We start from the raw sequence: 52024 nt of genomic DNA on the forward strand, positions 1-52024 counted from the left end.
GCCAAGGATCTTTGTCTCATGACAGGCAGAATTGCCTTCCATACAAATCCATATATCCCAAATGGAGGAAAAGTAATATATTGTCTGCAATATAGGGTTTTAACAATTGCTTTTTATGCACTAATTTTATTGATTTGTTTCAAAATGACTGAAAGATATCGTAGTAGTCTAATTTTACTAATTTTCCTCTGCCCCACATTTTCTGTGAAATGGTGGATACAGCAGCCCTGCTTGCGTAAGACTGCTCTCCAAGCTGCAGAATGAGACATTGCTGAAAAATAACTTTACCTTGTGATGTAGCTGTTGCTCCAGCATGTAATGCCTTACTGCCAGACGAGTGAATCTGTGGCTTGTGTGTGGATACCTTGATGGAAAATTGCGCAGAGGGTCTGGGTGAGGCATGGTATGAATGATATTGCCATGACTACCCTGAATTGCTTTCATCCATCAACATTTGCATCCATCTTTTTGGCATTTACACAAAGAGAGACTTCAGAGATTTTTTTATTCAATAGTTGAATGGAATAGATCGCTAGATTTGCTTTTATCATCATGATAAAAGTATGGAAGTGGAGTTTGTGTGTGGGCTACTGAGAGGCTACAGTTACTTAGCATATTTAAGTTAAATATTTGAGCAGCAATTTTATCTGAAGAAGCCCTTTTAAAGACTTCGGGACAGAGAAAGAAAATGCAATTCAGATAAAATTGTCTCTTCCCAAACAGTCCTGATGCACACACTGGAAATCAGACAAAAATGCCCACTGAACAATGTTCTGTGTTTCTAATATGCCTCTTCATTTACATAGCAAGTAAAGTTGAATCCCTACAGCTGAGGAACATACACAAGATTTCTTTATCTTTTAATAAAGTGTAAAAAAAAATAAAAAATTGCAAAGCCCCTGGTGCTATTTATTAATTACAAATAATTTCTTCAACCTTTTTGTGGCATTTAGAAATGTCACAAAAGCAAATTAAGAATTAATTCAGAAAAACTGTCGTAATTGGTTTTATTACCTAAGCAATAAACAGTCCTTGCAAATAAATGGTCTGACTCTGTTCTTATTTGCAAGGGAGTTAACAGAGCTGCTCCTGACTTCTGTGAAGCAAGAAAACTAGCCATACTATTTACACAAAGATGAGAGGCGATTACAGTCAGCACTTCTAGCCTGCCTAGGCCATTAGGTACTACCAGCTTCCCCATGGATCTCTTTCTTCTCTCTCCAAAACAATTCCAGTTCACCTGAGAAGGGCTATCAGTCCAGACATCTGAGTGCCATCGAGCATAAGTGACTATCCATAAGAAAGCCTGACCTCATGCCTTCACAGTTATTGTTTTTTCAAGAGCCCCACAGATGGCTTCTGTATGGGATGGCTTCAAGCTGTCTCACACCAAGGAGCAGAAAAGCCACCTAAAACTAAGACAAAGAGACTCATTCAGAACACAGACAGCTGGACACCAGTCTTTAGAAATAATTGAGGGTACTTTTTCAAACAGATTTTTTTCCAACAAAATCCACATGTCATCATATCACTCTTTATTTTTTAGGCTCTAATTGATAGAGTTTCAGTTCTCTGAGGGGCCCATGCTGTGACTGCCCAATCACCAGTTGTAAGCAACTGGTAAATTGCTGACGTGAACTGCTTATGAACACCCTAAAGGTATAATTTCATTCAAAACTGTTAAGTGAAAGTTGTGATTAATGATATATTTACAGAACTTATGATCAGTTTATGAATGATTCATGAAAGGAAGAAAGGAGACTAAATAGACTATGAATATCTTTTTCAGACAGCAATTTAAGCAACTTCATCCCCCAAAACAAGGTGCTTTGAGTCTCATATTTACATAATGACATTGTGTGGTGCAAGGGGCAGGTGTTGTGTTATGAATAACGTGTTTCTATACAACATCAATACATCAAAATACAGGTTTGTTGTGACAAAGGGAAAGTGTTTTGTCCAAGGCAAGTCTGCAAAAGGCAAACATTTAGGTAAATAACTATGTACAAGCAGAGCTCAGAGGGGAGAAAGCTTCACAGTGATGGGCAGTAAAGCTCAGCTGCTGCTGCAGTTGTGTCTACCAGATGCAATTAGCAGACAAGACAGAGGAGCAGCTGAGCATGAATGATGTCCTGAAGCCAAGGATGAAAGACGCAGAGTTGTCCCTGCCTTGGGTCTGAATCCACCATGCTCTCTCCCCTGGGGCCTGTAATAGATTATGTATTTCTCCTTTAACTTCTCACTGAAGCTGGCATCCAATGTCAACGACCTTCAGAAATAGGATGTGAGATACCAGAAATTCTGCTTATGTGTTATTATTTATCACAATACCTGACTATAAGAAGACTCATATGGATGCAGTCCCTGAATTCCAGTTAAGATCCTGGGGGAAGAGGGGACATGTTTTGTTTTTTTTTCTTCACTCAGTTTTGATCAGGGTTGGTATGACAAGTGAGTGACTTTGCCCAAGGGTGCTCAGTGAGTTCCTGGATTCAATCTCAACACAATGGCAGGAGGCTTCTGGCTCTTCATTGTGCCTTTTTTCTAAGGACTGGGTTTTTGTCCCCGTTTTCTCCTCAGTGCTAACTGTCTGGGACCAGCACTAATGCTTTACCATTGCAACTGGGAACAGCTGCATTCCAGTGGATTACCAGAAGCACAGTAACTGAGGTGGTTATGGATGAATAAACTGGACAAATTTTGTAGGAAAAAGCAGAGTCCTTCACTAGAACCAACTAGCAAAGTTGGAAAATTCAGGTAAACTCTCCAGGCCTGACATGAAAGGAATAAACATCAAATGAAACACAAGGTGGGGATTGATGTTCAAAGCTAAATTAATTTACACACTTTGGTTAAAAACATAAAAACAGACTGGCTAAAAATGTTATATCCTTAACCCTCTAGTTGGCTTTAAATTTGCAGGTTCTATGTAAGATATGAAGGAGTAGTTCCATCTCTCAAAAGAAGACAAAAAAGATAAATTCTACTACTTGATCTACTGAACATGTATCACCTTAGGAGAAAAGAGAGGGCAAGTGGCTAACTGAGCCCTTGGTGGTCTGAGCAACTGATAACACTATCAGCAGTTCACTTTATTTCAAAATAAAAAATTGCTTGAAGTCCAATTCCTTTTGTAGCACTCACCTTTGGCAACCTCTCCCCAGCTCTCACCTTTTCTCTACCTCTCAAAACCAACCATAACTCAGGGTGAGCTTTAGCTAAAGCAGCCCACCCATGTTCACAGTGGCCAACGTAAGGGCACCTACCCCTTTCGTCCCAGTGTGTATAGTACTGAGGAGATTTCTCACCAGCCACATTGAGCTCGGACAAGTCTTCAGATGTACATGACAAGCGTCAGCCACTGGGAAGAGGAAAAGAAAAGGCACATTTAGGTAGTAATGATACACCAAGTCTTGAGACTTATGTCTTGGTACCTTCAGGCTGGGACCCAGTCACTGTAGTCCTTTTGTCCTGCACAGAACCGTTATTGGGTTTTGGGACTGTCTTTTTCCATTATTACAATTCAGGTGCAGAAAAACCTTCTATAAGTTACTTTCCACTACAAATTGCAGTAGCTGCAACAGGAGCAATCACTGCAGGGATGGTGATCTACCTGTGGCCCCCACCTGTGGGTCTGTAGGTACACAAACACACACAGTCCACACAGGGACCACAAACCCTATGGAGGGAAGCACGGACTGTGCACAAACCCAAGCACAATCTCTCGATACACCCTTTTTCCCCCTCTGGGAACGGGATGGGCGTTGGGGGGTTCGCCACCATCTTCTCCCCAGCATGGCCTGGTGGTGGAGGAACTACAACTCCCAGAGTGCCCTGTGTGGGGCGGGCAGTTGCCATGGAAACCGGGGTTGGTGGCACACACCAAACTGTGCAGGCCACATTTGTGATTTTATTTTCTTTTTCCTCAATAGTTTTAAATAGGATTCTGTTTTCACCAGCCATTTGATCAGCTGCAGATAGAAGGAGCTGTGCTGAGGGTAAAGCAATGGCAGGCTGCCTGAACAGAAGACAGTAGATAAGCTTTATAAAGAAATAAATAAATAAGCTATATATGTATTTTGAAGGAAAAGGGAAAGAAAAAAATAAAATGTAAGGAAAAAATGCACAACCAGAAGGTGAAGCACTGGAGCAATGACGCCATCTCCCTAAATCTTCCTGCCTCTGTGCATCCCTGCCACAAAGCACTCCCACACAGACACCCTTTCCCCCCCACCAAAATCCCCAGGGAGCCAGAAACCTCCCCATGTTCTGCCTATTCCATGCCACGATGCTGTCTGGTGGTTGCTGTATGAATTTATTCCCAGAAAAGTCCAGCAGTGTGAGACACCCAGCAGTTCTGACCATTCCCACCCCCATCATACTCCACTGGACTGGGTACTTTTCAGGAGGAAATAGCCAGTTTTCTTCCCTTTTCAGCCCTGCGTGATGACCTCATTGAAGACACCAATTTTGGTGCTCTCAGGCAGAGACAGGTTCTCAGGCTACAGGACAGGACCATGATGCTCTTACACAGACTGTTCATTGCGCCAAGCATCACCGCAGCTACGAACATAACCCGTGCCTGGGGAATGCTGCAGCTCTAATATTAACCTCCTTGGTAAATATTACAGCCACCACCTGCTGCTCATCAGCAGCCATATCTCACTAAGTCCTGGTTCCCCGTTGCAAGCTGACCCCATGTTACCCACTTTATTCTGCCAAGATCCTCTGGGCACAGCTGCCACCTTCCTGGCCTTGTCTGCTTCGCTCCACTGGTATCTCACCTTGATGAAGCCCCAGTGCATTGAGTTTTTGGGTGATCAGCAAACCTTGTCCCCAAAATGCACCCTGGGCATGAAGTCAATGCCTCCAACCTCCTCCCTGTGGCCTGGGGGGTGCAGGTTTTGTCTCGCCCCAATGCAATGTTTCCACTGATGATAGGATGGGGGCAGCAAGGGAAGACCAAGTGTTTTGGACGTGGATGGCCACCACAGAGCTGTCCTCACATCAGCAAGGCTGCATGACTGTGGCTGGAGAGCCCCAGAGAAATACTTCCTGGCTGTCCATTAAGCACACACAGCCAAGCAAAACCTTTGCCACTGTTGGCGTCAGCAGCAAAACTCGTGGCAACATTTGTGGCGCTACCACACCACCTTTAGTTTCATCCTGCTAACATAGTCCCACTGTGGAGCTGGAAAGAAGGAACAAGCAGCCTTACCTCCATTGCCGTCACGAAAAGTTGTGGTCCACCATTTGCTAAGTTTTGAAATGCATCTAGGTATAGAACAAAGAAAATTTTATTTCGTGAGGAGGAAGAAAGAACGCAATGCAGTCTGCAAAATAAGTTCATAGCAGCCGAATAGCAGAGCTGTGGCCCTTGTGCTGGGATTCTCTGCCTTGCTCAGGGATCCACATGCAATGTCTTGCCTACCCAGATCTTATTTCTGTGCTGAGTACCCCTCTGCCTTAGCCCTTGCATCACAGCCTGTAAAAACATCCCAACTACAGGTCCAGAATTTGGAAAAAAACATAGGATCATAGAATTATTCAGGTTGGAGATCTCTAAAATCGCCTAGTCCAACCTTTAACCTAGTACTAAAGTAAACCATGCTACTGAGTTTTACGTATACATGTTTCTCTAAGATCTCCAGGGTTGGCACCTCAACCACTTCCCTACACAGCCTATTCCAATGCTCCACAACCCTTTCAGTAAGGAAATTCCCCCTAATATCCGACTAAAGCCTCCCTGGCACAACTTGAGGCCATTTCCCCTCATGTTATCATTTGCTGCTTGGGAAAAGAGACAAATCCCCACCTTGCTATAGCCTCTAAAGTAATCATACAGTGTGATAAGGTCTCCCCTGAGCCTCCTTTTCTCTAGGCTAAACAACCCCAGTTCCCTCAGCTGCTCCTTGTAAGACTTGTTTTCTACACTTTTCATCAGCTTCGTTGCCCTTAATGTAGGAACAGGAGTGCTCAGTGCAACTGCTTTCATCTACTCATAATTTGTTTCGATAGGACCTTGTGCCTGAAGAATGACAGGAAAATGGTGAACTAATGAAAAATATCTTCCCACAGGGAGACTTTCTGTTGGTCGTTTTCCATCCTCCCCGGCAGTGAGCAATCACGGTGTGGCCTGAGGAAAGCGATTCTCTTGAAGTCATTATTATGCCTTACAAGCATTTTCCACGGAATATAAATGCAGATGCTGCTGTTATTCATCTGGAATTTGAAATTAACGTTGCTTAAAGTTTTCTAGCAGTACACGTTGCCATCAGAAAATTTAAATCTATTCAATATTGATATTCTATGAGCATATTTCTTTTTGTTTGTCTAGAAGAAATGTTCAAACCCAATAATTTAGATGAAGTAGAAACAGTATTACAAGTTCCTATTTATTTTGATATTACTTTTCTCTTAGAAATGTGCTGGTGTAAACAGCAAAAACATTTCTCTAGGAGCGTGTTTCCCACCCCAAATAGAAAGGGCATTGTAAGTTCATGAATGTTTCAAAGCCTATCCAGCTATAGACAAATGGAAGGCTGCTGGGAGGGTATAGGAAGAGGGCATAAGGGCCCATTCCTCATCAGCCCCCTAGGACACTCTTTTCCTGGGCTCACAGGCATCCAGAGCTACCTTTATGACCCAGAGCAGAGAGAAGGCATGGCTAACAGAAACACAACCGTTATATACTGTTCTGGAGAAAGAGTATAGAACAAAATAATCACCATGTTGCACCCAGTCCCTTGACAAGGACATATTTGCAGGGCTGCTTGCACTCAGTAGTCTTTCTAGGAACAAACTGCAGTGCTGAAGTTACCTTTAAGCAGAATTGCCCCTTTACAACTTCATTACCTCCAGTTAAATAGAGTACAGAAAGAAGCTGCTACATTTGGTTTGAGTCCCATCTCTTCACTGGCTATCCTGAAAGGATGAGTAACGGTTTAATGGGACAGGTTTATCTCCACTGCTGCATTCACATCATCATAAAGGTGTACTGTCTTTTATTCAGATTTGTCTCCCTTATCCTCCTCTCCTCTAAAAATCTTACCCACAATGATTTGAAAAATGTATTCCATATTAAACCCTCTGTAAAATGATAACTTAAAGACTTGAGAGCATTTTAGACACTTATTACAGACAGCAATGAAACTTCAGAGATTATTTTCCAAATCAGTCTAAAGGAGTTATCTTTATTCTGGCACTTAAAATGTAAGAGGATATTTTTATGATGTTAAAAAAATATGCTATTGTACTGCTTTAGGTATAAGAATTTTTATCTACAGCAAGTGACATCATAAAAATATGGGTCTTTAAAACTTGCCTGATTTTAATGAAAGTATTAAAATCAGGATATGTTCTGACTTTCTGAGCTGCTTCTGTACTTTCTTAAAATGGACATTTAGGCAGCATCACCCAGGCAGATCTGCTGACCACTGGGAGCCCATAAAACACCGTTGGTAAAACACGTGCAAAAGTGAATGCTCATTTCCATGGGCCACTGAAACCCAGCTCATTCCAAAGATGAGCTAAATTGGTGTCACTGTGTTTTAGCACATGGGTTACAATTGCTGGATTTATTTAACTATCGGTATTTCTAGTCAAAATGCTTATAATTATAGTAGTAAAAACTATGTTTTTGTAAAAAGAATACCCTTACTTGTAGGCACTTTTGTTTACAACCACTCCTTCCTTGGCAGACAATAGAGAGACACAACACAGGAAATGGATTTGTTTTCTCACCGATGAAACAATGAGTATAAAATACAAAATGTGTAATACAGTAAACTGAAGAGATTGCTGAAATTGTTAAATTGTTGGATCAGCCTCGCACAACAAGACTCAGCTCCAGCCATAAAATCAAGGCTGAAGAAGGAACACGGTGCCCAAAGTAAAACTCAAACAATTGACTTAGTTGAGTTTGAAAAAAGTAAAACTGCTGAAGTGGTCAACAATGACAGAGTGTGCAAAATGGGAAAGAAAAATGTACAAGGTGAAGAAGGCTAAGAGCCTTCATCAGAAAGACCCCAAAGTGTGACCACCAGACGGTACTGTGCATACGAAAGTAGGAGGAACAATACATGTATAATAACAAGTTCTCGGAAACATTAACATAAATCCTGACCTTTCTTGGAAATTTGTATGAATATGTATATCGAGTAAGTACCATCTCCCACGTACCCAGCACTGTTAATAAGGAATATTTGCTTCCTAATTCTCCAAAGTGAGTCAATGGGTCTTGGAAAGTTACATCGCTTTTTGTGTTTCACTGAGAAGGATCTCACACCTTCTCCTTACCAAAAAGCTAAGAGAACTGTACTGAAGTTGGTGGGAACATCTCTCCAGTTTAAAAAAATAAAAAAGGCACTTATTCTTCTTGTGGTTTAGACTTCCTGACTTTTAACCAAAACAAAAAGCCTTCCATTCTTCCATTTGAGACGTGTTGTTGTACTGGGGCTGTACAAGGTACTGTACTGTACAGTACAAGGTAAAACCACCCCAGTTGTGTCATTCCTCCTCACTGGGTAGTGTCCTTTCTATGGTACTGACAATGCCACCCTGGAGAAAGCTCTGCTGCAGAACAGGATGCTCAAGCTTGTGTTAAAGGGCACCAGTGCAGGGACATTTTAGAAAAATTAATCTTCCTTAGTGCATGGGAGCTCCAAGATAAGCCTGCAGAGGTCAGGCTAAATGCATGCAGCAAAAAGTATTGTCAGCAGTAGCCCCTGAAGAAGCTCTGAAAATACATTATGTTTGCTGCTGCGCTGGGCAGCGTGGTGCTGCAGCAGGCTACAGGTGTTCTGATGGGATCTGATGGGAGCCTGGGGGCCATCCTTTCTTCCTGACCCTTTTTAGTGCACCCATTGCTGTATTCCCAGCCCTTTTCTCCAGCACCACACTGGTTTCCCCCACAGGCAGGAGGAGAACCTGGCTTTTGGCAAACAGCCTGCCCAAAGGGATGCCAGGGCCATGCCTGGACTTTTGGCAGGTTCATTATTTCCACGCTAATCTGTAGACCTGCATTACTGCGTCTAGCACTTTTCCCCTTGCTTCCTTTCACTGCTCTGTCTGGTTTTGCAGGCTCCCCTGTGATAAAGCTGCCCTGCCCCTTGCCTAATCCCAGGCCCAAGTGCCAAGACTCACAGGTCATGGTTTCAAGGCGCAGCATGCAGCACATGAAGTCAGAGAAGCCAATTCTCCTGGTAACATCACCAAAACGCAGGGACACCAGGTGCAGGACTTGCTCGTTGATGGCCAGACCTGTAGAGAAGAGGGGAATGACAACACTTGGGACTCACTGCAGGATGACAGGCCGGCCCTACTGGTCTTGTGCACCCTTCAAAGAAGCTGTGGCCTCCCCTCAGTCCTCGCATCTTGCCAGATTGGTTCTCCTCTGAGTCCCTGCAAGGCATCTTGCATTCCCCTCGGGCTTGGGAACAAGATTTGGGGTAGAGTGATGGAAAATCAAAGCCCTTCTAGTCACTCACTCAAATTGTGGTGCAGGTCAGCAAGCAAGAAACACAACTAAATATTCTAGGATTATCTTACTTTGCAATGTTAGCTTTTATTTTCTGTTAGAAAGGGTTATTTTCTTTGTGCATGACTGTTAAAAGTCTGAGCAAAGCACAATGCTACTGGCATTTTCTGCTAAGCGGGGATATACCATGTGCTTATGCTATTATGCGGTATAGCATACCCAGGATTCTTAATTTTTACATTTTCTCTTATATTAGAAAATGGTAAAGTGTTCATTTCTTTTTTTATTAGCTGATTATTCAGTATTTGTGTCACAGTCTATTTGGATGGAAATTGATATTCAATCGAATGAACAAAAATTGCCTTTTAGAATGAGCCTTTTATTAGTTAAATAAAACTACTCTAAATGTGCTGGATACACAAGAAATGATTTAAATATATTTTGGTCTGAAAGCTGATTTACTAAATAAAAGAAATTTTCTGCAGAGGGCTGGACTGATAGCTTCAGTTCATGCATTCTCTGAGACTTCAGAAAAAGTCTCATTTGTTCAGCCCCAGTTTTTAGCAGCTCAGCTGCAAGTGAAGTGGCTCTCCCCATTTTCCAACCAGTTCTAAACTTTTCAATTTTAATGAACTCATAATGGAGCCAATTTGAGTGAGCAGAAAAGAAGAAAATTATATTCTGCACCTGTGTAGGGGGAGATGCAGCTGATGGAGGTGGGTTAGCACCCAGCATTGACAAAATCTGGTTGCATAAGCATAGCTGGAGAATGCCTCCAGCAGGAATTGAACACACAATGCTGAATATTTAAATAAAGGAAAAACATTTATGCTTCAAATTAAAATAAACCTGATTCTACATTATTTTTCTATGAGGAAAATTTAGTAATTAAAAATATATCATTAATGATTTTTTTTTCTTTAATTTTGGTTTTAAACCCTGCCAAGAACCCCTGTAGCAGTGAGAAATCTCTTTTTTAACCCTTTGAAGGCAGTGGGAATACATTCAAACTCTCTTTGGAAAACAGATTCCAGTAAGCATGGCAGTGTTGCTTGAGAGATGCTCTAACTCCATCTTACAATAGTAAAACACTGACAGTTTGGCATGTTCAGTCTGGGATACTCTTGCTTTGAGATGTACTCACCTGGCAATGTCTCTCAATTAACCCCATTAATACTGAAGTGTAAATCCTCTCCGTTTCCAAGATATTTCAGTTATGTGCTATTGCTTTTTCTGTGAGCTTACTCCCATACCTTTTCTCTGTTGGATTCCTTGCTCTGGTTTTAGTCAAACTTGAAGATAGTGACTTTATGTTTCCCTATTTTACATTATTTTGATGCATTTGGTATTGCCAGAAAGGTGTCTGTAAATATCCAAGGCCAGTGCTCCTGCACATCAGGGCAGCACTGCTGTTAATGCGGCTAACCTGCTTTACTCTGGAAGATTTGACCCATCCTATAATGCTTTGAAGCATTAGGACGACAGTGAAAATTAAGCTCATGCTCCAGTTTTTCACTGGGAAGAGCTGGTCACTGAACACTTCAGGGCACAGCTGACTTAGAGCTGTATTTCAGTACATTAGTGCCATTCTCAGACTTTTTCGGGGGCTGCCCACTCCTTCCTGCTTCAAAGGTAGGACCAAGATCATCCTAACGCGTAGCCAAATACAAATGCAGCTGCCTGGCTCAAGAGATGATAAGAATGAGTTTACAACTTTCTTTCCCCTCTCCACTCAGAACTACTTATAACCTAACATGTAATGAACTTGCCATTTAATAATGCCTTTTTATCCCTTCAGATAGCTGCACTGTTTTGTCTGCCAGGACTTCACAGTTTTACACACTAGTGCCTTTCTAACAGAACTGCCCTGGCAGTTTCTGTTTTGACATTTAGCACATTAGTGCTGCACTCCTTAGTCATACACAAGCACTCTGCCTACCTCTCAGGAACAAAAATTTACACATCCTTTGAGCTGATGGTTTCCACGGATAGTGCTTCTTGCACCAGGTTCCTCACCGGGACAACACCACACCAAGCTCCAGGTACCCAAATGGGAGTTTCTCTACTGTGCAATTACAAGAGGGTTGATGTCTATGAGCTGTATTTCTTGCACAACGTCCCTGGAGAGATGGTCCAGCTAAAATGTCTTACTTGTGTGAAGGGGTACCGTGCACTCACTGCAAGTTTCAGCATTTGTGTAGCCAACAGAGGTCAGTGCAAACTAAATAAATGTTTGTCACTGTGGCTTTCCCTTACAGACTTAGTCACTGCCATGGACAGTAACTGCAGGAACTGGGTTATGTGCATGCTCCTTGCTCCTTTCCCCTGATGTGTATTTTGTCCATGACCTAGAGAGACCCTGCAGGCTCTGGCCAATGTTGTGCTTCTCTGCATCTCTCTGTTGGCTCCCCTGCTGCAGTGCAAAGGGTGGATGATGCTGCATGGGTGGGCACAAGGCTGTGCAGCAAGGAAAAGACTAGTCCCTGAAATGAATTTTCTGTCTCAATGCCCTGAAATAATGCAGTCCTCTAAGCAGAGCTGTGATCTAACTGGCACTGCTGTGTAATCCAAACCACTTTATTCATCCTCTCTCTTTTTCATCCTTTCCTGCAAAGACAGGAAAGGGAGCTGCTAAGCCTATCTGGACATACCTGCTGTCTGTATTGCACTCTTCAGTTCATATATGTCAAGAAATCCAGAATTATTTTTGTCTTCCCTCCTGAAGATATCCTGAAAAAACAGTATAATGGCAGATATCAAATACATTATCACCATTCCCCAAATTTACCAGTACATTTAATTATGTAGGATGCTTTCCTTCCTTAATAAATTTGCTGTAAGGAAAGGCAACAGACAAGATAGAGTAACCCTGACAAAGACCCATTACTACAAGTCCTGATCAATATATTACAGCATAAGAAATCCCACGTTTGGGTGTGTTGAAGCCTTTTCACTCACTTTCCCTGGTTTGCATGCACAGGCAGAAACAGGAATGCTTACACCTCCATTGACAAAAAGACATTGTCTATGACACACCAAATCTGCCAGGAGTCCCTGCATGCCAGAATGGCACGGGGTCATCCTTCCCAACAAACCACCCCTGAGGTGCTCTTAGTGGGAAGGGCATTGTTGCTCAATGGGGAACTGGCACCCTATTGTCCTAGGTGACCTCAGACTACCCCGAGAGAGGATGAAACAAAGTACATCCCACCAAACTTTGAGGCTTCAGGAAATCTTCCCTTCCTGCAGCAAAACTGGAGGAAGAAGAACCTGACTCAGACAAGCTGCCTGAATTTAGGTGGGACCCTAAATACCAAGCTATTGTTCTCACTGGTTCCAGAGCTAATGCTTGTCTCGGAGCAGAGACATTTATCTCAAGAAAACTTTCAACACATCCTACACATTTCTGCTACAAACTACAACAAGTGATGTTTTTCAGATGACTTTGTTCAATAATTCATTTCAGCTCAGAAAGCATTAAGAAAAGTTGCCTCCTCAGTGTTCCCTGCTTTATGAAACCCTCGGTTGCTTGTTCAGAGCACTTCACACCTCACTGCTTCTTGAGCTCTCAGCCTTTGCATGAGAGGATAGAAATCTGACCCACTAGATATGTAAACCTCACAACATTTTTCCCTGCAGTACTTTGATACCACAGAGTGTCTGCACCCTAGTGATGAAAAACCCAGGAGTACAGTAAGGTAGGAAACAGAGATCACCCCCCCATATACCATGTATTTGGTGAGCTTTTGCCAGAGGCTCCCAAATTCCTGCAGTGTGAGTCGTCCATTCGAATTCGTCTGTGCATTTAGTTAAGAACTGAACAGCTAATGAAAGCTAAAACTGATCATGTCTTTATTCCTGACAATGCTGTCTTCACATAAAGTCTGAAGATGTAATCATTTCTGTTTGTTACTTTGTGTTGAGAAAGCTGAGATCTCTTTTGGTCTCCATTATTCTAGGAGTTAAATTCACTTTTTTTTTTTTTTTTTCCTCCGGCAATTTGTACAGCTGCTCACACCTGTGCTCACAAACAAAATGTTTCTACTTGTATGATGTCTTTAACCACAAGGGGTCCTGCAGTGATAACTTCAGCTGACATCTAGCCACAGAGTACAGCAGCTCTTGGGAAGGAACAGAACTGCATGCTCCAGGCCATGTGCGCACACTGAGGTGCCTTTGTGCATGGGGCAGCACAACATCAGCTCTGACTGGATCCTCCTGGAAGAACAGGCAAGGAATGAGCCAAGAGTACAAAGGAGCAGATCCTAGTGCCTGCTCTCTGAAGCCAGCAGCAGCCCTTGAGCCATGCATATGCTGCGGGCAAGAGAACACTTCCCTACCATGAGCAACAGGAGCCCAGGGGTGAAAACTGACTGCAAAAAAAAAGCTGATACTGTCTTTGCAGGCCAGGATAGGTCACACTGTACCTAGGCTGTATGTACAGAGAATAAAAAATCCATCTTGAATTAAAGCAGAGCAGTGGTTTCATCAGCTCCCTGCACGTGCCATGCATTCACAGTGTTCACTGAACCCAGAAGGGGATTTGGAAAGGGGGAAAAAATCTCTTTTGCTTGCTAGATGCAGAAAGCTAGAAAGAGAGAGGGATTGCAGGTGAGTTTCATTCATTCCCTAGCAGCTTCTAGAAGTCTGACAATATCTCAAAGTTATGCCATGGCATGGATGAAAAGAGACAGTGAACTAGCAAGTGGGAGAAAACACACAAGGGAGAATTAATGTTTTCATCAAGGAGCCCTCTTGTTTTACAATGGCCAGTAATGTATTTTCAATGTTGTCCTTTTTAACAGTAAAAAGACCGTGATCCATTTAAACAGGGAAGATACACTGGACAGGGTGAATAGCCTGTAAGGCATGGATGTGACTGTGATTGGGCAGTGACAATACTTCCACACACACACACAGGGGCAATGCTTCTCTCGCCAGCTTTGCTGTCAATGCTGGCAAGCCATTTAAGCTGCCATCACAGGCTCGTGTGGTTTCAGCTGTAAGGGAAGAGAGAACACGGAGCTGTGTCTAGGCTCTGCATGGCCTCCTCACCTCAGGCCCTGTCTGTGGCCTGCACTGAGGGTGAAGCTTAGCAAAACCCTGGGTCCCACAGGTTGGGAAGTGAAAGCCAAGAGTTAGCAGCTAGGTGGATGTAGCAGACTTCCCAGAGCTAGGGCATGCATGGCAAAGTCCTGCGTATCCTCCATGAGAGTTATTTATTGAGGAATGAGGCTAATATTTACTTGCAGGTTCTTACACTGGGAGGCTCAGCTCAGCCATAACTCAAGGAAAGGATGGGCTGCACTTGGGAAGTTTATTGCTTCTGCTTGAAAGGATACATCCATCAGAGCTAAAATGCCTCTGCATGAATCAAAGCTGAATTTTCCTCCAAGGCTGGCCATTTCATCTGCAAGGATTGACAAAACAGATGGAATCAGTGAGAGTGAGGGGGGTGCCAGATGTGTATCCAAGCCACCAGTGGGAGGGAAGGAGGACACTAGTCTGAAGGCTCACATAACAAAAAAGGGTGACATAACAGGCTGAGGTCCACTGAAGGAGTTTGAAGTGTCTCAGATGCCTCTACGGCTTCCTTCCTGAAGGACAGGTGCCCCACTGGGGCTCACAGATAGCTGCTCTGCATGGAAACAGAAGACTCTTGGAATAAGGACTATTAAAATGGCAGTGATGTGAAGGGCCATGCTGAACTAGTGAGCTCTAAAGCAGTCTGAGATTTGTGTATGATCATTTCACGCTATTTTTGAGGTGGGTAGGTTAGGAAGTGTGGGAAATGCTGAAAGCCAGCTTGAGGCCTCTGCAGAGGTGTGACACAGGCCAGGGCAGAGCTGGGAAAAACTGGGGGGGACAGTGAAGAGAGCAAGGGACACAGCTCCTTGTGGTCCTTGCTGAAGCAGCCCAGCTGGGGACTGAGTTCCTGCTAGAACTGGTGGGGCATGGAGCAGGCAGGAGGGCTCATGGGGACTGTGGGAACTTCAGGGATCAGAATGGAGCAGCATAGGTCTGTGGAGCACGGGCTCTTCCTAGGGCAGGGCTGGGAGAGGAGGGTGAAATTTAGGTGTCACACAGATGCATGGCTTTGCTAATGGCCATACATTAAAGAGTCTGCCAGCAGCCAGCCTGGACTGCGTTGCCCTCTTCATGTGACCATTACTTTGATTTTATTTATTTATTTTAATAAAACCACACTGCTGTGCACGTAAAGGAAGATGGGTGTTGACATTTCTCATTCTTCAAGATCCCATATTGTAATAAGCCACACTGAGGATTTTTTGAAGACCATCAGGACATTACTAAATCCTCTGTCTAATTTACAGTAGACTAAGGATAGAGAAGTACCAAAGACGTTAGCTGGGTCGTAAAAGCTTTACCTTGCAGGAGCACTTCATTAAGGAGTTGTCGCAGCTGCGAGGCATCAATAGATGAGCCCTAACACAGAATAAAATGCAAAGAGATCTGTGAGCACAAAGTTTTCTCCTGCCTCACTTTTGCCCCAAATACCTTTTCTCATGCATCATGGCAACCAAGAAGGACCTCTGCTGATAAATGAGCAGCATCCCCCCAGGAGCACAACAAAGCTCTTCTTGCTACTGGACCATGGTCTGCCCTTCTCTGTGAGCGTGTGCAGGGGAGTTACAGGCCTGCCCACCAACACGGGGTATTTTCAGTGGTGATGGGAACACTTGCTCACTTCAGCCACATCCTCTTCACCAGCCGCCAAGCTGGGAAGTCACCAAGCGGCAGGACATCAGGCAGCTGGGTGAGTGGGATGCAAAAACAGGCACCACTGCCTGCTTCCCTCTGAGCAGCCCAACCCAGCAGCAAGCCAGACTGTCTCCCTGTCTGAGACATTGCCAGAGCTTTCAGCATGGCAGCCCTTGTTCATTTTCACCTTAATGCACTGATACAGCTATTAACTGCAAGAGGTCCACTGTGCAAAGACTTTTGGCAGACTTTTTTTTTTTTCTTTCTCTTGACTAAGTCAAGCATTTTTTTATAACAGTTTATTAAGCCATTAAAAGCATCTCTTGTGAATGCACATGGTTTGGCTCAGGAAAAGCAGGAATCAATTACTCAAGCACTCACTGATGTCTGATTTCCAACTGCGGCAAAGGCAAAGGGAAAATGATGCTGATGAGAGGGGGGATACACAAAGCTTTCTAATCACTTTCTGTACATAAACAGATCAAAGCCAAATAAAGTACATATGCAAGCCCATCACCAGCACAACCGTAAATCTCCAGTCCTCCTCTGAAATATGGAGCTAGACATTTTATCCCAACTGAATGTTCCATTTTTCTGGGGGTTTTGGCAGGTAAATCAATACTGTGTCCAGGGGGGTTTCACTTGAAGATGAAGCTACATTTCCAAAAAGCATTTTGCTAAATGGATTGGTATAAACATTGGAGATTAGTGTTCTTTTTGCAAGTCCACGTGCCAATTTTAATATTATTATTTTTCAGTAAGATGCTTTAGATAGTGTACCTGTTTAGCATATCTTAGGAAGATAGCCTTATCGGAGCTGTCCTGGTTCTGTCTTGGTACAACCTGGATGAAAGAGTAAGTATGCACGTAAATAATTCAGTTACAAAACGATTGGAGGCAGCAGTCTGCAAATCCAAATAGAGCTTTAGAGAGGGCAGGGAAAGAACAGCCCAGCTGCCTGAGCAGGAGCAAAAAGTGGGGGTACCATAATTTGTCAGTCAAAACACTGGCTAATGACAACAGCCAAGTAAACTGACAGCTTGTCAGTGGAAAAAGATAAGCCGCTATTTATGCTATGCCTCTAATGGGGCTTAATTGCAGGCTGGAAAATGAATCAAAAGGGAAGGACTTTGCACTGCTGTAAGTAACAGCCTGCTCAGTGGCATGGTTTTACAAGCAAACAGTGACACAGCAGCATGGACTGGTCCAGGTCTGGCAACTTGCACCGTTCACAGTAAGGAAAGTCCAGCAACAGATAGTAACTGGATTGGACAGGCTGAAATGCGGGTTGAACTAGAGGTATACCCGGTTTTGAAGTGTAATTTCCCTTACATCTGTGAAGATATCTAGGTGAAAATGAGAAGAAATCTGCTTTGGGCCCCACCTCTATGGACTCCTACGCTTTATAGGGTGCAGGCACTAAATGAAGCCATTCCCATGGAAAGGCATGTACAACCCCTCTCTCAGGTGTGAGTTCTTTTAAAAAGTGATCACACTGATTTGAGAGTTTTTAATTAGTTTTCCCTCATCTCCTTCTTGGATATATACCCATTATCTAGACAGTGCAAGAACTGACTACCTTTGAAATGCTTTCCCCCCTGCTATATTTGGTTGCTCAATGTATTAAAGGTGGCAAGGTGGGAAGGACAGTCAGGCCAACAAAGGGACCGTATAAGATTTGTTTCCTTCAGAAATCAGGCTCTGAAAGCAACAAATGAAGAGGAAGATCTTTGCTGTGACTCTCATCACTCCAGAGAGGTACCTCAGCCTGTACACACTTGCTCTCCCACTTTAACTGAGGTGCCAGAGGGACAGTAACAGGGTGGTGAAAGAAAAGCAGAGTGATATCCAGTGTATGGGGAAGGGGAGTCAGTAGAGGTGGCTTTCCCTAGGAACCATTCACCACCACTAGTATCTATATCAGTTTTTAGGATTCTTACCGTTGGCAGCATTGGGCTGATCTGGGAGTCTGAGTTCCTGAAAAACAATTGAATGGGTCACACTGGGAGAAAATGGGCCTTTCCAGAGCATTGATCTGCACCCATGGCAGACCCCAGACAGAGAATACAGTGTCCCACACAAGAACCCACAGTGTCCTCTGATCACATGGTGATGATGCTCCCTTCTCCCTTGTACAAGCCTCTCAGTGCTGTGACTGCTACAGAGACCCATGGGAACAGCACACCCATGCTTTACCTCACTGAATAAGCTGTATAAGGGTCACAAGCTCTCCTGGAAAGAGATATATCCAAGGACTGAGCCATCTTGTGCATGAATCATCACACTGAAGGCAGTCTAGCCCAGAGCACAGACTTCTCACATTTGTTTTCCACAACTAAGGAGTTGCCTTAATTTCTTCTGAGCCATTTTTGCCAGAGGCCAAAGCCCAGAAAACATTCTCATTATTAAGATATGGGCCTGTGACGTAAGACTGGCAATCACTACAAAGCTTACTAAGGGAAAGGCACTGATATCTGATGCTCGAAGTTTATTTGGTAGCACTGAGCGCTGTGGTATGCTCTTTAAATAATGCACACCCAGATATTTATATGCAAATGTGATACTAGCTGCCTTTGGATGATCTAGGATATCATTTTTCTGTTAAGTTTATCCTTCAACACCTCTCTTATACCCAAAGGGAGCTCCTGTGGGCCTGACTATTGGCTGGCTGTGTGAAGGGATCAAAACCTCTAACTGCTCTTTGCTTCTTTGCCACTGAGCAGAGTGGGACATGACCTATGCAGGGTCCAGCCGGTACAACATACAAAACTATATAATGGCTGTTAAGAAAATGAAGCTCCCGGTCCTCCTTTTATTTAAGAGAGATTTCCCCACAAGCTGGCAGAGCGTATATCAGAACTGCTGTTCATTTGTGCAGCTCTTTGTACCAAAGCTGAGACCCTCGATGGCTGCCAATGAGCTATTGCCCTGTTGTGCAGTGGCCACCTGTGCATCTGACTGTATACAGCTGATTCCCCTCAACATGGCACTTAACACAAAGCTGTGGCTTCCCAACATGCTTCTAGAGTGCATTAAAAACAAATTGCCACATTAGTTATTTTGACATTGAATTGTTAGATCATGGCACACTGTAAGTCTGGGACTGTTTGGAGTACTCATCATTATCTTACTCATTGTAGCATTCATTCTTCAAGAAAATTCGTAAGACGAATTCAAAATCTTGGCGCGCTGTTGTAGCAGGAATGACAGCATAGGTTCCTGGACTCAAAGTAAAGTAGTTGGTGACATCTCGAGTAAGAGAAAAATCTTGTTTCAGAACTTTGGAGTTCTCCTGAAAGAAAAACACAGGTAGCTATCTCACTCTCCCTCTCAGGAATCAAAGTAAATCAGTAACTGTACTCGCAGCAGCCTTATTTACCCACTGCTTTCTAAATCTACACTGCATCTAACACGCCTTAACCTTCCCAGTGGCATGCAAAGTTTGACTAGGAGACAAACTTTGCCCGAGAACACACCAATAACACAAGAGGGTGGAGGGAAGGAAGGGAAGGAAAGGAAGGAGCAATATGTTTAAGTGGATTTCATAAGAAATTCTATTAACATCAAGCAGACTAGAATTCGTCAAGGAAACAAGGATGATTACTTTTACTAAAACTTCCCTGAGATAGCTGGTATGATTCCCTGATATGCTTCCCTAACATAACCCAGAGTCATCAGAGAGCTCAGTAAGCATCTCACCCAGATGACAGTGCTTCAAGAATCACAACTCAAACCTTCCAGCAAGTGTCACGAGAAAACAGAACATTCTGATCTTTCTTCTGTCATTCCAGTATTTTTGCTGAGATGAAACTAATATAATGCAACAGCTATTACTATTAGGACACGTAAAGACAGCGTAATAAAAAAACACTTACTAAACATATTCCCCAAAATACATCAGCATGTATAAATTCTATTTAGAATGGTTATAAAGCATGGCAGAGTTATTTATGAGCCATGCCTTTGGGAGAAAATAACATAAAACTGCTATTCTGGGAGGAAAAAAAAAAAAAAGAAAAGAAAAGAAAAGAAAAAAAAAAAAAGATGACTGTTACAGAGGACTAGGAGGCATGTAGACTGCCAAGCCTTATGGGCCAGATTTTGAGTAGATGGAAATGGCCAGTGCTGCAAAGAAATAAATGACAATCTTTTTTACTTTTGGGCCTCATTTGACGTTTCTTCTGGTAAAAAAGCAGAAGCAGGTTAATATCTCAAAGGAGTGAAAACTGGTGTGAGATAAGAATCAGCCTCTATATGTTGCTCAGCTCTGTCACACAACATTAAGCCTACCTCACAGCTATGTATTAGTGCTCCATGTCTATACTTAATCAAAGGATTCCTAGAGCTATCAGATACGTCCATTCGGGTTCACATCCTTGCCTGTACTGCATTCCCCTCATCCTGCCAATGGATGATGCACTTTTTACTTTACAGCAACAATATGATGAGTCTCAAATAAATACTGAGCAATGAACGATGACGCTGATGAGTGCCAACTACGAAAGCAGTTGAAGCAGGAAAAGTGAGGCCTCATGAATCTTAGCAATTGCACTCCCCTTCTTCAAACAACCCCCTCATAAACTTTTTAAGCAGAGATGCCACCTCTGACTGCCCTCAGGCACTGAGGCTAGACACTGGGAAATAAACTGAGGGAACAGCAATGTACACCACCCTGGTTTTAGCTCCTAGACTTGGCTTTTACTGCTACCAGGGCAGGAGGCAGTGCTGCGAGGAGTTCATAGAGCAGCTCTCCTGTTAAAATGTTTAGGCTTTGTCCTTATTTTCTGTATAATCTTCTCTGTGCATTTGTACTAACCTCATTACAATTGTGAAAGACATGGGGTGACGGGACAGCATGACTGTCCCCTTTCTTTCACTGACCAGCTGCTCCAAAGCAATGCCAGTGTCCCTGGTAATCACCTGGCCTGGCCTCGCCTTCCAGCTCTGCATGGGAGATGACCTTGGACCAGAAGCCCAACCTGTGCACGAGGTGAGCCATGGGCTGACACCCCACAGAGGTCATGTCACCCAGCCTCGACACACTCATCAAATTTCATCTGACCTTGGGAACGCGCCAGGAAAAAAAAAAAAAAGAAATGAACATACTTGAGCATCAATTAGAGGTGAAAAAAAAAAAAAAAAAAAAAAAGATAAAAAGCAAGTTTTAACACAAAGCAAGAACCAAATCTGTCTCCTGGTCTACTTCCTGATTAAACAAAACCCCCTTTCCAAGGGATGCCAGAACTGTGCCGTGACTACTCAGTGAGAATACTTTCTGTCAAAATGGGTGACTAATCAAGATGGCATGCACCATACTAGAGCAGTCAGGGGCCTCCATGTCAGGTGACTGCTGGGGCAGCTGATGAGGATGCTGGAAGGAGCAAGTTCCCCCTGTACTAGGAGCAGCTGCTCTTTTTGAGCACCACAGCATCCTGCAGGGCTGATATCTGCACCAGAGGATCTTCTTGAGTAAGGATAATGAGTTCCACTCCCTGAAGGAATGGTCATTTTATTACATTTTGTATTTCTCATCAGATATAAGATACTGTTTTTATGAGCTACAAAGCCATTCTCTTCCTTCCTCTGAGGAACTGTTAAACTTACGGCATCAATTATTCAAAGTCTGAGACTAAGGCAAAACTCTCCAGTGATCAGGAGAATTGTGAAGTTAGGGCGAATGTGAAGTTAGGATCAAAGAAATCTTTGCTTCCTTTTATTCTTCGGGTTAAGAATAATTCCTTCCAATCTCCCTACGACAAGAACAAAAACACTGTGGAAAAATGCTAGTAGCCATCTCTACCAGCAACTGCACTTTCAGTAAGCTTGGTAATACTCTGACAGTAATTGTCCTTGAACTGGCACATGCCCAGACAGTCACCAAGAAAAAAAAGGGGGGAAAATTTAGTTGGAGGTCCCATTTATCTGACTAGATTGGCTCTGTATTGGTCTTGCACAAAGCTTTCCCAAGTGTTTTGCAAATGTTTTTTGCACCGCATTTCTGTGATGCCCATTCAGGGGGAACAAGAGCCCATTCTCTTTTTTGCTTGACTTGGAGCAAAAAAAACTTGGGTTTGTGCTGGCTGCCAGGCATTTTGCTGGATTAGCAAGGCTGGACACAGAGGTCACTGCCCTAGCATCTTGTGTAACCTGTGGATCCTCTGAGTTTCCCAGGGGTATTTTAGGATGCAACAAAACTGAAAATTCAAATTTTCTTCTCAAGATATGAATAAAGGAAACTAAGCCTGCTTAGCCCTACTTTTCCTGTGTCTTCCTAATAAAGAAAGCATCCAGAAATTCACTCCAATACTGACTGCTCTCCTTTAACAGCCCAAAAGGCAATTCAGTCTTTTGTTTACATGTACAGATACAATAACCCACAGAGAAAACAGCATCTGTATTATACCTGATAGTGCTTACCTTTGTGATTGAAAAGCCAATCCTCGATGTCTGTGCATCCTGCATACCTTCAGCATGTTTTTGCATGAGTGAAATGACCACATTATAGCTTTGGGGAGCATTACTTGTCACTTCGAAGAAATACTTAGGGTTCTTCGAAACTGCACCTGCTGAGAAAGCGTTATTAGATTAGTAGTAACCACACAGATATCCCAGTAGTAGCGTGTTGTGTTAGGTCTTATTTATATACACCCAGAAGAGGTAGCTGCTCCGAGATGCTTTTGATGCGACAGAGCACGACACTCTCTATATTATCAGTAGGAGCTGAGGCATCTGGAGTTAAACTAATTGCCCATTAATCATTTTAGAAATCTCTGGCAAAGTGATAAATGCCAGGCAAATTTCTCACCCACATACCTGTTTCACCTACAGGGTACACTTTCCTCAAGGCAGGAAAAAAGTGATTTTTTAATCACCTGGCTGACCCAGTGGCTGAGCTGAAAAGTACCCTGTCTTGGAGATCATAAGCACATAAAAGAAAAAGACAAAATGATCCAAAACTATCCTCCCTTTCCTTCCTGCCAGTGTTTATGATGGAGAAGACAGAGGGATGAGGACCAGAATAAAAAGACTTCTTCTTGGCCAAGGTTTAGATTAACAAGAAGCATCCCTGACAAGAAGAGAAATGTACAAACTGCAGGAAAAGGACTGAGCTGTGCACAACATCTGCTTAAATTGGTCTAGACTTTAAGTTGTGTTTGGTGGCCTTGAAAGCTACATTTTAGCCCAAAATTGTACTTAGACAGTAACTCTAGTAGAGGGCCAGTGGCAAAACAGCTCCAAGGAAATTTGTTCTGCCCACATGTTCTCAAGTTCAGGCCCTGCGCCTCCTCATTCAGTTCCAGTGCCTCTGGCATGCTGCAGCACAGGCCATGATTCATAACCACCACTTGGAGGTGGAAGTGAAGATGAGGAGAAGGAGGCAGAAACCTGTAAGACAAAACCTGTTTGCTGCTAAGTCAGGGATCAGCACTCCGGAAAAAAAAAAAAAAAAAAAAAAAAAAAGTAGCTCCATCACAGACCATGTGCTACCATTTTAGATTAGAGACAGAGCCCAAATGTGATGCAGCAGAAAAAAATAATATAACAAAAAATACTAGTAATAGTTAGAGCTTCCAGTGCCAGAGGAGTACTTGGAGAAGCAGTTAAAACTAGAATTAGAATACTTCCCTTGGAAGGGACCTACAAAGATCATCTAGTCTAACTGCCTAACCACTTCAAGTCAAAAATATGTTTTAACCAAAAGTTAAAGTAGGGCATGGAGGACATTATCCAAATGCCTCTTGAAAACTGAAAGGGGCATCAACCACCTCACTAGGATTAGTGTCCCACTGTTTGAGCAATCTCCTAGTACAGAAATTTTTCATTATATCCACCTGAACCTTCCCTGGCATAGCTTTGTGCTGTTCCCACACATCCTGTTAGCAGGGAGAAGAGATTCGTGCTTCTATCTCCATTTCCCTTCCTCAGGAAGTCGGAGAGAGGTTTCCTCTTAGCCTCCTTTTCTGCAAACTAGATAACCCAAATGTCCTCAGCCTCTCCTCACAGGACACATGAAAGGCAATACAACTCTTTTATCAGCTTCGTTGCTCTCCTCTGGACACTTACAAGGTTCTTAACAGCCTTTTTATATTGTGGAGCCCAGAGCTGTGCACAATACTGAAGATCAGGCTGCACCATTGCTCACCTCTTTTGAATGGTTGGCTATGCTATGTTTAATGCACCCCAATAAAATAAATGAGGTCTTTTCTGGTCAATGGACTTTCTACCTTTGAAAACAGAGTTTTGTAGCACAATTCTTTCATTTCTTATTCATTCAATTTCAGAGTATTTCTTGTTCTGGGAAACCAGCCACATCTTTGCCGTAGCAGACTTTCTGTTGAGATCCCCATAGCACCTGCTGAAACTACCTGAAAGAATATTGATGTATGTTTTGATTTAAAGAGTTTAGGGTCTCTAAATCACAAGCCCTCTTTTTTTAACTCAGCAGCAAGTGCTGCTGCTTTATTTCTGTCTCTCTAGCTGATAGGTGGTGTAATGGGAAAGAGCAGGCCTTAATAACTGGCAATCAATATCTCTGCTATTTGATTCTCATTGAACGTTTCAGTGTAATCACCAGCGCAGAGGAGGAGAGGACTGGGTGATAGCAGTAAACATTTATTACCGAGGGAAGAGTTGTTCCTGCCTGTGGAGAGTGAATTACTCCACAGGTCGATGTGCCTGTCCACGGACCATGTCGTGCCGTGCTGATCTCCAAAGTCCAGAAACGTTGGGGTGCTGTTACATATACACAGCCAGGAAAACTGCTCACAAAAGTCTTCACAGGACATCCTGCAAAGATGGAGAAAGCCTCATTTTTCAGTCTGAGACACCAGTGAGATACTCGCGTTCACCCCCTATGTCTCCAAGTAGGGTTAGAGCAGTGCTGCACAGCACAGCCGAGCGGGCTGACACCGTGCAGAAGAGGTCAGCCCTTGGTGCTTTTGGACAGCCCTAACTACACCTAAACCCCCACTGAAATTACAGGATATGTTTAGCAGTGCCTAGGTGGAGTCCTACTGTCTTGAGCACAACTGTGCTGTGGTGTCCCTCTGTCCCTCTGTGACATCCTGTCCTGCCTTCAATGCTTCACTAAAGCCTGAAGTGTCCATCTCAGCCCAGCCTGCTGTTCCCCTGCATTCCCCAGAGCCTCACATGGTAAGTGTGGACTTTCTGAAGAATAATAGGTCTTCTAAAGGATGTCTAACCCATGGTTAAATGGGACTTCAGAGTATTCAGAGGCTGTGAAAAGCCACAGGCACCTGCAGAGCAGTCAAGTGCATAAGCTCCAGCCACCTATTCCTCTGAGCAGCTGAAATTCAAGCTGGTCTCTTTAGGGGGAAGGAAAATGTGTCAAAGGGACTAGGTCTCAGTGAGCTGTATTTTCACTTCATTTACTTCACTTTTTTCACCAGTTTGTTGCATAATATTGGCCGGTTTCATTTCTCCAAGTCTCATTTCTTCTGAGACAACCTCCAATTTGCTGTTTGCACACAATTAACACGAAGCCGCTTTGAGCCATCAATAAAAGCAGAGAAAAAAATGCCTAAATGACCTTTCTTTCATAATGAATGCAAATAGAAAACATGGTAGACAGAAGAATTTATAGGGAAATACCAGAATTCTCCATCATCTTTGTTTATGCAGAGGTCTTCCTTGATTTGAGGCTCAACATCGTTCCACTCTGGAGAGCTGTGAACAGGAACAAATCAACAAAGCGTTGTGAGAGGCACAAGTTTCCATCCCTCCAGCCAGTCCATTCCTCTACCCAGCCTATCAATTTGAGAGGGATCAAGAGAGGTAAGCAAACTGCACATTGGGAACAGGACTGTGCTCAACAATTTCATAGCCAAGGCCAGCAAACGAGGCACTGCACCTTTGCTGTGCCTGGCCCTTAGTAACCCGTCCTAGAATGGGGAATCTTACCTCTGCCCTCAGAGCACTTGTCGCCTGTCCCCACACTGAAGAGGTTAGTGAGGTACCAAGGCTTAATGTTCCTAAGTGCTGATATTACATCAACGTGCAGAGGGCACATTAGCCAATTAACTATGTTGTTTCCTAGCAGCATGTTTATAATTAAGTGATAATTGTACTTTCTGCTGAATGTAAGACAAATAAACAGAGCATGAATAAATAATTTGACCCATGCAGCTTACCTATGAATGTGCTCCACTGACTTCTGAACTACAGTTAGGATTATAGTAAGCTTTCAAAAACAGGAAGATGCTGTCTATTATCCTAGCCTTGGACATGTCTGTGCCACCCGTCAACCCATCCAGACACTACACTTTAGCCTGAGCTTTCTCAGTAGAGAAGTCATGAGTGGTCCTAGCAACAAGGAGAGGTGTGATGCTATTAAATCACCTAGAAGTAATACCCGTACATCTCTCTAGTCAGAAGAACACTGACAGCTCCACCAGCCAAACTAGCATTTATTTATTTACAGAAAATTGTTTCAAGTCTTCCTCTGGGGAAGAGAAGTAAGCTTGCACACATGGCAGGAAAGTGCTCCTTACATGTCTAAAGCCGCACGCAGGATCCAAAAGATAAGTTCAAGCCAACCAGTGGCACTTCGCCTTTGCAATAACCAAAGACCCTTTTTGTCTGTCTATGTTTAATACCACTTAACAATGCTGCTCTATTCTCATGGACTCTGCTAACCATCCTCCTCCCAGAGCTGGACTCATGGGAGGGCAGGAAGACAGATGTGTGGTGCAGGAGGATTCATCAGAAGCAGCCAGACAGTATCTAGGGGCATGGTCAGACCTTACTCCAGGTAGTAATAAGTCTCTCATCCATGACCTATCTGGAATTACCCACTGGGAAACATGTACTCACAGACAAAAAGGGATACCTGAGCTAGGCCTAGCGACAAGTATGTATAACACAAATACTGCATTAGTTTTCTCTCAGTTGGATTTCTGTGAGCAGTGGCTTTGCAGCTGGAAATAGAGCTTATAATTAATTGATTTGGAACTGCCTGTTTCATTATTATGGGTGTGAGGCAGATGTCCTTTATAATAAGACTATACAAGAGTGATTTGTCTCAGGAGATGAAAGCTTTAAGGCCATACTTGTCACTCCAGGGCCCCTTCCACTCCCCATGTCCCCATGGATTCCAGATTCTGATGATGTGTTCCCAGCCATTCTTGTAGTGTATCTGTAAAGAGGAAAGAAAAACAAACTCAGTCACAATTTTTCACTATCACGATTTTCAGTGAAGTGATAGGTAATAAAATGCATCTTCTATAATTTGGGGGCCTGGTTTAACTGCAGCTAAAAGTCAGTGTCTTTTGCTGCTTGTAGAGGAATGATGCATGGAAAGTCCTTGGTTTCCCAAGGACAGTGAATAGCAGTGGGCTGACACAGACAGAAGTGGCAGCATTCCTGCAACACTGCATGAATGCAATCCCTCTAGTGTCTAGTTCTGCACATCTGAGGCTGCTGCCTAGCAAAGGCAGAGACTTTGGGGAAGTAGACCAGCAGACTGCCTGGTGCAAATGTTGACAATCAATATGGACAGATGATAATAAAGAGAATCTGTGTCTCTGCATCTACAGTATTGCAGTTTCCAACAGCTGTAGATTCTGGCGCATTTCTCCTCTTGTTGTCAGTGGTTTAAGCCAGAAACAACTCACACTGAAACTGAAGTGGCAAAAGTGAAGAGAAGCACACCTTTTGTTTTTGCCTACGCTTAAGCACACAGGCAGTATTGGAAACAGATGTCATAGCAACTCTCTTCCAGATGCAAATGTTCAACTTCCAGGTCAGCCTCTAAACATTTTCCTGCAGGACACTCCACTGGACACCTTGGCACTCCTATAAGGTGGGGCAAAGACTGTTTCTCCTTTCTGCACAGATCATGAGTAGCAGGAACCTAAAACAGCCTGCTCCTTTCTCCAATGGGATTCGGGATCCTTCCACCCCCTGATTTGGGGTGAGCTAGAACCTTCTCATTAGGAAAAATTATACAGTCCTGATATCCTCACTCTTCCCATTGTGCCAGAAACCCTACATCTCCTGAAATCTGAACTACATACTTTTAGAAATCTCTCCTAAAGGGAGGGAGTAATGACCCTGAATGGAACAGCAGTGGGACTGCCTTCCACATCCCAGTGGTGGACCACCAATATGAGACCACCAGGCAGGAACAAGTTTGCAATCTTACCTTCACTGCTCCTGTGACAGTGTAGGCATGACCCTGTACAATTCCATTCCTCAGTTCTGTGTTCCTCAGCTGCAAAAGGGTGAAAATACAGTTATTAGCTCTCTGCCACACTCCCAGAACTCACATTTGGCATGGCAGAAAAAGAGATTTGGTTTTGACTACAGCAGTATCTCAGATGTACTGGCTCCAGAGATAAGTGACTGTTCCCACTGTACCTATAAGCAATCCAGTAAATTTAGCAGAAGTACAAGTCTTCCCACATTTGCAAATTCTTTAATCCTAAGAGATAGTGCAACTGCAAGATGAGCTGAACTGGGCTTCTGGGAAAATTAGGGATCCAAAATTTCACTGCCACCTACAGCCCAGGATCAGCCACCTGACTTGAGGAGCTAGTCCTTGACTAGTTTGCAATAGGCAATCTTTCTGTCCTGATAAATCAGTCCATACAGAAGCAATGGTACGTGCTTTGCAGTCTTCCCTGACATGCTGTATAACCCCGTGACACTCTTCTAGTGAGATACTTACTGAATATTACGAAGTCTTTTGCAACTTCTCAGAATTAATATCAGCACCCTGCAAATCAGTGTGATAATAGCATACTCTCACAGAAGACAGGCACATTTTGGCCTTGCTAGACTCAATCACAAAGCTTTGAGGCCCAAATCAGCCCTGCTGCAAGAGGACATTACTATATCACAGTGGATTTAACCAGGAGAGAAGCCACACAGCCCAGAGAGGGCTGTGTGATTAATCTTATCAAGGCCAAAATAGGAGGAAGGCCCTTCAGAGATGGCTATGTGGCTTTCCTCTATCCACATCTCTCATCCACATTCAATCTATCTAGCCAGAAGCCTTTACATTTGATACTGCATAACCATATCTACTTTCTGTTACCAATATCCAGGCATCCGTGAGCTGTCACTATTGCTCAGAGTGATTGGGGACTTCCTTCTTCACTCAAAAGAGTACCCTTAATGCAAACATAGTAAACCAAGGAAGGTGTGCTCCTGGCCTTGCGACTCACCTGTCCTGAGGTGCTACACCCCATCATACACTGAGATTTGCCAGCAGCTTTCAGTATCTCCTCCAGATCAGGAGGGGGTTTCTTTAATGAAAACTGAAGTTGGACTCCACCTGTGAAGTCCACTAAAGCATCAGAAATGTAGCCTCCATGCAAGTTCTGGTAGGAGCCCCGCAATCTGAAAACAAAAATTTAGCAGTCCTTACACCATGTTTTAATAAACAACACACAGTTACAGCTTCCAAAATGGACATGTGCATTGGTGCAGTGATCATGGTGGAGACAGAGACATTAGGGTCAGGTAATGAACGGAGACATTGAGGCCAGGGAATTAAAGGAAGCATGACTGAAATAGATGCCCAGACAAAACACATGCCCTGTAGGATGAATGAGGCAGAGGGACTTCTTCCTATGCACTCACCCACATCTGAAGCAGCTGTCTACAGTCATTACAGGTAGTGGGAAATAATAAGGTGTGTCTCATGCTGATAGAGGCATTTTAGGGAGATGAGCTGAATCTCATCCTGAAGTATCCTGTTTCTCTCTTCTAAACTAGAAAAGATCCAAGCACGACTGGTTTATTTCTATGTTTCAGCTAAGTGGAGGTGAACTGTTAGTTTCTACATAATGCTTTGTCATGGCTCTTTGCAAAACTGACCAGTATTCCATTTGCATGGTATTAGCATATATTAACAATGCAAGATAGAAAAAAAGTTTTCAGTACTGTTCCCAAATCATTCTGCTAGAGTGCAATAATAGGGCAATAATTAAATATTGCCAACAGAGTCCTTGTGTTTTTATCATGTGTTTTTTATTGAGATAACAAATAAGATGAAACATGCTATACTTTGAGCAAGTAGATCATGCTGTTAAACCCCGCTATGCACACTGTATTTAATGCACGTAATCAAATTAAGTCTGTGGCTAATTGTATTTTGAAGAGTTGTCCTTGTCCTACATGGATGAAAATAATTTGTCATGGGCACTAGGGAAAAGTAGGAATCTCATAAATGGCATTTCTTGCAAATTTGATTTAATAGAGGTTTGTTTTGTTTTGTAATTAAAATCTTATGCAGCAAACTGATGCTGAGTCCCGAGTCAACTTTCCTGAGATTTCTTAGGGCAAAAAGCATCCTATTTGTGAGTCACTCAAATGCTGCTTTAGCATTTACTCTTCTTGACCAAGTCTGCCAAAATAATTAGGCCTTTTCTTCAGCTCCTCTTTACTGTATCACACGTTACAGCAGCTTGATGTAGGTCATGTCTGCCAAGTCCCAGCCCTTCATACTACATCTAGCATGGGAATTTCTATTTAGCATACTTAATAATGGGTAGTGTTACAGATGCTAAGGGATGACATTCTGATTCCTTCACTCCTCAGAGGATTTTTTTTAATCATTATGTCTTTATTAACTGTTATTAACCCTGTGTTACCCTGAGGACCTCAGCCAATCAGAGACTCATAGGAGTGCATGTGCCGGGGATGCTCTTCAGTCATGCTTCCTCTTGTTGCCTGCTTCTAATATCTGCATGGTCTCTTAGTGACTGCAAACAGAGGTAATCCCTGCTCAGAGTCTGCAGTTTTAAACAGTGGAAAATATAGAAGGGAAAACAGAGGCAGAGAAATTTGCTTGAAGCAAGGAGGAGAAGCCCAGCCCCTGTTGTGTCACCAGCTATTACCCTCTTCATTTTACTTCTCAGGCATTAATATCCCAGAGTGCAAAGGGTTCATTTAGGTCCTCAGCCTGAGACGTACATCTCCAGGTTATATTGGCCCTGTGTTTGCACGCAGCCACAGTTCTTTACATAAGTACAGCGCAACACGTACAAGTGTAAGCCTGTGTGATTTGTGTATATCAGAGAGTGAAACCAACCATATAAAGCAATTGGCAAGGGGTGGAAAAATAGACCATCTATATTTACTTGGCATATGCTTTTTCCAGCAAGGATGGCCAGAATTCGTTTGATGTTCGAGGGTGTACAGACAGGTAGCTCCCATTTAGGAAAGGCAGACGGTCATCTATCACCACATCCATCCACTCTCCAAATTGCCAGAACTAAAAAAAAAAAAAAAAAAAGAAAGAGAGAGAACAAAAAGTGAAAGAGAGAAAAGAACAACAGCCTCCTGAAGCAGCACAGGAATTAATCTAAAGCATGGGTATCTGCAAGTCCTCTCCTGAACTTCTGAAGGCTAACAGTCTAAGTTGTTAAACAAGTTATCAAGTGGCTGCATTTCCTCGTGGCAGTCATTTGGGAATATAACAGTCCTGCAATCAGTGGGAGGAAAGAGTATGGGAAATGTGCTAATATTGTTGGGTGATAGCAAACATTTCAGAGGATGAAGAACAATCACACCTCAGCTGCATTTGGATTTCCCCTGCCTCTATCAAGATTCAGTCTCTAGATTTTCTAGAACCTTTCTCTGTGTTTCGATTAAGACTGTTATATGTGTTATCATGGAAAGGGACAGTGTAGTGACTAAAGACTGCTTTGAGGTGTTATCCATCTCCTTGATAGAAGAGGAGGATGCAGGCAGTCTCTCCACCATGTGGACAAAGCAGGTGTTCCCCCATGCTGATCCAGCTGATGGAACCTTTTAATGGAGAAGACATGGAAGAAGATCCATGGGGATGACCTCAAGGAGCCATTTCCAGAATCATTAGCAGATTAATGTAGCTTAGCACGATTCTCAATCATAAGAAGCCAAGCTCTTACCTGCAATAATGCAAAGGACTCCAGTGGGAGTGGGAGTAAGCTAGCAATAGATTTAGTCTACCATGATTTTATTTTATCAGCTTTGGTCAGTGAAAAACCTCAAAATGAGCTGCTCTGTTAGAAAAGCACAAGACCAGATCTGGTCAGATTCCCCGTGTTTTAAGTTGATGCATTCTGCTATAATCCCCTGTAGTTCCTAAGAAACATTTCTGTTTTTTTCCCCAGACTGATCTGCTCCTTGCCCACTTCTCACTCACACATAACACACCCTACCTCAGAGGCATCAGAGTTTCTGTGGCAGAGAAAGTGATTCCTGCATAAACACAAGTCTAACTTAATTCTTGGTGAAATGATGTCACTGTAATTATTCCCTAGACAAAAAACATCACTCATCTTAACTGCTGCTGATAAAGTGCCTAACACCCTTAACTCCTGCTGCTGAGTGTTGTGTAGGAAGCATGGAGTAGCCCTTTGTAATGCTGAGAGGTAATGTTCTCCAGATCCAGAAAGGAAAAAATTATAAGCTATAATTTTTATATTTGTATACAGTATGTCTTGTTTGAGATTCTTCTGAGGACTGGTAGCTTAGCCTGTGGATGGCAGTAAAATATCTTTGATGGAATAATTGAAAGACATTGCCGAGAAGGCATTTCCATTCCGAGTAGATTCCTCAAGGGTTTACTGCTTGAGGAAATCCAGAAACAGTGACATTGATTTGAAGGTGTGATGACATTTTCAAATATTGTAAAGTATTTATATTGCTTAAGAGTTAAGGATTGCTCACAACTTATCTTTTCAAAGCTCTCATGAAAGAAAATCTATCTTGTATCCTTTTAATGTGTTTTAAGCAGTCTGGTGTCCCTTCAGCTGGTTTGTCTCTTATAAAAGCACCCCTGCTTGCTAGAAATGGGTCAAGACAGAAATATCTGGCATTCTGAAGGGCAAAGGAACAGAGCAAAATCTAGACTGCCTGCAAGATAATCCTCCTGGTGCTGCTCCATGAGAGCTCCAGGGGGTCAAAGAAGTGCCAGTGCCAGAGCTCTCTGCGTATAACAGATTGTGAAAAAAGGGTGATGATGAATGGCCAAGGAATATCCTGATTCTCTCTACCTCCAGTTTAGCTTCTGGAGGCAAGTGCTTTTAATCCTGTGAGATACTTGGCTGATTCAGATACAAGAAACCAGGGCCTGACTGCCAGTATCCCAGTCACTCACACAGGAGATTCAGAGAATTTCAGGAGTTGGTAGACAGTGAAATTTACTAGAGAGCTTGCTCCTCTCTCTGAATTAAATCTCCATTCATCTCATCTGTTTCCCAGGATTTGTAATTTCAAGTAAATACCACCAGCTAAAAGGGCAAACTGAAGTATATTGGAAAATAGAAAATGTCAAAATAGATAAAAACCACAGGTGCATTGACAGTCACAATAAAAAGTCGAAATCAAAGCAGACTTCAGAATGTCTTTCAAAACATGTATGTGCACAGATCTGTTCAAACAGCTGGTAGCTGTAGCTCTGGAGTTGGGCATAAGTCATAACTTTCAGAAAAGGGCTTCAAATCCCCTGAAGTTTGATAGTACCACCTGGAGCATGAGAACCCATTAGAAAACTTGGGGTTTTCTGAAAAAAATCTGAATTGGCTCTCAGCACTGAAAAACCAAAGCATACAAAGATGTCGAGATCTGGGACTGCAGTTTTGACCCCTATGTAATCCAACCAGCCAAACGCCAGCAGTACCAATACAACAGAGAATACATACCCGGAAATGGAATATCCCAGCATAATCACTCTGGAATCCTTGGTCCTTTGGTAAAATATTTTCCAAAAATCGCTTCTGCATTGTCAGGGAGCCCAGGGCAGCCAGCACCCAGCAGTCACCTTAAGGGAGAGAAGAATCCAGTACATTCAGCCAGTTATTTACAGTTGTGGATCACAATTAACTCCTTAGAAGAGCACACTTCAACATCTAAACATCCAAGAAACAGCTTGCTAAAAGAAAACAGCAATCTTCTGTCTTCCTTCTCTGCTCCCAAAAACATTGAAACACCAACCAACATTCACCAGAAATGAACCCTGATGCAACTCTAGCCATCCTTTGCTACCTCTATAATCAACTTTTGTGGTCGAGACCTGCAGTCTGGAAAGTGGTTTAGGAAATCTTCAAGCCTATCAGTTGGGGTGAGGAATGGGAAGACATTTATTTCAGTCTCGGAGCAGAGCTACTCACAAACACAAATATGATTATGAGCTGGGAGAAAAAGACGGAACTGACAATGAGCTGCAGACACTTATCTTAGTGTCATAGAAGATGGAGAGAAATATCAATAGAAAAAAAAAAAAAAAAAAAAAAAAAGAACAACAACCACTGAGAATGACCATGTGGAGACATTAGGATGAAAAGAAAATGCAGTCCTACACGTGTTGGAGCTGTGCCTACTTAGTAACTGTGTTTCACCTTTGTACTTGAAGCTCCTGAATGTAACAGCTGCTACATTTGGGAATCCCATTAAATATCTCCAATAAATTGTGTGGGGATTTGTGGGGGTCTGGAGTGACCCACACTAATTATTTGTTTACTGCAGGCACCATGGTCCATGCCTTTCCACCAAGAACTCAGAACATAGCAAAGCAACCACAGGTTATCGGGTTGTGCCAATCTTTTCCTAAACAGGATCATAACCTTACCTATGTGTCCTTGAATAATATCAAATCTGCTAACTCCATCCATGATCAAACAGGGATTTCTTCGAAGTTCCTGGAAGAAAGAAAGTGCTGAGAACAGTGTGGGTACCCAGTCTTTGCCAGCAGCATGTTCCCTTGCAGAGCCCCTCATTGGATTTTCATGTGAGCTTCTCTGATGCTACCAACACCTTTCAGAGGGCTCTGGCCTCAGCTGCCAAACCATGCAGTTTCTTGGGGGACAGTTACACAGAGCTTTCCAGGCAGACTGGAGCAGGGACTGTACTTCAGCTCAGCATTGGATCTGTGCAAGTTTTATGCTCTGAGCTTTTCCACACAAGACTCATACAGATCTGCTGGGGCTGATTTTCATCACTTTCAGTGAGGAAGAGTGCTTAATCTCGAGCTGCAAAATCCCACAGACCTGGACAATTTATTTTTAATTCAGGGAGAATTTTCTTTGCATTCTTTGAGAGTCTTGTTTGGTCAGTGAAGGAGGAAACATTTCAGAGTTTGGTCTTGTGCACAGAAGTGTAAACCATCCTCCCATCTGCCTCTGCTATTAGTCTGGGATGTCTGAGTGCTTGGGTAGGATGTTCCTGAGCATCCCCCGTGATTACCCTTGGCACACTCCCAGTGAATAAGGCTCTGTTTTGAAAGAGCATTCAGCCTTAAATAAGAGAGTCACTGCACACCAAAGAAAATTAAGAGATAAGAGGAAAAAAAAAGCCTCTCACTGAGAAAATTAATACAGCAGCTCTTCCTTAAGCAGGCCCTGGCATTTCTTCTGCCCAATCAATTTGACATGCTGCACAAACATGAGACCAGCACAAAACAGGACTCACATGTTTGCATGAGATCAGCATCAGCAAATGCTGTCAGTTTTCTGAAATGGCTTCACGGTGATCAAACCCTTCAAGAAATTTCCCCATCTGGAGAGAGTTCTACACAGTATTGTCTCTCCAGGCTGGCAGATGGATCATGCTCCCACTGCCTTGGTGACACCAGGGAAAATGGTCTGGGTAAGTGTCTTTCTTGATAGAATGGGGACATGCTGCTGTCACGCAGCCATCCACGCTTAGTTGAGGAGTTTGGGGATTTCCAAAAAGTGATTTATTTTGAATATTGTGCACTACTCTGGGTTCCATAATATAAAAAGACTGTTAAGGTCTTTGAAAGTGTCCAGAGGAGGGCAACAAAGCCAGGTAAAGGGCTGGAAGTTATGTCCTATGAGGAGTGGCTGAGAACACTTAGGTTGTCTAGTTTGCAGAAAAGAAGGCTGAGAGGCAACCTCATTGCTCTCTCCCAATTCCTGAGGAGAGGACACGGAGACAGAGGCACCAATCTCTTCTCCCTGCTAACAGGATGTGCGGGAACAGCACAAAGCTGCACCAGGGGACATTCAGAATGGATATAACAAAAAATTTCTTTATCATGCAGGTGGTCAAACAGTGGAACAGGTGTTCTAGTGAGGTGGCTGATGCCCCATGTCTCAGTTTTCGAGTGGCATTTGGACAATACCCTCAGTAATATGCTTTAACTTTTGGTTAGCCCTAAGGTCATTAAGCTAGAAGATCTTTGTAGGTCTCTTCTGAATGAACTACCCTACCCTATCCTGTCCTGTCCTATCCATGACAGGAACAGCATTTGGAAATCTGGGCATACTTAACTGGAAAGAAAGGGAGGAGAGGTAGTTTCCAAATTTCTTTTTTTCTTTTTTTCCTTCCAAGAAAATGCAGCAGTTATAAAGCACCAGAAACTGTTGCCTGTTATCGCAAAACCTAGCTATGTGCCTAGCTACTATGCCCATAGATGGGCAGCCTTTGAAATTCACTAGCACTCAAATTGCATGAAAAATACAGAAACTACATATTTATAACTGTCCAGAAATATTGCTCTGTTTCTCTGAAAAAAATATAATGAGGCCTTGTAGCGTTTTCCCCAAGACTCTTCCACTTTAGTGCTGTGTGATTTGGTATGCTATTTGTAGAGAAGAATTTTGTATAGAACATGCTTAGCACAAGTAGCTAACATTGCTGAAGTCTAAGGCCATAGGCTATTGAATTTTTACCCAGTTACAAGAAAGGCCACAGAGCCCACTTGAACTGGAAGATAAGAAGGTAAAGAAGACTATATTGACAGACTCTGCAACCATCAGCAGATCCTACAGCCCCGAAAATAGGAGAGAACAGCTCGTCTAGAGACAATGAAGGGAACCAATCTAGAGAAGAAAGACCTCCAACCCTGATATTACTATTGGTCCTGTCTATTGAGTGAGGGGTTGGGAATGTACAGTGTAAAGGCATAATTGCATAGGGATTTCTTTGTTCGGGGACTCTTGAACAGCTTGAGCTGTTGCTGTAACTTTAACTCTGCAGAAGTGGTGTTTTTTTGTTGTTGTTTGTTTTGTTTTTTGCTTATTACCATTGCATAAACCTAGAACTGAACCCTGTTATTGTGATTGACTCTTGCATGATTTCCATAACATTAGCTTGAGGGGGAAAAAGAGTGATCTCAAAGAGGCACGTGTTCTCTTCTCATAATATCTACTAGTCCAGCAATGAGGGCAACCATATGGGCTATAAATCAACTGCTCTGTCTGATCTCATTCCCCAGGAGAAACCTATCATCACTTGTTTTCCCTGGCCCAGTGAAGATTTCATTACATATTGCAGCACTACAGGCTTGGGGCAGAGTGGCTGGAAAGCTGTGCAAAGGAAAAGGATCTGGGGTTGTTGGTTGATGCTCGCCTGAACATGAGCTGACAGTGTGCCCAGGTGGCCAAGAAGGCCACCGGCATCCTGGCTGTGTCAGGAATAGTGTAGCCAGCAGGAGCAGGGAGGTGATCGTCCCCTGTACTCAGCTCTGGTGAGGCCGCACCTCGAGTGCTGTGTTCAGCTTTGGGCCCCTCACTACAAGAAGGACGTCGAGGCCCTGGAGCATGTCCAGAGAAGGGCTACAAAGCTGGTGATGATCCGTGTAGATGTAGGGCACATGCAGATATATGCAAAGGACTCAGTCTTACATTTCTGTGGAAAATTGAAAGCCTGGGGTTGGATTTACTGGGTAGTGTAAGCCAGTCTGATTGCAGGCTGCTATGCAGTATGGTGGTCTGGCCATGGACACATTTCCACCAGACTTTCCTCTGATCCAGCATAATGAATCTGAGGATTAAGAGGGAGAGGATGACTCTTTGCAGAACTGCCGCCCTATCAGATCAAGATCCCTTAACCCAGCAACAAATTCCCAATCCTGCTTTTGTTCCCACCAGCTCCTGCCACAGTACCACATCTTTCCCTTGCGCTGCTTCCCCTGCCCCAGCCCCAGCTTCCTGACACATCCTCACCTCACTGGCCAGGGTGTTCCCTCTTTAACAGCACGACAATTAAGAAAAATAAAAGAACCTGTTTATCAGGGAGGAGGACAAGGAGTAATGGCTTTAAATGAAAAGAGGGTAGATTTAGATTAGATATAAAGAAATTCCTTACTATGAGGGAGGTGAGGCACTGGAACAGGTTGCCCAGAGACACTGTGGATGATAGGTTTTTCATTTCTTCCCTGTGCCATTTGGGCTAAATTTTTAGATTAACTCCAAATTGACATCTGTTTTTTGTTGTTGTTTTATTTTTTCTTTTTTTCCCCTGAATAAAAGCTCTTGTTTTCACCCCTCCAGCTACAGACACGCCAAAACTGATGCAGTAGGAACTCCAGCTCAGCTTAGCTGTGTGGAAAGATCCTAACCCCAACACAATTTTTTATATGTCCCATTTTGGTTTTGTCAGTTTCTGTTCTCAAATTTTCTTAACATTGAAGTTATTTCCTGGAAGTCTCTGGGAATTAAATGAAATGCCGATAAACAAAGCATCATCAAAATCGTGCAGTATCATGATAAGTGCACTATTCCTGGAAGAGGATTATATTTGCTCTGCAAAGGGCAGAAGAGAGGTAAAAATGTGACCAAGCCCTTTTGCAAAGTGACTGGATCAAATAACAAATCACTTTGATAATTTAAAGAATTTAAGTAGTGAATCCAAGCAAACAAGCATTAGCTCAGACTATATGACTTTCCCCAATATTTTTTAGATTTTTTAATTGCAGTAGCACAGTTCCCTGAGTCTTTGCTAAAGGAACAAGGTATGACTCTTGCTGAAGTCCTTGTAAAAGACACTGTTCTTCCCTTCTCCTCACACCAGATATATAAGACATACTGAGAAGTCTGTGCCCTGATGCTATGAAGAGATTGTAACGATGCAGAGGAAACTCACATTGACTACTTCAGAAGTGCATGACCACCATATACATTACCACCAGATATGAAGACTCAAAACTCTGAACATAATCGGCAATTCTCTTGGCAATGCACAAGGTAAAATAGATGGAACGTGTTGCTCAACTGCTATATTGGATCTGGAACAACAACAGCGCATGTAATTGCTATCTGAAATTAAATGCACTTAAATAACAAGATTCTATACGACTCCAAAGATGGAAGCTAAGAGATTAATAGGCTGAAGGTGCCATTTTTGTCACAGGTACATTCCCAGACACTTTTTTTTTTTCCTGTTAGAAGGAGCCAATGGTAGAGGGTGAGAAAAATAGATGTGTGTTAAATTGGCCATGCTCTATAGGCAGGATGCAACTACACTAACAATCTGGGACACATATTCTGGTATGTCAAAGTTCCTTGGGGAAATTACAGGTATCTTTTTGCCTATCCGTTTAGGTAGTTTAAATACCTTGGATCATATTTCCTTACAGCTACCATCTCAGTAACTTAAGAGCAAAGAGGGTATGGACATTTATGTATGTGCAGACGGTGTCTAACTGACACAATTCTGCAATTTTAAAATTTAAAATTATGCACTTTTATTCTTAACACTGTAGCTTTCCCCCTTCTTCCCTGGGGAACAGCTCCTTGTGCTCGCCTCCCAGGACACACCAAGCTGAAACAGAATTTAATTTACTTCTTTACTCTTGACTGGAGGCATCTGCAGCTCTGTCAATGAAAAGAAACCTATTTAGCAATTCTGCCACTGCTCCATTTTGCTGGCAGTTGGATGCTGGTCTGTGATGTCACTGTGATGCAGCATAGGCACCATGGTGACATTGGGGAAACTTCCACCACACTCCTTAGGCCACGGGTGGGTGCAGCTGCACTGCATCCCCCGGTTGGGCAGGACAGAGCCCAGTTGGTTGAGGAAATGGCTACGGACAAAAATTTCTGTCCAACTAGAAAAACAATTTCAATGGAGCCATCTTCAATGGAAACATCAAATGTTTCTGTTCAGAACAAGCCCTTTGATTTGGCAGTCTCAGCTTCTCCTCAAATATGTGATAAAAGAGCAGCTCATGATGCTGCCCTGGGAGCTATAAAAGAAGAAAACATGAAAAGTGTACATCTCAATTTTTCTGAGGAAAGCTCTGGCAAAGCCAATGACTTGTCACCCCAATCCTTTCTGAAAAAACTCTGGGAAATTGTTGGAAGTAATCGGTTTCAGTCCCTTTGGTGGGGTGACAATGGGAACTGCATAGTGATTGTGGAAAAACTCTTCAAAATGGAATTGCTGACAAGGAGAGGTCCTCTGCAAACTTTTGAAATCGATAGCATGAAAACTTTCATTCGCCAGCTTCATCTTCATGGATTCTGCAAAATGCAATGGGATTTGACAAGATCTTCCTCATGTGATGAATTTCTAGCTGATAAAGGAGCAGTCTCTGCTTTTAGCAAGGTACGTTAGTCCCCCTACCTATGAAATACCTCTCAGAATGTGTTAGTGGGATTGGTATCCAGCCAGTCCCAACTGAGGTGGCCTAAAGTTGGTGGTATTTGGGTTTCCAAACCAGTTTTTATGCTTTTGAAAATCTTACATTTCTCTGCTACACCCAAATGGCAAAAATGCAACAGTGGTTATTGCTTAACAGAACCGTGCCATACCATGTTAATCACATGGGGCACATTTAAAATGCCCCCGAGTGTCTTCAGTGTTTGTCTTTTGTGATTCTAATTCTTAGCTATCGTATCTTTTTTTTTTTTTCCAGTCTTGAAATGGTGGTAACTAACTTTCCTCTTTTGCATTTTGTAGTTACTCTTCTACCATAACCCCTATTTCAAGAGAGACTATCCCCATCTGTTAAGACGATGCAAGCGAAGTAAAGTGTGAGTGTAAAAAAAGCTGAATTTTCACTGGAACTGGCTTTGAAGGAAAGCCACCTGAGAAGAAACTCACTGAAGACATAGTCAGGCCCTGCTTCAACAACGGTCAGTGCAAGGATGAATCCTTAGGCCCCATCCCTTTTTCCACAACACCACAGCCACACCCTGGTTGGCATCCAGGACGCTGCCCTGGGAGCATTCTGCTGAAACTGCTGCTTCTCCATACCACACTGCACCCCACAAGATAGTGTTTTTCCACCAGGGCTGGGACCAGATAGCAGTACTGCAGGTGACAGGGTTGGATATCAACACTATACATACTAGAGGAAGTATATATGATAGGTACCAAGTGAATAGAGTGTAGTAGTTCTAGGAATAAACTGTCTGAATAAAAAATATTTTCTGGTTTCTGTTCTGTTTCTAGTTTCCTTTTCTTCAGTTTGACAGCTACTGTTCCTACACCCTAAGTATGGAGGTTGCCTTCAGGGAGACTGTTTTGCTCCAGCTCAGGGCAGACAAAGACTCCAGGCACTAGCACCACACTCAGTAAACTCCAGCAAAACAGCCATGTGTGGCTAACCCAGTTGCTTTACCAGTAGCAATGGATACACAGCATTGCTATTCAGTGCAGTCTGATGATGGAACATCAGGTCCTAGGATAAGAAAGCTGGCTATGTATGTGATTATATGTCCCAAGTTAAACATTCATATGCCAAGTGAAGATGACATCACATCAGCCTGTTAAACCCGAACTGGAAAACAGCAAGCATCCTAGTTACTTTGAAATAACTATTGCTGCATCTATGGCTTGGATTAGAGAAATCAGAGCTCTTTAATAGAATTTGGGAGCTTTTCAGATTTGCATAGTCATCTAGAAACAGACAAAAGTGGGAACTCTAGCTTTAGTAAGGTTCACAGGCAAAAAAAAAAAAAAAAAAAAAAAAAAATCTTCCTAAATAATGTATCTAATGAAGTCATTAATGTTACAAATGCTAATGCAGAGAGGCAGATCTCTCTTTTACTGAGCCAGATATTGCATATTTCTAGCCTTGTAACATGGTCTCCATTAGAAGACTAGAAAACCCCTTCAAAAACAGACTGGAAGGACAATCTTGCAATTAGCATGGTGGCAGAGTGCATGGCATGTCAGATCTGCTCCTAGTACCTCTAGGTCTATGGGACAGATCCAGAGGCAGTGAATGTCCAAGATGCCTTCGCAGCAACATCCCTCTGAGAGATGGGTTTAGGCAGATGTGAGGGAAAGAAAATGCAAAGAAGGCTAGGTGAGAGTTTAGAAGACTGAATATATATATGTATGCTTGCCTTGTCCAGGGGAGAACTGTAGCCAGAAACTGGCCCTGTAACTCTAGAGAACTGGCTGGCCCAAGATCTGACAGGCCAGTGGGCTGGCTGCCTCCTGTGGAAGTGTATCCTCACAGCCAACAAAAACCTGCACAGAGGTGTTGGCCATGGGTGAAGCCACATGATCCTGTAATGGTGGAATGTCAGAATCCACACATTTAACAGAGCAAGAAAGAAATCTCAACTTAACTGACTTAGGTCACTACTCAGTTAAAAGCAATTAAAATTGAGGAAGCTATTTGTTTCCAGAAGAGAGGCAAGTCCAGGAATTGAAGGGTCAGCTAGAGATGACAGAAGAACCTCAGCAGAAGAGTTGCTCTGCTACCACCCACATGCTCTGGGCATGAATGGAACTTACAATCTCTTCCATGGGCTGCCTGCAAACTTCCATGCTTGTTCAGGTGTTTTACAGTGTCCTTCTCCTTGCTGCCCTGCCCTGCAAAGGGCAATTCACACTGGACATACAGAGGAAGATGCTGTAAAGAGGTTATCTTCCCTCCACACATCCCACACCAAGGTCCCCTTCTTTCAGTGTTGTGCTTCTAGTACTTCCCTGCTTAGCAGAGACCTCTTCCCCTCACAGTGAAGGTTTCTACCCAGTGGCCACCAGCACTCCCATTCAGCAGCAGTGCTGTGAAACAACCTGGCTAGCATAACTCACAGTTGGCCTCCTCCACTCTATTTGCTGCAGCTGGTCCTCTGGGAGCAGGCTGGCACCGATGGAGCTGATGTGAGCAGGGAAGGTGTCATCCTCAAACAGCCGGCCTTGGCTCAGACACAAGGCTCGCAGGTGGCTGAAGTCTTGATTATTAAATCTTTTCAGGTTCTGGAGGCTTCCTGTTGTCCCGGCTGTTTGCCAGCCTTCCTCCGACCTCAGAGCAGAGCTGGGATTGAGCATTGTGGACCCTTCCTGCAAAGGAGAAGAGACACATATGACCATTAATTGCCCAGTACAAAGTGGGGAGCATGTGGGAAAGCAAACCCTCGCCCAAGAGGATGCTGGAGTACACAAAGCTGAGGGCAGTCACAGTGACAAAATCCTTATTAGCTGGAAATGCCTGGGGAAAGAGGAGTCGTTAAATCCCAACTGGTTTATCTCAAATCAGTTCTGTCATCGCTATAGATTTGATTTTGAGCCTTCCCTGAGGACAGAAAGGACAAAACTCTTACTGAGATGCTGTGTTAGTGATGAGGTATATCTGCAACTCAAGCAAGCACAAGCTGCAGGATGGAGCAGGAGCTTCAGACTCCTTCAAGGAGGAGGTGTGAGCAGGGAGTTTGGTCAGAAGTGCCCAGGACTCTTCTGGCCATGGATCATGCCTGGGCCCAAGGCATCTTTTGAGTTATTTTATTTCATTTCAGCAGGAGTGCCTGATGGTCACTCCTTGTGAGAGACCTAAATAAGGCAGACACTTGCCTTTCCTCGGGATCTGTTCCAACCACCCCAGACAGATTGGTGGGATGGCTTTCTACCAGTTTCCACAGATACTTCATCAGACTCCCTAAAGCTACAATGCTGAGACAGGACTGAGCTGCAACATCCAGACCTTAATCCCACCTGCACTACACGCTCACAAAGCTGTGCTCCAAGGTCTGGGGTTAGTGGAATCGATAGGTCACAAGGAGTGACCTCTTGTGTTTAAAGCTGTGACTTATAGTGTCTGAACTGAACTGCGAGTTCCTATTTAAACTGGGGAGTCATTGCATGGCATCCATTGATAATCCAGTCTGAAGCATGTATAGATCCCTCCTTGTTAAGTGTGTACATTTAAGGTACATTTCATTTAGGAAGAATGAACATTTCACATATACAGTGAATCTCCAGACCAGCCAGACTTGCTATTATATCTGCTAGCACAGCTACAAAAGAAGCCAAGAGATAGCAAGTCCACTGGGGACTCCTGCTATCCACGACCTGCTTGTGCTCCACAGGGAGGTAACACATCTTCCTCAGAGACCCTGGACTGCAGAGTGGGAGGGCTTTGGGGAGAGAGGCTTAGGAAGGTAGAAAGCTTGCACATTTGGAGGGGCAGCAGCACTGGAGCTTTAAAAGAGCAATTTTCTCTGTCTAACCAGCACAGAGGTTTTCAGGTGCACTCCCCAGAGCCACACAGATGTACAGAGACACACACATGCACCAGCTCCTGGGGAGCTTCCTTCAGTTAAAGAGCTCTGCTACGGGTTTCAGAGCAGTAGTAGAGAGTTTGTTCACCCTGTGTCACAGAGGACATTTTTACACAGATCTGATGTATCAGCAATTTAAGATTTATTAATTCCTTTACAGTAAATCACAAATTAGATTGCATAATTTTGTCTTTAGTAGCACTTAAACATCAGTTAATCATTACCCTATTTAACAGAATAATTCAGTAGTGTTTGCTACAATCGAAACAGTGACTTTAAAGTTAAAGATTCATAAACGGCAAGGTTCGCATGCAAGACTTATGGCAAGGTATTAGCAGTTTCTGTACAGTGAGCAATTGGGGATTTCTGTACAGCAAGGGATTAGGGATTTCTGTACAACAAGGTATTGGGGATTTCTGAAAACTCAGTTGTGCACTCAAGAACTTTTCTTCTCTTGGTGAATTACTCAGCCTCCTCTGTGTCAGTGTACTCAGTAGAAGATCATTGAATCTTAAGAAGCCAGGCCTCTAGTGAATGATTCTCTTTTGTCTGTGTTGGCTTATACAGTGGATGATTATTGAGCCTCGTGTAGTCTTGCCCTGAGAAGAGACCCACCTCAGGAACAGAGTCTAGGTCACGGTCTGCTGTGGTCCTGGACGGCTCAAAGGGGCTCTTTGGATCACAAAATGATTGGCTTTAGTTGGTATTTTTCCACCCTGGCCACAATTCAGGTTAGGTAATTCTGGTGTTTTCTACCAACTGTAGAACTCCACTACTTCCAAGATTGTTCAGTTCTGGTACCTTCTGGGTCAGGCTACAGTCCAGGTTTTCACCCTTCTCCTCCAGGTACTGACATCACAAAACCAAAAAAGCAACTGTCATGAGACTTTCATCCCTTTTCTTCTGTAAAGAGAAGCCCCTGTTAAAGGCCTGTGTTAGCAGACTTTTAATATTGAGGAAGATCACTGCAGCCACCTTCTCCAACTTCTTGCATGACAGAAGCCACTGCACTTGATCCAGCAGTCCCTGACACTAGCTCCTGGCTTACACTTAAGAGGTACCATCTCATCAATTAGCAATGGAAAATTCACAACATGCCCTGGGCAAACCACTCGCCTATTTCATTCACTTTCTGTGCAAATTGCTAGCCTGAGGTTGCTTGGTTTCATTTTCAAGCCACTGCATGCCATTGCTTTTTATTTTTTTTATCTAGTAAAAAACAAAACAAAACAAAAAAAAAACATATATATATATATATATATATACACACATATATATATATAAAAGGGCTCTTTCCTACCAAAAAAACATCTGTGGATCTGATATGTTGCTGGTCTGGTACAAAGGGAACAGAAGTCTCCAGTAAGAGCTAAGCCTCAGATTTCTGTTGCGAACACAGAACAGCCACAATGAAGTCATGATACAGGCCCCTTGCCACACGCATAGTGTTATCACTCTCCTTGGCCCTTCAAGTCACTTGGCTTTCTGGCACTGTAACAACAGCCTAGAAGAACAAGGAGTTTTTGCATTTCTTTGTCTTAATTAAAAGCCCCACCAAAAAATAAGGTGGAATTCAGAAATCACACTCCACCAACAAGATGAGAGCATGTTCCCCTTGGGCTTGCACTTTTTTTTGACACATTGGAAATAAATCTCATGTAATGTACCATAACACAACAAAAGGATGGCTTCTTCTTAACAAATAGTCATTTGAAACTGTGCTCAGGCCCCATGCATGCTAAAATATATTTCTTGCAGCAGTGTTCCAGCAAAACTGATTGCTAATTCTGAAACCCAAATTAAACTTAACAGAGCTTGAAGGCTCGGGCTGACATGTATTCCCTCTCTTCTGACAGACAACAAGAGCTTTTAGTGTGCTCGTGCACGTGTGTGTGCTTAATTACATTGTTTAACATATCCAGAATAATTTAGCAACCAGACTGAAGAAAATAATACACTTAACTACATTTTCCTTCCAGGCGTAACTTCATCAGCTTTGTGTACACATGCGCACAGATAATGGGAGCTCTGTCTCTTGACCGTGCTGTGTGACAGCCGCTAGGGTCACCCACACCCAGCTACATCCGTGTTCCCTGAGCTCTGCCAGCCTCTTCTTTTGGAACTCTGAGCCCTGGCCACAGATCGCTTCCACTTGACTTTCACTGGTGCAAGAGCAACGGAGAAGAGCACGACAGTTTTTAAAGCAGAATATTGCCTATCTGGGTGGGGAACATCTTACAGGTGCTGAACTCTGAAGGAGAAAGGGGAAAAATAATGCAACGGGTCTCAGATGGGCTATTCCCTGCCATGAGACATGTGGAAAGAGGGAGGAATTTCAAACAATCAGAGAAACCCATTCAGGCATATTGTAAAACACTGGAGGAAATACAGAGAGAGACTGACTCTCAGCTAGGAAGGAAACTTTGTTCAGAACGGGTTACACATACATTTACTTTGTCCTGAGACCTCCTCCAAAACTTAATACCTCTTTATCTGAATGAAGAAATGAATTGCACCCAGCTTTGCTTCCACTGTTCCTTTTTGGTCCCTCCCTTCCTTCTCAGCAGAAATCCTTCTTGTTACTCGTCCAAGAGCAGTGAATGACAAAGGATGAGGGAGGGAAGTGGAAAAAACACAGAGGGAAGGAGAAAAAGAGATGGGCTGTGACTACTAGAGGGAATAGAAAGGAAGAGGGAGTCTGAGGACTCCCTCAAAGTTGTTGACCCCTGCAGAAACTAACCTGGAAACCCCAAGCACCCACTATTTTATGCATTAAACAAACTTAAAAGCCACTGGCAAAGGGGATGTATCATCTCTCTCCAGCTCTTGGTTACAAAAGATGTCAAGCCACTGCTATAATCGGGTACTCAGTGGTGGCAAATGCTCCTAACAGCTAATTACATTTTGCAAAAAGCTTTTTGTCAGAGTACAGACATCATTTCCTTCAAAGGTTTCTGACATTTCTCACTGTGTAGGAAGTGTAAATAAGCAATTAGAAACGTGTCTACTTCATAGCAGAACTCTCTACCTTCTCCTCTCCTATTTTTTCAAAACATTTCTGATACATGTTGGTTCAGCTGGGTTTCATACTTCAGGAAGAACTGCTGAATTCACAAACACTATGAAGAATCCCTGAAAAGCCAAAAGGCCAACAGCCCTTCTTCCACTGTTCCCTCTCAAACGCTCCAAAACATCAATGTATATTTAACCTCACACACAATATTCAATATATCCTACTGTAATACAAGCTCTTTACCTTTAAGACTCTGTCACTCATGTATTTGGAGCATTGTAAAAACTTTGGGGAGTCAGCTCCAGAATGGTCTTATAGTGAAGGAAAGAGTGAATTTATTAGTTCTCACTGCACTCAGAGAAGAAACAAATGAGAGCATAAAGTTTCTCAGCAGCTCACCCTCAGTGACAGCAAACTGCAGAGACAGAGCAAGGACTTGAACTTGGATGTCCCAAACCAGCTGGCAGATGGTTCTTGTATATGTAGTGTTCAAAAGCCTTGAGCACTCCACAAAAATTAAGACCAAAGACAGGCAAACCTTCTACAGATTGGTTTCCCAGTGGCATCTGATATGACTTTTTGCTCCAACTAGTCTATGAAGTACTCCTTTCTGGCTATTAAGTCATTTTTTTGCATACATAGCATAGGACACTCCCCGTTAACTTGTTTCTTCCTCATGTAACAGCAGCATACAGAAATTAGAGTCCCCCTCCTCTTAGGATCTCCACTCTCACCAGATCCAACTTCTTCCAACTTACCATTTTAATGTTAGGCTCATTGTAGGACAGCATATTCATCTTTTCTTTCCCTACATGTAACATTAAGGGGACTGGTTTATTCTGTCTCCCCAAGACAAATCCCTCTGAGTGTTTCTGTGGTGCTTTTCTAGCATTATTCCTCATATTTTGTCCACTTTATACTGTAATAAGTAAAACAGCAAAGTGATGTTTTACCTGCAACGCCTCCGGTAGAACTCTCCAGCCAAACCCAAGAGAGCTACAGATAGGCTGGTATTATCTGTGTGATCCTTTATAGGGCAAGCTTCACCCTGCCTTTAGCAAACATAACCAGGTTGAATTGGAGTTCAAGGTCAAAACCAGACAATAGGACTTGGGTGTAACAGTCTTATACCACAGTATCTGTATACACACACACACACACTTCCATTAGCCATGCAAGATGAACTCTATACCTCACTGGACAGTTAAGTCTCCCCATGGCTTATTGCGGTTTCAGATGCATTCTTAAGGGAAAACAGGATTTGCTCACACCTCCCACACTTTCACACTACCTGCTGTCCCCCATACACCAGGAAATGCAGAAACGTTATCGGGCACAGGCTGACAGGACTCACAGAGACATGCTGTCAGAGCTGTGTGCCATTCTTTCTGCAGTAGTAAAAGAAGCATATGCTTCTAAGCCAATACCCATTAGCATTTACACTGGGCTCTTCTTCAAATATCATGTCAGTTTACTCACTTAGGTAGCTTGATTTATTTCCTCCATGACTGCCTGAGGAAGTAAGGGCATCTAAGGAATCTAAGTATATAATTAGAACATCTAGGGGACTGTCCTCCGTTTTGCCAAATTAAAGAATAACTAGCAATTATACGGGAAAGGGGGGGGGGTATATTTCATTTTGGGGAAGCCAAACTGAGATAGCCTAAAGAGGTCCAAAATCCAGCAGAATGGTGTGCAGCATATTCTCTGGGACATATCGGCTGGCAGCAATCCCATGCCTATTCCTACACCCCATAAACATATTTTTGAAGAAAAGGACTTTGGTGTCCTGGTGGACAGCAAGTTGAACATAAATCAGCAATGGGCCCTTGCAACAAAGAAAGCCAAGAGCACCCTAGGCTGCAAGAGCTGGAGCATAGCCCATGGGTCAAGGGATGGGATCTTCCCCCTCTGCATAGCGCTTTTGCAACCATACCTGAAGTAATATGTCCAGTTTGTGGCTGCTCAATATTAGAGGGACCTTGAAAGCACAGCAAGTCCAGCAGCTGCCCACCGCTCTGTGTAAATTTTCTAGGTAAATTAGAGTAAAACCCGCTCCAGAGAGTAAAACTGGTGCAGTTTCCCTTTGAGAGCTGCTTGCCACAACGGTTACATAAATAAAAGCTGATTGCACCAGAAGCAGGGAGCAAAGATTTTCCCGAATGCTAGTGTCGCTAGCTCATCTCCCAGCAAGCGCGCTGTTAATTGCCTCTTCTCTGGGGAAATGACAGGTATGTTCCCCTCCAGGTACGGTGATTTATTGCCTGGAACTGATGCCTCTGCTTAAATGGTGGATTAACATGATTTAAGAAATACTCATTGCAGAGTTGATTAGAAAGCACCATCAGCAGCCTGGCAGGGGATTTAAGTTGCTGCAGCATGGCACTATTTGGGGCTTGTCAGCTTTGCTGCATACAGCCATGTGATGTGTCCATTTTCACAGTGGTTCCAGAGAAGGAAACACAGAAGGCACAGGGATTTTATGTATAACAATGACCCTTTGGATTATATGCTCTCCTACGTGTGTGTGGAAGCCTGCAGGAAACTATGGGGATTTAACAAAGCACAAAGCTTTGGGAGAGCAGGGCCGTTTTTTGTTTGTGTTACCCTGTGATATTTTGGCAGGTGCGACACTGCCCTGACTTCAGGTTTGTTTTTACAGAGCAGGGATAGCAACCCAGCGGAGGGTGGCTGTGCAGCTCAACCTACTCAGAAGCAAAAGTTGTTGAGGGATCACTGGAAACATAAAACCACTTCTACACAGCCAGTTACTTCCCCAAGGCTGCTAAACACACAAATGAAGAAGGCCCTTTATGCTTAGGAGGGGTGGCTGCTCTGCACTTACTCCTCCAGTCTAAGGTGCACTTGCACCAAAGGGCAAGTACCAAGAGGTGCTATTCAACACGTGCTTTCTGTGAAGCTAGCACAGCTTGCAATTCTCAGGTTTCACCACGCAGTTTCATGTATATGGGGATTTAATGAGTTGTTATCCCTTTCCGACCTAGAATAAACTATATAAAATGTGACCTTCTTTTCAAAGAGATTTCACACCGAATATGTTTAACTTCTACCCCGTCATCCAGCTGTGCTGAGGGCAGGCTGCTGTTCTGCATAGCCAGCAGCCACCCTGAAGCCGTTCTGGGTTTTGTCATCTTTCCCAGGGGGAAAAGAACAGCATAATTTTGCCCAACTAATCCTGGAAGCTTCGGCATGAAGAAAAGCAATTCTCCTCACACCACCCACAGGGCTTATGTGCTGAAGTATTGACTGTTGGCTTCTGCAATGTTTCAGATGTATGTCTTCTGATTTCCACTACTGTTACCCTTGTGAAGATCACATTCATTTTTAACAGGTGCTAATTTACACTATGGTAAATAAAATCAGGCTGTAAATTTTTCCAAGGTAGAAAACACAACTACCTTTTATGTTAAAAAAAGGAATCTTATTTCAATCACCTTCACATTCATTGCAGTCACTTTGATTGGGTGTCCCACCGCTTTTGTATTATGGGACTAATGGAAGAACACTACCAATTATTTGCTCCTGTTAGCTATGATGCAGGGAAAAAAAAAAAGTATACAATCTGGTTTGCTCTGTGTTTATGCACTCCAATTTCTGGCAGGATATGCCATTCGAAAACACAAACTTATGACCATAAAACTTACCAGGCAGATAGCAAAGACCTACTTCTCTATCTGCTTTTACCCAGCCTTCATTCACAAGCTTCCCCTTAACACAAATTAACCAGGAGTTCAGTATTTTCCTCATATTCAGATATGCATCATTTTGCTTCTAAATGAAGTACAACTGCTGTTGAAAGTAAAATGTGGTAGCTGCTTAACAGCACATAACGAATCCGTACAGCTAAATAGCACTGCCATTTGAGGGAGGGGGGATTTGGTGTGGATAATACTTCCCCATGAAGCCATATTTTTAGGACAAAAATCCATTGACTTCAGAAGTACAGTAGGGATCCTTAAAGAATAAAAATGAAAATAAAGAACAAGCAGACTGCTATCAACGCTCGTATTAGCTCTAGAATTGGTTAGAAATGTCCCAGTGGAATGTTTTTCCTTCAGAAAATGTCAATCTGTCAAACATGAAAGCCACTAGCAATGAATTTTCACCACGATGAAGAGACAATACATTTTCAATAATGCCACCAGGCTCCATTTTGATTCTGGAATGGTCTCATCTTTTGCTTATGGGAAAAAAAATCATTACTTCAGGAACCTGTCTGTATTATCCAAAAGATTTAACATATGGCAGCGTAAGAAAGTTTCTAAATGTTATTGCAATAGCTCACTACATTCAGCCTGACAGTATTTTTCAGAATGTGCTTTCATGAGAAATTGCAGACATTGTTTTTCATTTGAATGAGGAACAGAATAAGAAAGCCTTCTGCATGTACTGAACCTCCACAGAACTGAAAGCCTGATTTGGCCCCACAGCAGCTAGCACTGAAACTCCCCATAAAACTCTCTTGGCCCTTCTTATCAGTGATACCTAAACATGTCTTAAACAGAGCTGTCATGACATCCTTACAAGCAATACAAATACCCATTCACCTGGTCATAGATCTGCTGTTGTGCT

General features: G+C 43.1%; 2 protein-coding genes across 20 annotated transcripts; one reads left to right on the forward strand and one right to left on the reverse strand.

Moving 5' to 3' along the window:
• Nucleotides 1–394: 394 nt before the first annotated feature.
• CAPN13 (calpain 13) lies at nucleotides 395–48431 on the reverse strand. 19 transcript variants are annotated; one of them, XR_014690641.1, is made up of 22 exons: nucleotides 48385–48429; nucleotides 42956–43204; nucleotides 34785–34854; nucleotides 33859–33977; nucleotides 31309–31442; nucleotides 29389–29563; nucleotides 28365–28433; nucleotides 27271–27356; nucleotides 25814–25888; nucleotides 24822–24988; nucleotides 22619–22767; nucleotides 19333–19493; nucleotides 18142–18178; nucleotides 16982–17044; nucleotides 15868–15925; nucleotides 14821–14888; nucleotides 13207–13275; nucleotides 12130–12208; nucleotides 9145–9261; nucleotides 5219–5274; nucleotides 3267–3361; nucleotides 395–1415 (listed from the first exon to the last, which is right to left on the reverse strand). XR_014690641.1 is itself a non-coding variant. In XM_084512225.1 (22 exons), exons 2-21 carry the CDS (start codon nucleotides 43190–43192, stop codon nucleotides 3335–3337), a joined length of 2013 nt encoding a protein of 670 aa, XP_084368351.1. In that variant the 5' UTR covers nucleotides 43193–43204; nucleotides 48385–48430; the 3' UTR covers nucleotides 395–1415; nucleotides 3309–3334. The 19 variants fall into 19 exon arrangements, 10 of the variants coding, with proteins under 10 accessions (XP_084368351.1, XP_084368357.1, XP_084368356.1 ...); XR_014690642.1 differs by lacking the exon at nucleotides 48385–48429 and adding an exon at nucleotides 48190–48263 and having other exon boundaries at nucleotides 22619–22764; XR_014690644.1 differs by lacking the exon at nucleotides 48385–48429 and adding an exon at nucleotides 48190–48243.
• Nucleotides 37061–42635, forward strand: LOC311433833 (heat shock transcription factor, Y-linked-like). The gene is made up of 3 exons (XM_084513433.1): nucleotides 37061–40507; nucleotides 40862–40935; nucleotides 41145–42635. Exons 1-3 carry the CDS (start codon nucleotides 39836–39838, stop codon nucleotides 41254–41256), a joined length of 858 nt encoding a protein of 285 aa, XP_084369559.1. The 5' UTR covers nucleotides 37061–39835; the 3' UTR covers nucleotides 41257–42635.
• Nucleotides 48432–52024: the final 3593 nt, after the last annotated feature.

This window comes from Aythya ferina (genome assembly GCF_964211825.1).
Source record: "Aythya ferina genome assembly, chromosome: 3".
NCBI classification, from domain to species: Eukaryota; Metazoa; Chordata; class Aves; order Anseriformes; family Anatidae; genus Aythya; species Aythya ferina.

Excerpts from the sequence above, each read along its gene's own strand:
- LOC311433833 (XM_084513433.1), top strand. The coding sequence starts at position 39,836 with ATGCTGGTCTGTGATGTCACTGTGATGCAGCATAGGCACCATGGTGAC. Across the intron at positions 40,508-40,861 it reads CAGTCTCTGCTTTTAGCAAG|TTACTCTTCTACCATAACCC; the intron begins GTACGTTAGTCC and ends TGCATTTTGTAG. Across the intron at positions 40,936-41,144 it reads CGATGCAAGCGAAGTAAAGT|CTGCTTCTCCATACCACACT; the intron begins GTGAGTGTAAAA and ends CTGCTGAAACTG.
- CAPN13 (XM_084512230.1), bottom strand. The coding sequence starts at position 48,252 with ATGTTACATGTAGGGAAAGAAAAGATGAATATGCTGTCCTACAATGAG. Across the intron at positions 33,978-34,784 it reads TATTATTCAAGGACACATAG|GTGACTGCTGGGTGCTGGCT; the intron begins GTAAGGTTATGA and ends CTCTCCCTTAAG. Across the intron at positions 3,362-5,218 it reads TTTTCGTGACGGCAATGGAG|TGGCTGACGCTTGTCATGTA; the intron begins GTAAGGCTGCTT and ends TCCTCTTCCCAG.